The sequence below is a fragment of the Sinohyriopsis cumingii genome, chromosome 11, assembly GCF_028554795.1.
Source record: "Sinohyriopsis cumingii isolate HCF-2022 chromosome 11, ASM2855479v2, whole genome shotgun sequence".
In the NCBI taxonomy this organism is placed as follows: Eukaryota; Metazoa; Mollusca; class Bivalvia; order Unionida; family Unionidae; genus Sinohyriopsis; species Sinohyriopsis cumingii.
The window spans coordinates 51,358,735-51,426,592 of record NC_142971.1 but is presented as its reverse complement, the minus strand read 5'-3'; the positions used below and the strand labels follow the sequence as shown (position 1 = coordinate 51,426,592).

The window sequence follows — 67,858 nt, the reverse complement described above, 5'->3', positions numbered from 1 at the left end:
TAGTGACTTATATGGCCAAATTTAAACAAATTTCTGTAGATACTAGACTAATATTTTTGTATAGGTGCCTTTCCCCATAAGGTCATTAAATATCAAAGTTCACAATTACTAGATAATGTAGACATGAATTATTATTTCACAAATTAAAAAGATAGAATTACTAAACCACTCTTGCTTTTTATTTCACCATTTGTTTAGGAGATACGAGGACTCAAACAAACAAAACGACTAGAAAAATGGAACTATGAGGACAGTTAGCGATGCGAGCATAACATACTAATCTTAAATATTATTCGCATTAAAAATAATGTGCAAATTTACCTACTCTGTCAATGTAATATGTGGTGTGGTCTATGAAATTTGATAATTAGAAAGCAAAAATGATTGTCAAGAATGTGGCAATGCTGAATTTCTGTTTTACATTGTGGACAACATTACAGTCTAAGACAGTGATATAACACACAAGTAGACAGTGATATAACACACAAGTAGACAGTGATATAACACACAAGTAGACAGTGATATAACACAAGTAGACATTGGTATAACACACAAGTAGATAGTGATTTAACATACGAGTGTGATATATAACTGTGGAAAAAGAAATTTGTTCATTGGTACTAGATGTTTCGATTGTCATACATATAATTTAACTAGAAAATTGATGCAGACGAACGGAATGTTAGAAATGCTAATGTATGTCAGATATCAACTGTTTAGCATATGAAGGTATTGCATGGTTTAATATAAAAAATATAACAGTAGTACTGTCATTTGCATCTTAAGAGCACACGTTTAACACGGTCTTTTCTCTCTATTCAAGAAATTGCTAAAATCTTAATTTTAGGATAGTATTATGGCATTTATAGAAAAATCATGGCCAGTTTCCAGCCATTCATAACATATTGATGGGTGAATGTGTTACGCTTCAGAGTGACAAGGTTTTAATTATCAGTACCACACAAATTTATAGAACTTAAATATCCTGTACCATTAGGCTATAGTACCGATCCGTGTAAGGAATTGAATTTAACACGACGAGCTCAATTGAATACTTTCAGTTTGTAGAACATAAGGGAAAACTCATGGAACACATCGAAGTAAAGGGAAACGTTTTGATCATAGTTACTAAGAGATGGTTTAGATTATCCAATCAAAACACTTTACCGGCTTGATTATTACTTAACTTGACAAAGAACTCCAGTCTGAAGTGGTACTGGGTTCTGGAAAAACTAGGTGAAATATTCTTTTACTTTGACACAGACAGTTGAATATACATCGATCGACCAGAATGCCATCACCCACAAATGGAAGACTAATGTTTAAGGACGTGGATCGATGAACATCTAAAGGATGCCATTACCGAGTTGGTCAGAACCGATACAAGTTTTAACTAAAGAAAACAAAACCACCAATATCATAATGGATATGTGTAAGATGAGAATTCCTAAGGAATATTATTTTAATGCGCAGCATCTTGTCGATACGATTTTGAAATGCTAATTTACAATAAATTTCGCGACACACTCAACAGACTCAGCAGGCGTGCGCATTTTGACCACTACGCACCCACTCATCGATTACCAATAGTTGTTTCCGACAGATAAAAGAACTGTCACATCTTCCGCCAAATACATTTGCTATTCTTAGTGGAAACATGAACCTATCTCTGCAATTGAAAGAGATAACAATATATTCTTCAAGTATTTTCGATGCCTCGTCAAACTGAAGGTTGATGTTTGTGTATTCAGATGTGATAAAATACAATTTTGTGGGAAACAGAGTGTGAGTGATTCGATTTAAGTGAATTCTGCCACATCCAACAGTGATGACAAAGTTGGAGGAAATGAGTATCGCGTAAGGCGAGAAGTTATTCATTCTTACAATGTTCCTGTCAGTCAATCATATTTTGACAGTGTGAAAATTAGCGTAAAGGAGATCTTGCACAAGACACTATATTTGCCAAAGGTAAAGTCGTGCTGAAAATTCACATTTCCCAATGATTCTTGAGTTACTTGGAACTCATGTAACCCGTGTACTGACAGCTAGATCAACAATGTAGACATATTTTGGGGAGTTTGTTTAAGTCGGTCTGTTGTACTGTTGAACCGGTCATGTAACATTTCGTCCACCAAGGTCAACATGCTTTTAAACGGCACATGCCATGGCGTAAGGAGAGAATCTCGACAGATTCCCAAATATCCGTTACTAAGTACCGGGGAAAATGTGATGATTGTTGTTGTGGGGTTTAACGCCATTTTTCAGCACACGATAGGCTATACATGGCGGCCAGTATTAATGGTGGAGGAAGAACCCGGGAAAACCCTGGAAAGAACCACCGACCCACGAGAAGCTACTGGCAAGTTTTCTCACATACCCACACTGGCTGAATCCGAGACTCGAACCGGCGAAGACAGAGGTGAGATGGCAGTGATTTGTAACGGAGAGCGCTTTAGACCACTCGGCCACTCGGGGCCCAAAATGTGATGATCTATACAGGAAAAGAGGTATTTGGCTGTCTATATATTAGTATGACACGCCCAAAGAAGCAATTGCTCTGACAAAAGCACCTATACATTGACAAAACAGGAAGAGAGATAGAAAAACATAAACTCGACAGGCATGTCATTATCAACTACACGTAGTTCATTGGTGATGCTGATGCAGAACATAATTAATGATTCAAAGACCAACAAAAGAAAATTAAACAAGTTCGAAGCTTAGAAATGATGGATTGTTTGCACATGTCTGCGTAGTTACAAGACAAGAAATGGTTGAACTGAGCTGATGTGCATCTCAGACTAAATTGAAGTAGCCTGGGCTTCATTTGATGGCCAATGCCAACTATTTCAAAACCAGCATTGAAGAAGCAAGTCTGTACGCGCGACGTGTAGAAGTCTCAATTAGAGTAGAAAATAAGATAACTCAGACTCTGGCCAGGAACACTATTTAGCATCTCATTTAGCGAGTGGAAATTAAAGTGCTTCTATTGTTGCTGAACTCCGATTCAAGATTGGAGATTATATGTACCAAGCCTAGTTTTCTATACTTGTGTTCATTGGCAAAACGCTTCCAACATAGAAATCAATCGGATCAGCCAAACGTTTTGTACCAGACATTTTGAACCTAACTTTATCTACAGGAATTACTTAATTCTGTTCGTTGCCTATTAATACCTGTAAACTCTGCTGTCTAATTATAAATGCATTGGAACTTATTACCTCCTCACATCGTTCGTACACTGCGCCATGGGATCCAGTATTCTTCGTCAAAGAAACACTACCTCATCAAAAGCCCAAATACGTTCGACTAATTGTGTACTAACACTTCAAAATGCATTTTCTACAATGACTTTGCGGGAGGTTATTGTATGTGATGATTTTATTTCACATCAGCGTTGTGACAAGGGACACCGTATAAAAAAATAACAACAGTTTATGGAAGTTCAGTTTGCTCAACTCCTAACACAGTTAACATGATATGTTTGTTGAATTCGACAATATCATTGAAACAAAAAGTGTGAAAGAAATTATCATTGACTATTGGATGGAAAACATAGTCATGGAAAGAAGAAGTGTTGGAATTTTTCTGGTGGAAACTTAGATTTTCACTGAAGAAAATGAAATCTGGAATGAGTGGTATAAAGACTTTCACAACACTATACACCACCAACCGCTCAGACCAAACAGAACCCATCAAGTCCTTCTTGCATCAGACCGAGCAGAACCCATCAAGTCCTTCTTGCATCAGACCGAACATAACCCATCAAGTCCTCCTTGCATCAGACCAAACATAACCCATCAAGTCCTTCTTGTATCAGAGCAAACAGAACCCATCAAGTCCTTCTTGCATCAGACCAAACATAACCCATCAAGTCATTCTTGCATCAGACCAAAGAGAACCCATCAAGTCCTTCTTGCATCAGAGCAATAACCTTTCCTTTAGATCTAGATGCCTCACTGAACGGGCTACAGTTTGAAATCATTGCCTAGCAATACATGTGAACTCAGTCGTCAAAGAATGAATGCTTGATAACTTCATTGTCTCTTCACACATAATTCGTGCATAGCACCGTGTGATCCTGTATTCTCATCCATGCGACCGAGAAATCCACCTGTTTTACTAACCTTACTTTCCTATCTTAATCCAGTCGTCTCGATAATGGTTTCCACGCGCAAGAAACTACTTTATCAAGGGACGCAACCATTGTTGTCTTCTGCTTGTCTCGGTGGAGTTGTTTTCCAATCAAACAAACGTTTACTCTTTCGGAAATTTACCTAAATGTTTTTTGGAGGAGAAACACAAATAACTTAAAAAAGAAGATTTTCATGGGCACCAGTTGGGACAAGAAAGCTTAAGTTGGCTTCTAAACGCATTAAAAACTCAAGGGTGAGAAAATATCTATGTGTAATATAAAACAATGTTCTAGACACAGATATACACATCAATGGCCACACAATCCGAACTCTCAACAACTACCGAAACCTTAGTAACAACCAAAAATGTGTTATGTCAAACCTGTTTTCTTCTTACTGTTAAAGATCCTCACTGTGCTCCAGCTGAATCAAGATGTACATGCAAACCATGCACTTACCAATCATTTATCCGTAGACACGTTATTCCACAAGCATATTTCCCTGTAGCATATCCTTGCCGCAGTGGTGATATCACTGTTTGAACTCCTTTTTTTCTCCATTTAGGAAATATATTTGTCCTTCGGTATGTTATCCAAATCTGTGTTTATATATTTGGGGCTGTTTTTTATTCTTCATTTCTCCCCCCCCCTTTTCTCAGGATGAACAGACCTTAACATCTGTCAGGACTGTCGACCCTCAAATATACATTGTAATCAATAAGGAGACAAATAAAAAATGTTCCAAACAGCAAAAAGTATGCTTTAATTTTTGCTATAATAACTTAGTTGAATCCTGCAAAGTATTACCAACTGTTGCTATTTGGTATGGTATTTCATTCAGACTCTACAACAAAGAACACAATTTAAGGAAGAAAGCTTGATTAAATATAGCAATGCCATTGTTTAAGTAGCAATCCTAAATCTCATCGGTCATGATGGAAATAATGAAACGTGTTAAAAAAAATAAACAACAACATATTCATTTGAAAACAGTCATTAATTTGACAAAATACACTTGTGACAATAAATTGATTCCTACTTAACTCATGAAATATGTGCTTATATCTACAATAAAAAAAATAGATATCCTCACGATAGCAAAGTTTCTGGAATAAGGTGAACCTTCCTATTAATCTAAAAATAAAATCAAAATTTCCACGGCAATTCCCATGTTTACAAGACACATTGTCGACTTAGACTTATCCGTCGGACATTTTGCTGAGTGTGTACTTGTCTGTAATAATATGTAATGATAAGAGTTTGCAGTGGCCCGAAATTAATGTCAACATCTTATTTGAGTCAGTGCTGCCCCATACTTAATGTTATCATTAGAATCCGTAGCGACATGCGTACTGTTTAATTTACACACATCTCCATAATATATACATACTCCCCCCCCCCCCCTCCAAAAAAGAAGAAGAAAGTAAATATGTCCAAATAGTACATCAATCCTCCAGCGGTCATAAAGGCGCTGACTGTAGTTGCACGCTAAGTCAGTGCTCTGTAATACTTAGTTATGTCGCCATTTCTACATTTGCTTACGAGTTTCTTACCTTTTAAATATATAAACTGTTCAACTATGGGACTCGCTGAAAAAAATGCGATAGTACGTTTTACACCGTAGGTGTCATTGTCTGTTCAGCTTAATAAAAAAACTCGGCTTATATATATATATATATATATATATATATATATATATATATATATATATATATATATATATATATATAAACAATGACCAGTTAGGAATGTTTTTGGAACTAATCGTTGTATCAATGCCTGAAAGGAATCATGGCATAAATCTTTAAACGATCTCTTTCTCCATCACTAACTTAATTAACTAAGGTCATCAAATACTAGCGTAATCTCAAATTGTTTATACGAGTTATGACATGATGACATGTGTTCTGTATATAGTACATTGCTGATATATGTTTATGTACCAATATAATTACAATATTTTAATTTATTTTAAATCTGTGTGAGTGCGTGTGCGAGCATAAATATTTGAGTTTGTGCAATAACGTTATTTTTTAAATAATATAACCTGTTACTAAACTTCAGGCCACATGATAGACGGGTCTTTCATGACCAAATGTGTTACCATAGTTAAATTGTTGTTATTATTATTATTATTATTATTATTATTAACAGGAACAAATTTTATAAATATATTGAACAGAGCTTAAATGGACAGTAATATTCAACACCCTACATGTGAAAAAAAAAAAAGAGAAAGGAAATGAAAGTTCAAGACTGATGTTTGACAGATAGGTGGTTGTCGCAAGTTATCACTGCAAAAATTTACTAGATCTACCAATTATTTTGTTGTGGATTTTCAGTTGAAAAATAAAAGCTGCACTGACTATTAATTGTATCAACTTTCATAAATATATTTTGATAAAAAAGGAGACATTCTTCTCCTAGCCGCCTCCTCCTCGCTATTATCATCGTCGTCCTCATTATTATAACACAACAATAGAAAATACCACGACAACGATAACAAAAACACGAATAAAGTCACCACAACAAGAACAACATCAGTATTGAATATAAAGGCAAATAATTATGCATTCATTGTGTCGTTTTAGTTCTTCATTGTTTTCCTTACTTTTTGCTTGTCATTCTGCCAAATGGACATGCTTTTTTAGACACACTGACTAGTTCCGAAATTTATATTGAATTTATCGTTGTATGATTGCCTGAAATGAAGATAAAATGGCCGGTCGGATGTCACCAGAATCTTCGATAAGATCGCTTTTTAAGGCAATGTGTACAATGCATTGATTATACAACATAAATTTGCGATAAAAAGATGAATGTGTATCATTATTAAGTTTAACAACACTCCTTACTACAGGCTTGAAATGCTATATTATGGTATTGATGTAACAGCTGAGCTATTTCAAGGCTCTTTACGCTAAAGGGCAAAAACAACAACAAAAAAGACCACAAACTGGGCGAAATCTTGGATTCGTATCATTTTCAGAAAAGCTGTTAAAGAGACGAATAATTACTTCTGTATTGATGTGTCATTCACACACTCGCGTATTTATCGATTTTGAAAAAAGGTTTTTCTTAGCGACAATTATTTTATTGTTCTGCGGTGCTTATAAATCCCTTTAGATTTCAAACAAACAAATGATTTAACCTTAAGGCAATCTGATAACTGCATTTTAAATGCGGCGCACGATGATCTCTACCTTAGTACTAATCTATGCAACTTTTGTGTCGAGGTTTATCTCAAGAAAAATACAAGAAATCATCCACTCATTTTTATCCGCACAACAGTTATTTTAAAAAACATACAATAAAAATATACTTTTAAGGAAGCGGAATGCCATATGTTTTACACAGACAATATCATTTCCTTCTTAACAAAGAAATTAGACCACTTTTGTATCTAAATCTATATCGGATTGTGTCCCCGTCCCACAAAGACGACAGAACAACACCTTCTTTAATTTCAGTCTGCAGTTGTATTTACTACTGTGTTTAGATTTAACTTGAAAGAAATTACCATCAGAATCTCCTTATCATCGATATCATCCAAATTGAAATTGAGTCATAAATATGGAAGCCTAAGAATTCAAAGGGTTGTTCATTGGCAATGCCCATGCCACGATGAATCAAGGGACTCATCTATAACAAATACGCACAACCTACTAATAATAAAACTCTCTGAGCTGTTTATCAAATAAAGTTTGAAAACAAATTTGGCTCAGATCTAAAATTAAGCGTGGACTCAACAGCGCTCACAAGATGAATGCACGAAAATACAAACGAATGGAAACCATTTCTGTGTCCCCTTGTCTTAGCGGCGAGTGAAACATTTTACATCGGTATGGTAAATTGCATGAAAATGATAATTCTGATAATCAGTACGTAAAATACAGAACATGCATGCTGTTTATGTCCACTTGACAGTAGTAATGGACACTGGATGTCTAATTTGGAATGGCCGCACTCACTATGAAGTCTGGATTTCAATTTCCGATAACCGCCAACGTTCACCGGAATGCCATTGTACGTGATGAACCAATACGTTTTACTTTCTCCGGGAAATGAGCACGAGCCTGACAGTGAGTCTGTCACGATGCCACCGTGTAACAGCTTTTCCAACTGACAGTCGCACGGGATGGATGTGCCACCGACTTTGACCTTTCCAAATAAACAGGGTCTGGAGTTCACGATAAACGCAAGCGACTTAATTCCCGTGTCCACTAGGCTTAAACTGAATGGCGACTCCATGTTCATAAAAGCATCATCTTGTACATTCGTTAAATTTGGCACATTATTAATTGAAATATGTTTCAGTTTTAATCCTAAAAAGAAGTTTGTATTGATACTTTCAAACTGGTTCTCATCAGCAACAAGAATTTGTAATGTTTTTAGTTTTCGAAGAGATTTCAACGGTAGTTCTGTAAGCCCCATGCGGGATATATCCAAGTGATCGAGTGTCATTTCTATTCTGTGAAACATGTTGTCAGTAAAATCAGTCGGGTTTCCACCTATAATCAGTGATTTGAGTTTGTATGTTCCAGAAAACGACTCGTCACCGAAGTCTCTGATTTCATTATCGCTTAAGTCTAAGTGGACGAGACTATCTAGTCCTTGCAAGGCATAGCCAGGGGATCTTTTTAAGCCTCGCCTGCTTATTTGCAAGTGTTGTAGATATTTGAAATGTTTCATTGCTTCTCTAGTGATGTTCAGCGGTGGACCATCAGTCAGATCAAGGTGTCTAAGCTCTGTTAGTCGGCTTAATGCATTTGGAATAGTTTGAAGTGGAAGAGAGCACATTTCCAGCGACTTGATAGTTTCCATGCCGACAAAAGTGTCCATTTCTATGTCTGAAAATTCCATTCCGGAGAGAACAAGGCGTTCTAATGATACTAGAGATAGTGCATTCAATGGCCGAAAGAAGTTACTCGGCAGCATTTCCATCTCATGTTTCGTCCAAGAAAGATCCAACTCTTTGAGATTTTTCAAACCTTCCAGAAAATGTATCCCTTCCTTAAAGCGTAATCGCGTCCTTCCTAGTGTTAAACTTTCCAAGGAATCTGCCATGTGTGAAAACGCATTTCGGTGGATTCGCTCCAAAGGATTTCCATCAAAACTAATCGCGTTTAATTTCATCCCTCGAAAAGAATGCTCCTCAACGAACTTGATCTTGTTGTAGGATAACCAGATGGCGTTAATGCTTTTATTCAGCACAGAATTGAAGTCCGGGATCTCTGTTAGTCCTGTGTCACTGCACGAGAGAATAAAGGCTTTCTTGAAGCTCGTGAATGGTTCGGCCCAGCCATAGGAGGCATACTCTGTGGGTAAGTACCGTTCTGAACACTGACAGGGCGCCATCTCGGGGCAACTGTAAGCGTTACCATTATAGCTGAGCAATACAAGCAACCAACATATACATTGCAGTGACTGGAACGACATGTCTGAAATTTTCAAAGTAAATGATATAAAAGAAGATTATGTTTATATATTACAAACTGCGATTTAGCGCTAACTGCACCAACCAGTGCGTATTCTATCTGTCCATATAGTAATCTTAATTATTGAAGAAAACAGTGTCTTGCTCCTAGGAAGAATTTTGTTCAATTTACGCTTCCTTCGATGTAAAAGATTTGAAGACGTATTTCTTACCAGTGGTAGTGCAGTAAGCATCGATGTCACATCCCCATTACGTACTCGAAACATCTTTACATAGTCTGCTACGGTAGACATGCAGACACAAAATTGCAAAACAAATTACACGATGATATTTTCCCGCGGGGAAAGTGGAATCTATTTCAGTCGTCAAAATAATGTTCTTTTCTCTTGTCAGCCACAGAGCTCGCGTAAAAGATGTTTATTCCACAGTGTGGCTTTCTCGACTGAATATCTCTTGCGAGTGATAATAAAATGTAACAATAATTTGTTTACAGAACATTGAAGAATAAATTATAACAATGATTTGTCATTTAAATTGGAGTGTTGAGGTGTAAACCGTGAAATTTGCAGTGATTTCATGAAGGTGATATTTCATCAGAGAGAGAGAGAGAGAGAGAGAGAGAGAAGGGGGGGGGGGGCAAGCACTTACCTGTAGACACTGACGTTGAGATCACCTGCTAAATTGGTGAATTCATTTTCCCCAGCTCAGTATAAGATGTCGGAATCACATCTTTTGCACTGGACCGATCGCTTCTCTGACAAGCAGCTACGATTGTGATGGTCTATCATAATTTCATCACAGAATTAGCAACGAGAATAACGTGTGAATTGCCTCGCTGGCAGCGGTCAGTAATGGCAATGCCTTGGATGCTGACGTGTAAACTCACTGGATGCCATTCGTGTGCTGTAGTCCATATAATCAAATATTAACCCCAAACGTGCCACAGACAAGCAGACATACATGAGCTAAGTTCATATTTGAGGAAGGTCAACTTTTAAGTGACAAATATGACAGTGCAACTTTAAAAATCGACACTTTTTGAGGCACAGCTGTAGAGCGACATAATTAAATATCTACCATATCCCACACCCCATTGTTTTATTTTCTGAACATTCCCCCTTGCTTCTGACACGATACAAGGGGTGAAAGAAGAACAAAAATCTCTTTTACATACGCTCCATTGTTGTCTCAGAGTTATCACGGACAAATACGATATTTGATGTTTTAAGTTTCATATGACATCAGTGTCTTTGATAAAATCTGAAGTCTTATTTGTTCTGTTGTAAAAATATATGCATTTACAAGAGACAGCAGGCAGTTGTGTACTATAACGTAGAACATCTGACGAAATCAAAACAAATATTTATTTTGGAGGTTGGTAGATAATAATCAAAATAGACAAAAAGCAAACATTTTATAGAAGTGTTTCTGATTTTAAAAAATAACACTGAATGCGGAAATTTTAAAATTAAATATAGCACTGCTTGATAATGTTTCTTTGAAGCCCTTGAAACAGCGTGATCCATCTTAATAACAATGATAAGGTCTCGGTACCTCAAAATACCGATAATCTATAGATCAGTGTTGATACGGGAATTTTTCGTCTTTTGATTTCGGTTGATTCAAGAAACAGCACATAAAGCTGTTTATGTAATTTCTAGCACGACATTCTGGAGCTTGAATATGAAGAATTTGTTTTTATGTTAATGAAAATAAAATTGTATATTAGAGTAGAACTGAAATATAGAGTTCTGTTCCATGTTATAGACATCTCATTCGGAACAGCCGTGGTAAATCTCAGGTGTGTAAAATAGACTAATTTCCCAAGTTTGGGAGAAAGTTAAAACAAGATGAAGGAACCAAACAAAAAAAAAAAACCGAAACAAAACCCAAAAACAAACAGCACAAAATTCTTAAGCGAAAAAAAATGTGTCGGCAGCCTACGATCTGTTTTTTGAACGTGTATGGACTAACATCGGGTTTATTTAAGCTCAGAAATATGCAGAGAGCTGTAAGTAACCTTTGAATCTGTTTATTATGAACCAATGTCCCAGTTTTCATACATAGTGACGTAATATTTCATTACCTTGATACTGTCACAAGGTAGGTACTTCTCAAAACGGTAGTTTCTGTGATAAATCCGAAGTATTTTCACTGAAAAGGTAGACAATGCTCAGATTGCGGCATGCTTCTAGATCGTTAACCCGTAAATTAGACGTTGTGCATGTCTGAGTTATTTACATATAATAAATCGCCTCTACAGATATCACAAAAGTATGGGTGAAACGCTTTCGATATCGCCGCCGTAGATTTGTTTTCTCGATGTATTAAAAAGCATACCATGACTTTAATGATTCAGATAATATATACTAGCTACCTGCACAAATGTTTGGTATTTTAGCTATTATTCCAAAATATTCCTCCAAAGCAAAAGGAAAAAATATGAAAAGTAGTTTTCTATGATTCTTATTACTTTCATGCTATTTGTGCACTGTCAGGGTCAATCTTCATTTGTTTTAGTCCCAATCGCCAACATGTGCGGCAGTTCTGACAAATGTTCTCAGTCGACAGATCATTTACAACCGGCTCAGTCGACAGATCATTTACAACAGGCTCAGTCAACATATCATTTGGAACCGGCTCAGTCGACAGATCATTTACAACCGGTTCAGTCGACAGATCATTTACAACTGGCTCAGTCGACAGATCATTGACAACCGGCTCAGAAAATATATCATCCTGTCAAAAGATAAGAAAAGTAGTGTCGGATTTGAGCATTTCGATGGTGACTTTGGAAAGAGATTTCATAAAAATATCTTATCCAGCACTCGAAAATATTCTCGTATATTTTGCAAACTTTTATGCAATTACGGTTGAAGCATTTACTTTGCATGTTCTCAAGGACGCTGAATTACCTTAACATAAACTCTTTTAAGTTTTTGGTATTTATCTGATATCATGTTACCATATTTTGACCTATGTGCAATACTTTATTTCTTCCTAGTATGTTATTTTTGCGACTGCAGCATTTTGTTGGGGTCAGTTGCCTAATCAGCTAGGTACCAGTAACCAATGTGGAGTTTTATATTCATGTCACCACTCTTCATTTTACTTTCTTCGAACTGCGATTATTTAATATTTTGTTTGACGATATATTGCAAATTTATACATGTTGTTTTCTAAACGAAATGAGTCCCTTATTTCAACGATACGACCTCAAAAATATAAGAGGTAGTCTATGAATTTCTACAGCGATTAGTACAGGGAGGCAAGTATGAAACGATAGCGAATTTACCATCATGTCTGGGACAGAATGGTCTTCAATGGGAATTTTGAAAGGATGGACAGATAGACAAATATACCTGATAACAGACAAACACACTTAGAACTGGAAATATCAGTGGAAATTCTGAGTTATTTTTCTACGTATAAAGTGCATTTTTAGAACTGAAAAGTACCGTGGTGATTCGGATTCTTATTTTGGTATACTGATAAGAAGGAAGACCATATTACAGGAAGACACCCTCCGCCCTCCCATATATATATATATATATATATATATATATATATATATATATATATATATATATATATATATACGATGCCAACGTTCTACGGAAACTGTGTCCAAAAAATGTGCTTCATGGATTCCAGGACTTTTGATGATGACGAAAATAGAAACAATACTGTCCACACAGGATACTCTTTTGTCAGATCATTAACGATGTACTCAGTGACCCATCTTCCATGTTGTCGTCTTGATTGATAAATATTTTGTCCGTGCTACATAGCAACTAGCCGTGTGTGTGTGTGTGTGTATATATATATATATATATATATATATATATATATATATATATATATATATATTCTCACCCATGCGACGTGGCCTAGTGGTTAGAGCGTCCGCCTCAGAAGCGGAAGGTCGTGGGTACAACCCCCGGCCGAGTCATGCCAAGGACTTACAAAAATTGTACTAACAGCTTCCTCGCTTGGCGCTCAGCATTAAGAGGTTAGTGTTAGTACTGGCCGGCCTGGTGTCAGGATAATGTGACTGGGTGGAACATCATGCTACATGTCTGCGGCATGATGCCCTGGTGCTAGACATCACTATAAACTGCCACACTCTGATATCTGCTGCTGTACATGACGGAGTTTTTTTTATATAAAATCCAACAAGAAGATATATAAGAAATTAACTCATAAAGCAATTTAAGAACACCCATACAAAACATTTGCAGACACACACACACACACACGCACGCACGCTTACCATAAAAAGTTTTCCAAAATTAGAACTGATGAAAGTTACGACTTAACCGTATCAAATTATAATTTATTTAATGTCATTTTCATATGACATCCATCGATTAAATGTGATAATACAGTAATAGTATCAAATGATTTTATGTTTCTATTTTCTCGTGCTTAGAACTTGTGTACTTAGGATTGATAGGTCACCCCATTAGCCTCTTTAACGTATTTGTCTTAATGCGTAGAATAAACAAAAGCACGTGGCTCGAAAAGTTCATTGCACAATACTTCCAAAACACAGCAATTATAACTTTTTCCTTTTCTAAGAGCGGCATATATAGCTAGATTCCACTTAGATGATTATTCAGATTTTCATAAAAGTGTACAAAACATGATGACCTTTATATATAGAGAGAAGCAATAATAGTACCTGATGCATACTGTCTTTTGACTCTGCTAAGTAAATTGCAATGGTGCAGGATTATTTTATTTTAGTTAGAAAATATTGGGTGAGAAAGATAATCTTAAGTCGGTTTTTATTCCAAGAAAAGGAAATCACAATCACGGGGTTACACTATTTGTAACCTGGAGAGACAAATAATATCACCCTCTAACAGGGATTTCCAGGTCTCAGTCCAAACCCCAACATAGGTTATATTAACACACACACACACACACACACACACACACACACACACACGCTATTACCCGTCATAGGACGGGAGTGATAAATGATAGTTTCAAGATAAAAAATTAAAAAAAAATCAAATTTAAAAATAAATAAAATATTGGCATGAGTGAGATCAAAAGAAAAGATGATCATAAAAATAGCGACTTATCGAGGTGGTCCAGCGAGGCATATGAATGTGCTGATTTCCGAAAAGAAAGAAAAAACATTGTATTGCGTGATTATTGTTATTATTACTCTCTCTCTCTCTCTCTCTCTCTCTCTCTCTCTCTCTCTCTGTAACAACCACTGTCGTTTTGTCCTCACTTAACTGATCGCAGTTGAAATTCTAATTTTCGAATAATTTAAATTCCCATAACCTCCATACCGGTCAACAGCGTAATGTTAAATTTCCAAAGTCTCCCCTTTGCCATCGCTAATGTGGACTTCTTTTATTAGTCCCATTCGGGCTGCAATTACCACTGCAGAGGAGATACTACAATCTGCCGATACAAGGAGAATACTCGTTAATTTTGTTGAAAATGACAACCACAAGTTGATCACCTTTGTAAATTTCAGCATATATTAGCACCGGCAGCCTACTGAACTATCTCGAAAATTACTAAAATTATCAACAACCCAACTCAGGCACAAGTGCATCAATCTCTTGCCCTCTTCTTACGTAGTTACATTATGAATTAGGTTTCATGTATCCACCAAACACCTTGCCTGGCAGTTGAATACTGGCCCATGCTATTAAAGCTTGTTTTGGAAAGTGTCTATGATTTCCCGCGAAGATGCTGGAAAATATGGTAGTGCTACTACAACTTTACTACAGAACAGTTTGAATGTTTGATATTTTGAAAACATTAAAAAAGGCAGACGACACAACAAAAAATAAGGTAGACAATGCGTTTAAACAAGGCAGGCATCGCATTAAAATAAGGTGGACAACACATTGAACAAAGGCAGACGATACATTAAAATAGAGCAGACGATACATTAAAAATATGGTAGATGATACATTGAAATAAGGCAGACAAAAACATAATAGCAGAAATTTTGACTTCAGATGAATGTGACTCTTTCACATCTTAATATTCCTTTCATTTCTCGTCATCGTATGGTGCTCCTCTTGAGTACAGACTGACGTAGGATTTGCCTAACCAAAAATTAAGTGTTTGCAACAATGAACAAAATTAACCTACAAGGATATTAAATAAACCAAAGGAACGAATTGCAACGAAAAATAAACGTAACGGATCCGAAGTATAACTAAATGCAACACAAGAAATATTATTACTGAAACACAGGCTTTAAGTGTAATTTAATCTTTTTTGTTGCTGTTGTTTTAAAAAAATTTTTTTTAATGAGATATTGTGAAATATCAAACTTGTCTAATCTGCTAAGATAATTCAATTAATTAGAAAATAAGTTTCTTACGTAACGAAGGGGACAATTTGGAAGGTGGTGTGCAGCATGGTGTTAACAGTGAAAATAATTTTATGTGTAAAATCAACCGCATTTCGAAAGCCTCTGGTTGATCACGGTTGCATGCTCCCATGTGTCCAAAAATATTAAATGTTCAAAATCCATTTTGCTAAAACGCTTGAAACATACTTTCAAGCTTGTAAATATAACTCAAGCAGTCAAAGATAGAAAGAAAAATAAAATTAGGACAGAAGATAGGCTATGTTTTAAACTCCTTTTCAACTCCAATTTAATTCGGCAAGTACCCCGTTAGTAATTTTTCAACCATTGAAAGCCTAATTTAATCTGTAATGATAAAGGTCTATACCATATTAGCTTATTTCATTTTTCCCCGCTATTTTTGGAAGGGGGGGGGGTTCAATTTCGTTATATTCGGAGTGGGAATGTGGTGGGGTTGTCTTTATCGGAATTTAGGAACCGCGTGTGAAGGATGGCAACTATAGTTATTAGTTACTGTTATAAGATTAGATTTTTGACAACGATAATTATGAATAATGCAAACGAAGTATGTAGAGTGCTTTGCATTAAATTTAAAAAAAAACAAAAAAACTATATAGGTTATATATGCCATTTACTGAAACATTGAATGGAGGAACTGACAGGAAATGTTAAAATGATTATGAACCAAACACTAATATTTGCTTTTTCCCCTGGGTTGAATTTTTCGAACTATATTTAACTATTGGATCATTTTGAAAATGACCACTGCAATGGGACTATTCAAGCATCATTTGGTTATTTGTTATTTTGGTATTTAGCTATATATTGCTTTGGCAATTAAATGTTAATAAATTTTGTGTTCTGTGCTACTTAACAAATAAGTGCCGAAGTTTACATGCACAAAAAAAGAAAAAAAAAGTCTTCCAAGAGACGTCGAAGGTCAACATGTTTAATCTGCACAATCGGTCTAACGAGTACAGCAGATAATGGCACTTAAGTACGATATTGTTTATTTACAGATGTGGTACTTAGAAGATAGACTCGAGAACACCGGTGACAACGAACACTTGCGAGGTGTGTATGTTTGTGTGTGATTTGGATTTTTAAAGCAGCTTTAAAAAAATTTCAGTCATATCGCTACGATGTCTGCAGTGTGACAGTTATAGTGATGTCTAGCGCTGGGCTATCATGCCGCAGATATATAGCATGATGTCCCACCCAGTCACATTATCCTGACACCAGCCCGACCAGTCCTAACACTAACATCATAATGCTGAGCGCCAAACGAGGTAGCTGTTAGTATAATTTTTGTAAGTCTTTGGTATGACTCGGTCGAGGATCGAACCCGCGACCTCCCTCATCTAAGGGGGACGCTCTGATCACCGGAGCGGTTCACTTGCAAGGTATAATAAAGGAGCGTTGTGTCATTTTGAAGCAGAAAGTTGTATTTAGAGGAAACTGTAAAGTGCTGTGTAGGGCCTCAGATGTTTCATAATCGAAAGCTCTGAATTAAAACTTTGTATCAGGGTCTAAACATTTCGTGAACGAAAGCCCTAGACTATCACTTTGCATCAAACACATCAATTTTACAACTTCTATTCATCAACTCTTTCATCGCGTAAAGACGCCACAGTGTTTGTTCGGCTAATATTTTCAAAATATATAAGTATATTTGCATAAAATAATTTGCACAATATTTGCACTTAAATTATGGTAATGACATTCCTATATACCAGGGAAATGTATAGGACAGTATTTAATCTCGCCAGCAATTTATATAAGGTAGCTGAAGCATTTACAGCACCCCGATATTTTGCTTCAGAAAGTTCACAGTTGCTAATAAGTCTGGCCCCTAGGTCGCCTCTTTTGCTAAGATCTTCCGCCATGTTTGCGTATATCACAAATGCATATCTATTCTCTGTATCATTTGGAAAAGTGCAAGTTCCAAACAAAGGTCCACTGATCGGTCTTTCGCGAAATAGTTTCCCCAAAACACAATCACACTCCAAAGGATTAAAATTTGCATCCACTTTTCCGTAGAATAACGGCCTTGCACCGAACAGGAAGGACAATGACCTCACCCCAGTCCCTCGAATGTCAAGATCAAATGGTGCCAGCATATGACGGAACGCTCTGGGTGACACGTACCCTATAGTTCTCATGTTATTGATGTCAAGATGTTTTAGCCTTAAACCGTCTAAGAAATCATCATCTATTACATTAAACATATTGAATCCGGCAGACAACAGTTTCAAGCGTTTTAATCGTTTCAGAGGTCCCAAAGGAAGTGTAGTTAATGCCATGTTACTTATATCGATTTCTTCCAGGGATTCCTCTAACCTCCCGAACATTGTTTCATGAAATCGTAAAGGGTTTCCACTCAGCATCATGGTCTCTAAGCGGTAAACTCCTGGAAAAGAATCGTTGTATAACTCTTGGATGTAGTTGTAACTTACATCTAACTTCTTCAGATTATCCAAATCCTGAATAGCATAACCCGGAAAGTAGTGCAGTCCTAAGTTAAATAATTCCAGAAATTCAAGTAGCTTGAAATCTTCAAGGGCGTTCCTGGTGATTGTGATGTGTCTACATCCAGTAACGCTAAGGTACTTCAGGTTGGTCAGACGCTTAACCTCCTCCGGTATGGACACAAAATCGTTGCTCCCCATTCCCAAGGACGTTATAGACTCCAGACCAAGAAATGTCCCCGGGGCGATGTCCTTCAGCTTAAGTCCCGATATTACGAGCCGCTTTAGGGAATAAAGTCCATACAGATTGAGAAAATATAGCGGAAGGATATTGTCCTCCAGAATAATTCCGCTAATATCCAGCTCTTTGAGATTAGATAATCCGTTGAGAAAATGCAATGATTCACCCATTTGTATTTTAGTTCGACTTAAAATCAGACTCTCGAGCTTATCTTTCATGTGTAAGAATGCGTACCTATCTATCGTCCGTAAAGGGTTGTCGGCCATGTCTATCTTAGTGACTGTGATGTTGCCAAAAGAGTACTTATCCACGGATTTTATGCTGTTTCCGTTGAGTAAAATGGTGTCAATATTAAGTTTATCTATCAGACCGAAGTCTGGAACTTTGTTCAGGCCAATCCTAACGCAGTCAAGCACCTTGGCCAATCGGAACTTCTTTTTTTCCTCCAAGTCTGGGAAAGAGTCGTGAAAAAGTGGCACATGTTGTTCATAACACGTGCAGTGCTGCATGCTCTTGCATGTTAGCAAACTCTGTACGAAGAGTGGGGTGTACTGGAAGTTCAGAGAAAAATGCAGAACCAAGAGACGTGTGTGAAGAAAAGTTAACACCTTCATTTCAATCTGAAAAATAAAGAAGACATGGAAATTAGAAAGTGAAGATCAAATTAAATAAATAAACGAAATCAAAAACATAAACAGCAACAAAAGTTTTATTAAACATTCAATTCATTTGGATGATGCAAACGATGCGAAAAACAACAATTCATTATTAAGTGGGTTGAAAACGATTATAAACCCACGGAAATATGGCTAAAACGAATATCCGGACATTCGAATTGCAATACTTTTGTTAGAAAATTGTTATTCAAATAAAATATTCGTTTGTTTATCTAGCTAGTTTGGCGGCATTTTATAAAAGAAACAATGATAAATGTTAAATGCAACGTTAAATTAATTTGTTTATAAGGGCACGGCTAAAAACCTGCTAAATCACCTGTAATTAATTAAACTCGACTCACAAGGTAATCGTCACAATTCTGAATAGTCACATTGATCCCATTATCACCATTTTATGATACTCCTGAAAAGATGACGTGTTACACATGACATAACAAGTCCCTGCGGTGGTAAATGGGCTAAATTCAGACAGACAAGATCATTTGTTTTTCCCAATTCCTTTCGTGAATCGGAAAAAATGGCTGCCAAATGCTTATTGACAACAAAACATTCCAGTAGGTGGGGTTAAAAATGTTTTCCCACAATCGCAGCCAATCAGTAAAGAGAATACTGCACAGTAATTTCATGAGCTTATTGGGACCAATCAGAATCACATCAAGTGATAAGCTCACATGTTATAAAATCTAAAATATGAAACTGCACACACTATATGCAAAGTGTACCGACTATGTGATAAAATGCTATACTGAATTTGATGTTAACATTATTCCGAAGATTTTCTAATATTACTGTCATTACTTATATCATTAATATTTCTATGGCTAGGAAAACCCAATGTCTTCGTGCATATGTTGTTTCAACAGAAAGGCCATAATATTAAAAACAGAGATTGAAAGGGATTTTTCAGATATGTTTCATTCTGAATTGGTTGAATGTGGGAATGTTCCGCCAAACTTGCTGAATCGTTAAATCCTAGCAGTACAGCAATAATTGACTTTCCAACAAATGCCAGTTATACTACTGGGATCGTATCTCTGATTTTCAGCCTATAAGTAAACTCAGTATTAGGAATCTCGTGCATATTCGTTCAGACCTGAGTAGCTGATTCCAATTAAACCCAGGAGAAGGTAGAGGCTTTACAAACCGGCTTTGACATGGACAATTGTAAATAATGATTAACAATTTACGTACATAGTAAATTAAGTACATCAGTATCTATTTGACTAATTACAAGAATATACTGTATATATAACTGGGTACAGATTGCTTTTTGGGGACGCTTTATATACATACCTCAGAAAGTAAAACTCTAATATAGTTGTGAATTAGGTCTTTATATTCAAGAGTTTTAGTAATTACACAGCAAAATTATGTATATAGGCCATTTTTAGTAATTACGCAGCAAAAAGATGTATATAGGCCATTTTTAGTAATTACACAGCACAAAGATGTGTATAGGGCCAGTTTTAGTAATTACACAGCACAAAGATGTATATAGGCCATTTTTAGTAATTAAAAAGCACAAGGATGTATAAAAGCCAGATGTAGTAATTACACCGCAAAAAGATGTATATTGGCCAGTTTTAGTAGCTAAACAGCAAAAAGATGTATATAGGCCATTTTTAGTAATTACACAGCACAAAGATGTATATAGGCCATTTTTAGTAATTATACAGCAGAAAGATGTATATAGGCCATTTTTAGTAATTACAAGCAAAATGATGTATATAAGCCATTTTTAGTAATCACACAGCAAAAAGATGTATATAGGCCAGTTTTAGTAATTAAACAGCACAAAGATGTATATAGGCCAGTTTTAGTAATTACACAGCAAAAAGATGTATATAGGCCAGTTTTAGTAACTACACAGCAAAAAGATGAATATAGGCCAGTTTTAGTAATCACACAGCACAAATATGTAAATAGGCCAGTTAACATGAAAAGTTGTAGGGGTCAGCAAAAAGATGTATATAGGCCAGTTAACATGAAAAGTGGTAGGTGTCGACATTTTGATATAGCAAAAAGATGTATATAGGCGAGTTAACCCGAAAAGTTGTAGGGGTTGACAGTTTGATTTAACAAAAAGCTTGATAATGTTTGTTTCAGCTGCGCATTTGCACAAAGTGATTTTATCAGGATATTTTTAAATTATGCAGGGGTTATTTCACTTTTTCTTATTTTTACAATGTTGAAATGACTCGCTGTTTGACGGGAATTTCGCTTTGCCCAAAATTCGAATGGTTCATGCCCTAAATGTAGTTGAACTACACAGATAACACACCAATGCTGGGCCAACGTTGGCGGGTAACTGCATGGTCGTCGTTGGGTATATGACAGTGAGCCAGCGTCGTATCTGCCTTCGATCGTCTTCGTTAGAAAAATCACTAGTTGAAGCAACGTTGTTTAGTAGTCGTAATTCCAACGTTGGAAAAACACTGGATGCTTTAATGTTGTTTGGTGGTTGCAATGCTGACGTCGAGATATTTGCGTTGGACTAACTTTGGACCAACTTTTTCCAAGTCAATATTTTTTACCCATATAAATAAATCACGCGACGCCCATGGAACTAGATCTGTAGAACTCAAACGTGAAGCAGAGTAGTTTTTTGAACGGTTTAGTATATGTTCGTATCTCCATTAAAAAAAATTGTACTCTAAAGTAATTGGAATATTTTTGATATTGTATCACGTAAGTAGATTTGTTTTCATGAACTTAAGATTTTCTTATTTACATATATTTGAGAATAATATTCAGCATAGACATTACCCCAAACATATTTGTGGAAACCAGACTGCAACGGTTTATTTAAGTGTGGTTGATTTTGATCGTTTATATAATATTTCTGTAATTAGTCTAAGATTATATTTTACTTCAGTGTTGTTCTTTTGAGAATTAAATCAGTTGGGATAGAATTTTTATTGCAAACTTTACACACCTAGATTCATGTGAAACGCCACGTTACATAACACATGCCTATCAAACAGCCTTTTGTTTACTGGCTCTCCCTTTGGACTATGTTTGTCTATCTTGACTAAATGACGTTGGCGTAACGTCATTTGGCACGTTTACCCTCTGTTGGGCCAACGTGTTGGGCTAACGTTGGCTCGACGGAGAATCGCTAAATTGTGATGTTGGGTCGAGGTTGGTTCAACAATACCCACCGTTTGGCCAACGTTGGCTGGACACGTTGGTCCAGCAGAGGGCCAGTAAGCAATATTACATACAGCAATATTAGGCTGACGTTGAAATCGACGATGTTACAACGTCGTTGTGATATCTGGGTAGTTTCCATATACCCAGGCCAGAGTTTACATCATACTGTTTAGAGAAGCAACAAGGCCATTTCACACCTTTTGCAATGCACATCCCACTGTAAGATGAGAACAGTACTTGTTAAAGATTTCAATGAAAACATTTTTTTTTTTTAATGAAGTCTTAATATATGTTTCCTCTGGATAAGCAGATTTAGGCATTTGCAGTTTGACAAAAAGTCAGCATACAATGAACTATCAGACATGTCCTAGTATGGTAAATTTTGGAGATCCACCATCAACCTATCGAAATTGAAGTAAATTAGTTTGGCTCTATTTCCGTTTGTCATTTTGATCGTGAACAAATAAATTCCAGATAAATATTTGAGATATTCCCCGCATTTAACTGAACATGCAATTGAGTTTCTGCCCTTTACCGTCTGTCTTCAGCACAAAAGGAATGTGTTTGTTTTAGCTGCGTTTGCAGACAAACAAGGAGAATAACACGATCATTTTAAAGTTTGTTTAAATCTTTTTTTCCAGGACCCCTATAATGCCATCTAACTTGATTTAGATGACTTTATTCATTTTCTTCAGTGCAGTTTGGCTTTGAGTGGTTGTCATTAACTGACAATTAGACACAAAAAAAAGATGGATTTGACGGCTTTATTATCATCAATGAATATTCGAATTATATTCAAATACATCTAAAAGAAAAATTATAGAGGAAAATGTTGTATTCGTTGCAACTCTACTAACATATACTTACATCCACCATACTTTAAAAATGAGATGATATTCCATAATGTGCATAGGCAATTTCGAAATTATATACACAACGCATAAATATTCCACATGATAATGTTAATTTTCTGCAGGAGTACTCGGTATCCAAGACAGGAAGGAATAATTACGTCCTTCGTACCATATATACCATCTTCATAAGCCACTGCGCTCATCCTAATAAAAATATGGAACATACCCGAATGAAAGGGCTTGCGATGTACGGGGACCAATATAGCAGGCAAGCGTAAATTAAGCAAGTTCTTTCTTTTCTCCTTGTTCCATTCTTTTTCTTAGACGTATGGTGTGGGGGAGGAGTGCATGACCGAGTTAGTTAGGGTAGAAGCTTTGCGACAGGAGCCATAACTTGCAGCATGAGATCGATATATTTCAAGAGAGGTCAATGTTTGAATTTCAAGTAGATTAAACAGTTTATTTGCTTTAATTTTTCTCTGGAATCTGAATTATATAATCGGAAAACCTGTGTCAGCTAACCCTAGAGTAATGTTGAAAATAATTATGTAAAATCCCTGTCAACTATGCACAAAAGACCGTTGCACCTTCCTGGAATTGTGTGCGCCATGCAGGGCAATAAATGTTACTTTTTGTCCAAACATTAATCAAAGATTTGAAAGACCCGGTGTTAAGATCTTACACTTGACACAAACTTCATCATGTTCTTAACGCGAAAATTGGATTCCTGCAAGTGTCATGCAGTCTCTCTCTCTCTCTCTCTACACACACACACACACACACACGGGTCCATTTTGTTGTCAAAGAACAATGTAACCTCCTAAGAAATAATCAAGCTGGACCGCAATTAGGCATTATCTTAGAATATCAAGGAAGAAGACCGATCCGGTGGCCTAAGTGGTTAGAGCATACCCCTCGGATGCGGGAGGTCGCGGGTTCTGAATTCCGGTCGATTCATACCAAAGACTTACAAAAATGGTACTAGTAGCTTCCTTGCTTAGCGCTCAGCATTATGATGTTAGTGTTAGGACTGGTCGACCTGGTGTCAGGATAATGTGACAGCGTGTGACATGATGCTACATGTCTGCGGCATGATGCTCCAGTGCTAGACATCTCCGTAAACTGCTACACTGCAGATATGGTAGCAGTATGACTCAGATTGTTAATGCTACGTTAAAAATCAAAATCTCTCTCTCTCTCTCTCTCTCTCTCTCTCTCTCTCACACACACACACAGACACACACATATATATATTTCAAGGAAGAAATTACGCAAAGGAAATACAGAAATAGATTCATTGCGTACATATCCAAGGGAGAACATAGTAGACCCAGATCTGTCATTGCAAGATGTGCCTTTTGATAAGGGTCCGCCCTAATTGCTTTAAGTCATAGGTACAAGAAACAGTATACATGCAGATCCGTCGAATAATTAGACGCCATTAGTTCAGTTCGACGCTCTTCTTAGTTGGTGAGTTTTATTCACAGATACATACGGTATACCAGGTCTAGCTTATCAGGGCCAACAGGACATACGTACCATTTCTTTCGTATACAAGGGCTTCGCTGTCACGTCCAATATAACATACATGCCATTTCTTCCATGCCATTTTTGTATTATGTGAACATGATTCTAGCTGTTTCAGCAATGAATTAGAATATTCGTTTATGTACAGCTAGTATCTTGTATACATGTCGAACTGGATAGACTAAACTTTCTGTGGTTTTGGAGAGAGAAGGGTTGGGGTGGGTGCCACTATTTTGATGTTTGCCAGTAAAAACAGTACAGCATGGAACATACTTGCTGATTTTGTATCTTCTGTTAAAATTCCCGATTATTACTGCCGATAAAATAGACTATCTAATAAGCTCATAAACTCGAAGTGCTATAGGAGACACGTTTATAATTTATATACACAAGGCTGCGTTACATCGGGATCAAACCACAACCTGACGCATGTTGCGTTTCATCTGGATCAAACCATAACCATGACGCGTGTCTTGTTTCGGTCAAATAGGATTATATTATTATTAATTTTACCTGTAATTCCAAGCTATCGGAGCTGAATACATCCAGTCACTCGCGTATCGGCAAGTTACATACCGTTTTACTGCACAGGGCCTAACAACTATTTACGTTATAAGTGAACAATATTTGGGGAGGGTAGTGTGGATAATTGTCTAATTTGAAACGTTTTATACCATAATATATAGGAACAACCGACATTTTTAGAGGTGGGTGGGGGTGGGACATATTGCATAGAAATTCAACCACTGCGACACCAGTCATATAAGGATGGATTTTCATTTTGGTTAATTGCGATGTTTCATAAAGATCTTTTAAGTATAGCTAAAAAAAATCAATCGGGATAACCGATTATCTATGATTAATTGTATTGCTGAAATGTACACCTTTTCTAAGTCTACGAGTAATTTGTTTTCACGTTAAAATATACTGTAATTAGACCCATATGCAGTTCACTCCACCGCAGTCCCCTCTTCCGTTTCTACACTGTTCCACGTCTTTCTTTGACGTAGGGGAGAGGGCGCTATGTGCTTGCCTTCTAAGGCAGCAACCATTCAAAGTCGTAGATTAGGATTTGTTTGAAATGAGCAGGAAAGTCGAGGTGAGTGGTGTGATGTGATGTGATTTTGATTTTTAACGTAGCTTTAACAATTTTTCAGTCATATCGCTACGATGTCTGCAATGTGTCAGTTTATAGTGATGTCTAGCACTGGGGCATCATGCCGCAGACATGTAGCATGATGTCCCACCCAGTCACATTATCCTGACACCAGGCCGACCAGTCCTAATACTAACCTCTTAATTCTGAACGCCAAGCGAGGTAGCTGTTAGTACCCACGACCTCCCGCATCCGAGGCGGACGCTCTAACCACTACATAACCCCCTATTCCCTACAGCTCAGTTTATGGTAAACATGTGCATACTTACATCGCATTCTGCTTGAAAGGTGACTGCTCTAAGTCGACACACTCGAGAAAAGGTTATAATTCCAATGTAAACTGATGAACAATTAGATCTATAGTACCGTAATACTATTTGAGGCGGTACTTGATATTTTCACGCTCAGGTAGCGAAATTATGGCGTCACCGGGCGTATCTTTGCCATGGACTTATGGTAAATGATCCGTATGGTAAAGTGAATTGCAAATGTAGATCATGTTTGTAAGTGACGAAATTTGGGCATTTCTAGTAATATGCCGAGGATCTGACATGTATTGTTGTATTATTAGTAAATGTGTTTAATACTATATTTAGATGTGGTAACATTTTTCTGATAGCATAGGTTGTAATGTTGTAAATATTACGGTTTGTCTTATCACATATGCCAACACTGGCCCTCCATTTTCATGAAATGAGGAAAATGAATTTTCTGATTCGTCACGTGATCAGAAAAATAAAATTTGTTCTCTACACTTTATGACTGAAGAAATATAAGAAATATAAAAGGGCATGTGTCACGTTTGCTAAGCCCCAGCTACAAAATCATGTATAATCAACTGTCTTGGAAATATTACTGTGGCCATGTGTTTGGTGTCTAAAGATTACCACAGACTAGTGTTAATCTCGTACATAATGTTACCGTGACCAACCAGAAGACCGGAATCTTGAATTGGCACAGGCGTTAGATCGCACAACTTCTCACATATGTGTTACAGCTTAGTCCTAAGATGAGATGCGGGGAGGGGGGCGATGCGTGTTCTCTTCCGTTCCCACGTTGACAGACGGCGATATCCAATCAGATAAGGAGATAGAGGGCGTGATTACAACTCGACGCGAATTGTGCCTTCTATCTAGCAAGCGAAACTTTAGTCTCGCCTAGGAAAATTGCTGAGCAATATAGGATTACTCAGAGGAAGCCATTTTTTACTTTGGCGGTAAAACTTAGAGGCATATTCGAAGGAAAGACAAAGCTTCGAAAAGGTCACTAAGTTATTTCCTCTATTATTGCAGAATATTACGGCGTCATAATTGTAATTATTTGTAGTATGTACACTTAACAGCTAGGATCGTTTAGTATCTAGAATTACCTTTATACTGTTCATTTACATGCGTATTTGAGTCTTACGTAGAGAATATTTAAATGCGAGGCGGAATTATGTAGATCCTATGCTTGTGGTCAGAAATAATTTTGTAATTCGCTGTTAGGTTAGTTACTTTGTAGTAAACTAGTACATTTATTAATGTGTTATGTTAGAATTTACACATGCTTGAATTGTGAGTTTGGAAAATGGTTGAATTATGTAAGATTAGTTACTATGGACGTATGCATATACGAGAGCATGGCTATTTGAATATTTGTGTACTTTGTATGAGTGTACGGTAAAGAAATGCATCTGATTATTGTGATATTGTTTAGTATAACAGGAATAGGAATATGTACTGATGTGACGGAATTTATTGATGTGTGTATAAGAAGTAATTGATACCGTGCTGTAATATAACGTTTGTTTTACCATACAAGAACTATGGATATCTCAATGTGAACGAATGCGTGACCGAAGCAATTTAATATCCGTTATCTGATGATAGGGCGTGTGTAGTGTGAGATGAGAGAGCTAAGGAAAAATATTGTACCGTCCTTTTGTTTTCACAGGAAGCTTTTTAGCTGAAACAGTCGAAGTCGACGGAAGTCTAGTCCGTGGAGAGAAGGTGGAGGAGGATGAAAAAGAGTCTGGAGGAGAAAGAGGAGGAGGAGGAGAAGAAGGATTATAAAGAAGTAGAGGAGGAGAAGAAGAATTTGGAGAAAATCGGGGGGAGGGGAAGATGAGAAGGATTTGGGAGAAATAGGAGAGAGAATACCACAGATCAATATAATACAAGGACATGTGGAATCGATCTCTCACTGCTAATCAAGTGATGCAATAGGCTATTAAAGGGTGAAGCGGAAGGAGTGTAATCGGGAATTCGAATCAGTTGATTATTGAATCGCCATTAAATTATTATTATTTATTGAACTTCAACCTTTTTGGATATTGAACCATCTAACTGTCGGCATTGTTGACTGGGGGCTCAGAGCTTTACATCTATCTTTCACTAAATTTAACTTCCAACCAAAATGGAGCCTCGGTGGGACTTCTATATTAGTTTAAATAAAATACTGGGAGCACACCACCCAACCATAACAACCCTCACACCCTGTGATAACAGCTAGACGATGAAGCTAAGACAGCGTCATGCACACATTTTATGTGCAAAAAATGAAGAACGTCCATGAGCACAAGCAATGACAAAATTGCCGGCCTCCACTGATGGTGCAATACATGATATGGATGATCAGCCTAAACATCCAGTTTTACTTAAGGACAGATATCTTTTTGACACAGAGTTAATTTTTGTCTAGGTTATCCTTTTTTTTCCCAGCTTTTCTGTCCCTGGGAGAGCTAGCTACGTTGGCCTCTTCAGCGGGGCGCAAAAGCCAGGTTTAACACTGCTGTGTGCACACGGAAGTCGATGGAGCAGCTGACGAAAACTGTTACTTTACAGGGAAATTCATCGTGGTGTACAACGATAGCTGACTGTAAGTGATGGTAAGTGTTTTTTTTCTTTCATCATTTCAAGCCATACAGGAAACAAACTCATTCTAAGGCATTGCTTACAATGAAATGTTTGCGCAACATTTCAAACAATATTTACAGATTTTTGTCCATATGGTTTGTTTTTAGTTACCTGATCCACTGGTTTAAAGCGTCATATACTGTGATTAATACCACGCTTCCTATTTAATGAAGTTTATTACATAAATGTTACCATAGTTCTTTAGAATAAAGTTCCTGTTGAAAAAAAAATCAGGTATTGTGCCTCAATGTTATATAAATCTATTTAACATATTATGAAATCACGCTAATGAAGACAGGTAAGGACTTTTTACAGATTTATACCTTATAACGAATATTTCAATATTTAATTTGTTTCTGTCTTGTATTATTTTTAACGCTATAGCTACGTGTGACTTTGAGTAATATAGCAATGATACATAATAGGCCGAATGAAAAAAGAATCTTCAAAGTTTACGAATAAGATAGATTACAGCCATTTTCAAAAGGATGGACCTAAATGCTAATTAAACGCAACGATACAAACAATACACTTTATGCGCGCTGTTTAAAGATACACAACAACTTAAACAGAGTTTAGAGCCTCGTGGTTTATTTCTTACACAAAGTGTATGCGATGTTGCAACTGAGTTCATGAAATAAGGCGAACCTTCCTGTTGATCCATAAAAAGAGAATCTCTAGTCCATCTATACAGTATGTAAACTTCGACATTACTTCTCTGAGCATTGTTAGAATATGATTGGACAGTTAAACAGGTGTAGATCAATCAAAATAGGCGTTGGTCATTCAATATAGGACTTGGCTATTCACAATAGCGTTGGTCAGTCAATATATGTATTGGTTAGCCCGACTAAATATTTGTAAGTCACATTAGGTACTGGTCAGTGTGTTGATCCTTCAAAGTATATATTGGTCAGTCACGTTAAGCGGTGAAGTTCGTGTGCAAGAAGGGAGTCTTGTATCGCCACGCCAGGAAAGGACACGAACACTTCAACCAAGTCGTCGTGCCAAAGGAGAAACGAGGTGAAGTGTTGAAACTAGTACAGGAAAATCTCATGGGAGGACACATTGGAATTGCCAAAACGCGGGATCATCTTTTCAGGAAATTCTACTGGCCAGGGATCCAAGGAGATGTTAAGCGGTTCTGTCTCTCCTGTAACAAGTGTCAGAGAATGGCACCGAAAAAGGATCATCGACCCGTCCCCTTAGGGAGTACGACCCTTATCGATGAACCATTTCGACACGTCGCCAAGGATTTGATCAGACTGATAAAACCCGCATCAGCACAAAGAAATCAGTATATATCAACGGTCGTAGATTAAGCTGGGTGTAATTAAAATTTAGATCCGAATTATAACTTCATAACTCGCAAGCAAAAGATCACTAGTTCTCCTGGGAAGGTTGCTGAGCAAATAGGATAAGGAACAAATTAGTCATACTGTTTATTGTTTGTTGATTAGGGTAGATTTTCCTCAGTCTTAAAACAATACAAAACAAATGCGTTTCAAATACATAAACCTTAGTTTTGGTCCATTACAATTTGCGGTAACGGTTATTTCCAACCTTCTTTCCCCTCCACGTCTTACTCAAAGGTCTTGAGGGTTCTACACACACACACACACACACACACACACACACACACACACACACACACTTCATTATGGCAAATATCTTTTTACTTGGAGCACATTCTGCTTCAAAGGATTTTTAAGTCGACACGCCCAAGGAAAGGTTATAGTATACATTGAGGATTAATCAAGTAATTTATCTTCATTAATAGTAATTTAAGTGATCAGTGCTACGTGATATTTTCACGCTCCGACAAATGAACATATGTCATCAACAGAAGGGTGTTGGTGGTGTCTCATTGTGATAGACGTGTGGTTAATGATCCAGGTGTAAAATGTAGTTGCAAAATTGATCATATTCGTGAGTGAAGATTTTTAACAATGATATGTCGATGTTTATCTGTTATTACATTAGTAACATTCGTGTTTAATATTATACTTGGATGGTAACATTTTCTGTAACCAAATTATGTGTGTTGGTACATTTAAAGATTTTTCCCCACAGGCCTTCCAGAGTTCATTCATCCTAGCCCAAAAAGTGGAGACAATATATTTCCTGATTTGTCTCCGAGTTAGAAAATGTATCCCGTATCTCCCCACCAACACCACACCCTTTTCCTTTCCTAGACTGAAGTAGACCGAATTTGTTCATCCTCGTCATAGCTGTTTTGTTACTATCTGGCTATTACTATTCTATTCTGAGACAGATTATCGGGTACCCAACTGATGCGCTGAATGACTCTCGGTACTAATTATATTGAAGAATGGGAACCAGTCTAAAAAGAGATGAAGATTAATTTGTGTCAATATATGTTTGGATGGCGATGATTTGTTGACAATAAGAAGTACAATTTTGGGGAAAAGAACCTTTTTGATTGTTTATCCTGTCTGTAACTGAGGGAATATTTTATTGATGGAATTTCAGTCCTTTTACAGAAATGACTTTGGTAAACTTAAATTAAAACCTGATTCTTTTGTTGAATTGAAAACACGTGTTTCAAGCACATGTAGTTTACAAAAATGCCGCAGTTCATCTGGTTTTCTCTACAAAAACTCGCTTCATGGATATGTTTATACACATAATTAAGGTTTGATCACAAATATTTAGAAATGTGAAGTCATTGGCTTATTAACGTATGATGTTTCCATAGATTTACTCAAGGTACTTAATTAGTATCGTGAGTCATTTAGAGAACAACGGCCATACAGAGGTTCCACATATTCATGCACACTTAAATTTACTAAAGATGCAACATTCTAGTTTTGTTTGTGGATAACAGGCAAAATGAATTCCTTTCACGTTCAGATATAGCAACTGTTGCCACAAAAGGGTGTGTGCTTGTAGACTGTTCAGATTTGACTATGCAAGGTGGGGTATTTTTGCACATGAGTTAATATGTGTGTGTATATATATATATATATATATATATATATATATATAAAGTTTACACATTTTGTCATTTATAGAGTAGGTATGGTCATCAATTTCCTATTTGTGTTTTGAAACAATATTCTTCAGATATTATCACTTATGTCTCTACCAAAATGCTTAATGCTGTTAATCCCTCACGATTTTGTGTCACAACAGTTTCATTCATTTAATATTTTGATGCTTTATATTTTGTAATAAATTTAGAATCTGTCTATCTTTCTCTAGTTTTGAATTATACGTGTTCTGTGAAGAATTTTAGGTCATTGATGTCATTTAAATCTCCCGTTCTTAACTAATACGTGCACTTACACACTGACCTTTTTTAAAACTCATTTATTGATATTACGACAAGGTTGATAATATATTCCAATACTAAATTGAAGATTGATAATTGGTGATAGCAGACAGTGAAATTCTTGATTAAATATATTTATTTAAATATTTCTTGCAATATAATTTAATATTCACTAAAGTAATCTTTGAAAAAAAGGACAATGTGCATTGTGTACTTATGCATTCAACTACTATTCATAGGTATGTTGAATAAGTCGAGCGTGGATATAGAACTCGATGTATAAATTATATGGAACAATGGGAAACAGTGTAGAAATTGGTGAAGATAAAATAGAGTGTGATTTGGTTTGGCTGGCATGATTAATTGAACATGAAAAGTAACATTTTAGTAAAAAGAATCTTTCTAGAGTTTATCCCATTTATAACTGAACAAATAGAGACATTGTTTTATTGATGGAAGTTCAGTCCTTTTACAGATTTCATTTGAGACAACTCGTTGCTGAAATCAGCAGCCGATTCGTTTGGCAGGAGAATTGAAAACACGTTTAAACACATGCAGATAAATATGTCGCATCTTGTATGATTTTGTCGACATAAAAGCCTGATTCAAGGATATATCGATACCGATCAAGATAGGTTTGATGAAAAACATTCAGAAATTTCAAAAGTTATTGATTTTTTTTTAATATCACGGTGTTTCGATCAGCCTCAAAACCTTGACTTCTGGACGGCTGACTTTCAAACCTTTGATTTCTGGATGACTCTCTTTTTAACCCTTCATTTCTGGACAGCTACATTTATAATTTAGATTGATTTTGTCTATATTATACCCTTTTTCAGCTACCCTAGCCTCTGAAGCATAGCGCCAAAACCTGTTATGATGGCTCCATACACGCGGAGGTTCTGGATCTCAATCACAATGGTTGTGTGACAAGGATATATATATATATATATATATATATATATATATATATATATATATATATATATATATATATATATATATATATATATATATATATCATGTGTTCTGATTAATGCTGCATTTGCTATTTAGTGAAGCTTATTTCTTCAAGGTTTACCTTGGATTAGCGAGACAGATTTTTATTCAGCGAGCTCTTGTACTGTACAATATCACGCAAGTTTGACGTTTAAAGGGATGCCATACCTTATTTCAGAATCTATAAAACTTATTATCGAAAGATATTATTGAAGACATAAATCTATGTAACTAATATTGGAAAGATGTTATTGAAGACAGTTCCAAATTTGTCATGTCAAACACCGTTTCAATCATGTCGAATAATGAAGATTTTCAGTTTTTCTGCCAATATTTTGTCTTGAAACGGAATTTATTCGCGTGTGACTAAAATTTATATCGCAACGATACATTGCAGGCCGATTACATGAAAAAGAACTAAAAAGGTTTAAGAATGGGATATATGTGGATGGAGTACATTTAAACAAAAACACAGACATAATTTATCAAAGAGACTGAGAAAGTAATTTGCAGTTTTCACTGCACTTCAGTGTGTAGCCTTAAAGGAAACAAGCTGAGACATAAACAAATTTGTTTCTAGTAGCCGTGGGTGGTGAGTAATGAATATGTGCAGTCTCTCTAAATGATATTCTTAGAATACATTGTTTCCTCATTACATTTTGCGTAAGTTCATTTCATCTTCATCCGGTATCATTCGTGAAAGATATTCGTTCTGCCGCTTAGTTCAATTATGTATTCATGCATGTTCTGAATTCTCAACAGCACCTACTTTCAATATCTGGAATGGCTTATTTATCATATCCCCATGCCAGTCAAGCCTGTAAGAAATGCAGTTTCTGTTTAGTCTGTCATCATTAAGAATTCTGACAGGCTTGTTTCACATAATAGTATCAACATAGAAAGCTTGGTCCAAGATATATGCTTTTTGAATTAAATAGAACGAAAGAACAAAAGAAAAAATGTTGTTTTCAAAAGTATAATGATAATTGTTTATGACTGCTTATTTCATATAGATTATTATGGTATATATTTTGTAATTCCAGTCGACTAGTCAGACAGTAGTAGGCCTGATTCAAAGAATACAGTCTACATGTGCGACTCTTCTTATGCATGGTTTAGTGGATTAGCGTGCGTTGATGTTTGGTGAGCGAGTCAAAAGGCAGTGCAGAAATTATAGAAAATAATGAAAGCGGCCTCCTGTTACGGATATATGTGTCGTCTATTTAATTTATAATATAATTTTATTTAATTCATTTGGACAAATTTTTTAAAGTGAGCCGCTGGATAACACTGTAGTAAAAAGTACATGTACATCGTGTTGTAGGAATCTCGTTCATAAACCAATGCCAATCGCTGATGTAAAGTCAACAACTATTGAGGTCAAATAAGACACGCGATAATTTTGAATGGCGGTCATGACAACATAGCACGATCCTAGGGAGTACATGTGCCCTGTAGAGCTATCATGCACAACCTAATTGTTGATTGGTCCAATAGTTTCAGAAGGTCATAACACTGTTTCAGTTATTTTGAAATAATGCGATTTAATAGTCTAGAGAATCTTTTAAGGAATCAGATATTCCCGATTTGGTGCGTATATAGAGACTATGTTATGATTATATACGCACTATGTATGCTATGCTAGTTTTGTAAGAGTCGTTGAGAAGAAATATTGATTCATGTATAATATTTGTTCGTTGGATTTAGCAGAGTGGGAATTTTTTAATTTAATCAGTCAATTACTATCGGATGATGTTAATTTATTCAAGGACTTGAATACTTAAATAATTATATTGGATTATGCGAAGGTTTCATAGACTTTAGTGATATTCTACGTTTATGAAATTACATTGAAGTAAAAACATTTATATTTAGAACTGTGATGTTTCAGTGGCACATAAACACACGCAAACCTTCATTCGGAATGCTTTTGGACAGTTTCTAAAATGATGTGAAATGTATAGTACAATTTAGGATAATATTCTAGGAATTCATACATATAAGGTATTTTTTAATTCTTTAACTTTGTCTCTTGTTATATTTTATTTAAATAAATTTATATTTTAGAAACGTGAATCCTTATTTGGTTTTACTTGGTCTTGTTATTTAAGTCTAAGCCCGCAGACGTAACACTCCAACGGAAACTGAGTTTTGTTACTATTCTTTTCAGAACATTGATCTGTTGTTGATCGTGCATCAATGCTGCGTTCGGTTCAGTTAAAGCAAAAAAATATCTTTGCTACAAGGTGATACCGCACAAATTTGTAAAATGATTTTACGAGTATAAATAGTTCCAGAAAAGGACAGAAAGGAAATCATTACTCAAATGCTTGCTACCATGAAACGCGTTTTAAGGAACACACACACACACACACACACACACACACACACACACACATCATTTGTGACTAGTTCTCATCTTCGGTTCAGGCGTTCGATTAGAAGCAAGTGTTGTACGAGTAACACGGTTGGTTATGCGACTGCAAGCAAATTGAATTTGTCATTTGGGGAAACGACTTTAGAATACAGCAAAACCAATAAGTAACAATAGACAAAATTTAAACAAAGTCATGACTAAAATGCTTAAATCTTTGACCATAGTTTTCGCGACAACTACTTAGTACCTGACATGTAGAAGACTTTGTTAGATTTAAATGTCCGAGTAGTATAATTTACCACGCATCATTTGACACAGTTCTAACAGTTTCAATGTCCGAGTAGTATAATTTACCACGCATCATTTGACACAGTTCTAACAGTTTCCATGTCCGAGTAGTATAATTTACCACGCATCATTTGACACAGTTCTAACAGTTTCCATGTCCGAGTAGTATAATTTACCACGCATCATTTGACACAGTTCTAACAGTTTCCATGTCCGAGTAGTATAATTTACCACGCATCATTTGACAGTTCTAACAGTTTCAATGTCCGAGTAGTATAATTTACCACGCATCATTTGACACAGTTCTAACAGTTTCAATGTCCGAGTACTATAATTTACGACGCATCATTTGATACAGTTCTAACAGTTTCAATGTCCGAGTACTATAATTTACCACGCATCATTTGACACAGTTCTAACAGTTTCAATGTCCGAGTACTATAATTTACGACGCATCATTTGGCACAGTTCTAACAGTTTCAATGTCCGACTACTATAATTTACCACGCATCATTTGATACAGTTCTAACAGTTTCAATGTCCGAGTACTATAATTTACCACGCATCATTTGACACAGTTCTAACAGTTTCCATGTCCGAGTAGTATAATTTACCACGCATCATTTGACAGTTCTAACAGTTTCAATGTCCGAGTACTATAATTTACGACGCATCATTTGATACAGTTCTAACAGTTTCAATGTCCGAGTACTATAATTAACCACGCATCATTTGATACAGTTCTAACAGTTTCAGTGTCCGAGTACTATAATTAACCACGCATCATTTGACACAGTTCTAACATCTTCAGTGTCCGAGTAGTATAATTAACCACGCATCATTTGGCACAGTTCTAACAGTTTCAATGTCCGAGTAGTATAATTTACCACGCATCATTTGATACAGTTCTAACAGTTTCAGTGTCCGAGTAGTATAATTTACCACGCATCATTTGACACAGTTCTAACAGTTTCAGTGTCCGAGTAGTATAATTTACCACGCATCATTTGACACAATTCTAACAGTTTCAAAAAGATGCTGTTGCAAAAATTAGACTAAAAGATAGGACCACCGTTTACTTCAGTTTCGAGGAGCTGCTGAAACTTTTAATCCATTTCATTCTGTCAGTGTTTAACAAGGACTATTTAACTGTAACTAACTTAATTTCATTTCAATATTTTTTTTCGTTTTCCTAACGTCTTTTAAAATATCTGCAGCATGTTATTTGAAAATAGATTTTAGTTTATGTTTCATTGTACATCCTTTTGTAGAGTTAATTGTGTACAATGTTGGCATGACGAGAATTAAAACAATTGCAACTTTCTCCAAATTTGCATAGATGATGAATGTTGCTGTTTGGAACGTCTACATTAAGACCATTTCAGTGCCTGCAAATCAGCTATTTGAGCCCTTAACAGAACCAGACTGTCAAAATGTTCGAATGATGATCTTGAAATATGGTTCAAAGCAATCTAAAAGTGTACAAATAATGATTACCGCCGCTGTAAAATACGTGTTCATTTAAAGATTTATGAAAAGAAAAGTGTACTGCTAATTATTTTCTTTATGGTTCTGTTTAAATTTTGTCAGTTAATAAGTCTAAGTTTTATTAATTGAATGCCGTAAAACAAGCATGCGATTTTGTTTTCTCTTGTTCTTATTTGCCAAGAGCAAAGCTGATCACATCTGTCTCCCCCATTCTCAACAGCGTTACCACGGCTAAATTAAAAATTACATACCAGTGGTATATGATTCTATTTCTTTCGATTTTCCAAAAAGACCGTGTTGCTATGAAGGTCATTTACCATCCTAGAAGTTCTACCACGTCCTCAAATATTCAATATATTGTCATTATTTGATTCCATTTGTTTTATAGAAGTTATCATGTCAAGTACTTTTCATCTTTTGCAACTGTGATAATAAAGCAAAAATGGTGTAACAGCTTTAAGAAAAGAGTTGTTTGTTGGGCGATTATAAAAGGTACAAAATTTAGTTGTTGTTGATGGGTTTAGCGCCATTTTTCAGCACACGATAGGCAATGCATGGCGGCCAGTATTAATGGTGGAGGAAGAACCCAGAAAATCCCCGGGAAGAACCACCGACCCACGAGAAGCTACTGGCAAACTTTCTCACATACCCACAAAGGCCGAATCCTAGACTCGAACCCACGCAGACAGAGGTGAGATGGCAGTGATCCGTAACGGACAGCGCTTTAGACCACTCATCCACTCGGGGCCCCACAAAATTTAGTCATCAATTAATAAATCTGACACTTTATTTACATACATTACTCAACAAATACCATCCTGTTTTGTTTGCAAATAAATGATAAATAACTTAAATTTTGTGGCCTTATACATTATAATGTACAATTCTGCTAACATGTTTTCTACGACGATGCTGTCAGGCTGAATGCAAAAATGGCAATAGTATCTGTCGTAAGAACTGTCTAGAGTCCTGTTTGAACCAATCTTGCAATTACTGCATTTATTGTGACGGACTTGACGTTGGTATCTGTTGCCTTCATCGCGCGAACGGTTTAGTAATTTATTTCTTTGTGAAATGATGCCAACAAGTCAGACTTGTCACGTAATGTTTAGAGTACGTAAATATGGCTGGCTCTGTTAGTAAAGTTTTGTAGTGACTCAATAAATGTTTATTTATTGAAGACAAAATGGAGCCAAGTCTATATCATGGTTGTAATTAACACGGTTAACCCAAACATTTACCCATTGATATAGAACCAGTATTATTTTCTTGTTTATTTTTCTTTTTACCTATGTGTGCTTAATATATTGCTTTATATGTTTGATTTCTTTGTTTCTCTAAGTCTGCGTCACAATTTAAAAGTATTTTTTCATATGAAGCATATGTGGATTTCTTCCTTTTTCACCATGGTATTCTTCTGGCACTTTAATGTCCATCTTAACAAACTCTTTATGAACTCTTTAAATGATATTTTAATTTGCTAGTGCTACAAATGTCAGATTTATACAATTTAATACGAATATAGTGTTATTAAATAGTTTTAGCGACAATAAATTGGTACGTTAAAATTCCCAAGTAGATTATTCGGCAAGTATATTGCTTTTTCGGCTTTTATACCGTTTGCTTCAGCGATTTAAGAAATCATCCAGGTTTGCTCAAATGAACTCTAAGATTTTTGCATTGATATATAGCTACTAATTTTATAATGCTAAGTTCGAGATTCTGCAAATGGCAGCAAATACATTAAGTACCGATCATAGGCTGAAAATCTTGCTGATGAAATGCATGAAGAACGGTATCTTTTACATATAAAAGAAAAACAAGTCTCGAATAACTGATTCTTCTGACACGTGCAATTGTAATTTAGTCTATGCATTCAAAAATATATCTAAGATAATTGTAATTTAGTCCGTGTCCACGTTTGCTAAGCCCCAGCTATAGAGTCATGGATAAGCTATCATCTACCTGTCTTGGGAATATTATCGTGACCTTGTGTTTGATCTTTAAACATTGCCGCGGGGTTAGTGTTGAACTCTTACGCAATGTTACCATGATCAACCAGAGACCGGAAACTTGAGTTGGCGAAGGCGACCGGTCCCATCACTTAACAAAGGCTTGCCGTTATCACACGTATATATTAAAGGTTAGTTCAAGGATAAAAAAGAAGTCCACGGGGTGAACGAGGCCTTTTCGTCTTCGTCCCTACATTGACAGACACCGAGAGGGACACTGGCCGATCGACTGGATCGGTCCACAGCAATATCCTATCAAAAATTGAGATAGAGGGCGTGATTAGAATTCAGACCCAAATGATACCTTGCGAAGTCGTAAGATTAATTCAGTAGATTCTAAGGAAAGACAGAGCTTCGAAAAGATCAGTACGTTATTTGCTCAATTTGTGCAGAATATTACGGCATCATGCTTGTAATTATTTGTAGTATGTTCAATTAATTAATGTGATCGTTTAGTATGTATAATTTCCTTTGTAGTGTTTTATTTACATGCGCATTTGAGAAATGGGCTTGAGTCTTACGTAGAAAATTATTAGATGCGAAGTTTTTCAGGGGACAGAGAACTTCCGGTCCCATTGGGTCCCAAGTCTTCAAGAGTTGGAGACGGAATTGAGACTGCTACAGTCGAAGTCGACAAGAGTGTAGTCGTGTGGGAGAAAGTGGAGGAGGAGGAGAAGGAATTTGGAGATAGGTCGGGGAGGAAGAGGAAAAGGAATTGGGAAAAATGGGAGAGAGATAAAAGATACAACAGATGATTGGAAATACAAGGACAGGTGGAAATCAATCTCTAATCAAGTGATGCAAAAGGCTTATTAAAGGGTCGAGCGGAAGGAGTGTAATTGGAAATTTGAGTCATTTGATTATGAATTGTTATTAATTTGTTATCCACTGAATTTCAACCATTTTTTGTATATTTATCCAACTAACCGTCGACATTACTGACTTGGAGTTCGGAGCTTTACATCTATCTTTCGCTAAATTTAACTTTCAACAAACTAGAGTCTGGGTGGGACTTCTATAATAGTTTAAATAAAATATTGGGAGCACTGCACCCCAAACCATATACTTTGTCACAGTCTATACATTCAAATTTATCTCTAAGACAATTTTAATTTATTATATACATTCAAAATTGTCACTAAGATAAAGGCAAAACCGTTGTATCAAGGTTGTATCTATAAATTTTCAACCTGGTGTAGTCCTTTCATACATGGAAATAAACTCGAAACATTACCATACGCGCTTGTTCCCGTACCTATTAAATATAACATTCGGAAACGTCCCTTTTACTTCACTATTTTGTCTTTTTTCATATAATTCTTAACGATGTGTGAGACAAAAATTAGACCTGTTTTTTAGCAATCCTGTTTAACTGAGATTCTTTCTTCGAGACTTGTCGACATGCTGTGATCTAAACCATAATTGGGATTCTTTCAGTCGAGATTTGTCGATATTCTGTGATCTAAACCATACTTGGGATTCTTTCAGTCGAGATTTGTCGACTTGCTGTGATCTAAACCATAACTGGGATTCTTTCGTCGAGATTTGTCGTCATGCTGTGATCTAAACCATAACTGGGATTTTTTCGTCGAGATTTGTCGACATGCTGTGATCTAAACCATAACTGGAATTCTTTCATCGAGATTTGTTGATCTAAAAACGTAACTGGGATTCTTTCAATTAAGATTTGTTGCCATGACGTCAGCATTCTATACATAAGTCACCTATTCATAAATCAGTCAGCCAAAACAATCATTTTGATGACGCTGTGTAATCTAAGTAGATACCAGAGTATTTATTTATTAAAATACTGGACGTAAGTGTATCGAATCTTCTGACCGTCAACAAATTAGTATCGATGACTAAAGGCAGAAATGACCTTACATCATGATACACATCAGTTGTTATATCAAGAGCAAAAACGTATGAAACTTTCATGATGGAGTTGCAGTAAGACGTAACAAATCAACAACGTGCTCACCAGGATATAACCAGGCAGTAGTGTTATGCGTTGAATGTTTTGAATCAAAGGCACATTTACTTTAATTGGAGATATAATCCGTGACAAAACTAGTACGTGAGATTTATAAGTTATACGAGTTCACTCGACACAGGCACGGACACTGGATTTTGACAAAGAGCGACCTACTAAGTTATTAACAACATTCAACAGCTGCTACGAGAACAGAGCAAGGATCATAAAAAATTGTATGTGATTTTTAAGTTGAAAAATAGCATTGATCAAATGATTGAAAGGCTAAACAATGTCACGAAAAAAAAAACAACAATATCCCTGTATATGAGAAAACGCTTCAAGAATGCATGGGAGTACTGCAGAAAATATAGGCAACGTGGACTTCACTAAAATGATCCCGAAACCAACAAATAGGCAGAATAAGCTGTTTCAAGCACTCAGCCAACCGAAGGTCTGCAGAACGAATGCTGAAGTTACATGCTTACCGACCACCACACGAATGAATTAAAATAAATTGGTTAAAGATTCGAAAACAAAATCAAATCAAGACTCAAAACCTGACAATTGTGCAAAAAAAGAGAAGAAGAAAAAAATAAAATAAAAGAAATCAAAATTAGATACAGGCGTTAAAAACCCAAATTTGAAGACATTTACTGTTTTGTTGGAAATAAAAGAGATGACTATATACTCAGGGCCCACAAAGGGGGGGGGGCAACTGGGGATATATCCCGTGGGCCGTAAAGAAGCGTGGGCCGAACAACACTTTTTAATTTTATAAAAGAAAATTTTTGTTTGAACAAGGACTAGGAGAGTCCCGGGTGTTTCTTACCCCAGGGCCCGTGATCGCTCTTTACGTCCCTGTATATACTAGAAAGAACATTTGGGGATATATGTGACCTCACGTCAAAAATTATGATCACAGCAAAGTACTTTGCAAAAAAAAATATAAAAAAATACAAACTTCCCGGAACAGGTAAATAAACAAATTTAAAGAAGCTGAACGAAACAAAAGTACTTAACCGAAGGCAAATGTGTAATGAAATTAATAGTTAACAGTTGCCCGATAGAGATATGCATATAAGTTACGAAAGACAAAATTCTTGCTTTGCACCAAACGGATACATTACTCGACCAGATCCCATCACGTGACCGTGAATGGAACACTGTATGACAGGTTCACGCGAATATAACTGTCTGGCATTTCTCGATGTGAATTGACAACACTCTGTAATACGGATCTAGTCTACCTAATGGTCAGATTCCAACAGTTACCTATTCAAATACGCATTCACAACAATCATCGCCAGGTACATATTTCTTTTTGGAGAGTGTGTATATTTTAACTTAAAGCTCAAAAGTTGTTTTAATGGAGGTATAGGGAACAAAACCAATAAAGCTGACAATTTTTTATCATGCTAGTAAACAACGGTTACCGATCATTTATTAAAAGCAAGGCTGGGACAATCTACACCTAAGTTAATGTTCGTTCGTCCCTTTTAGCTATTGTAGAATCTGATAACTTTGAGTGGCCTGCTGGAACATATGAAAAGTATTCAAAGACTCCGGGGACAAAACCGACATAACAAAAATCGCTATTAAAATGAAAATTGATGTTTGCAATCCATATAAAAATTTGAAAGTAATGCTTCATGTGTACAATTCCAAATCGCCTTGTTTATGTTTTTTTATTCGTGAATCTAACCCTTCTAACATGTAAGAAAGCTTGCCAGTAGCTTCTCGTGGGTCGGTGGTTCTTTCTGGGGTTTTCCTGGGTTCTTCCTCCACCATTAATACTGGCCGCCATGTATAGCCTATCGTGTGCTGAAAAATGGCATTAAACCCGACAACAACAACAACCAACATGGAATGTCACAGGAATTATGTCATCAGTTGTGGCTTTAAACGAATTACATTAAAAGTACGAACACAACATCCTGCCCTATCACAATGCGTTCATGGACAGCATTAGTACAGCACGCGATGCGATTAGACCATTGACATAAATTCGCGAAAAACGTGGATGGTCATACTCAAGGTATATAAGTAGAAGGGGCTATTTGCCTATTTTGTACAAGAGATCATTATTAAAGAGTGTAATAACGGCAGGCAATATGAAAGCAATCTATATTTATTGTGTCCCTGTTCATTTCTGCAAACAATCAATTATTTATATATTTGTCGAGTCAAATAAGTTTCTGTCGCTGAATATAAGCTTTCCTGGGTCCTTTTCATAATTTATTTCCAGCAAAAAACCTCGATATTATATGTTTGAAGAAGACGTACTTCGGTCGCTGCATAATAAATACACCACCTCGGACAAATCTGAAGTGTGAACAATTTCAGATCACTTCGCAACAATAAGGTAAGGTCTGTTAGGTGTCAGCCAGAAAAGGCCACAAAAGGATCGCCCGGAAGCCAACATTGCCTGGTTGGAGAAAAGATGATTGATGTTATTATCTCTTATTACTATCATGACCTTCACAAAGTATTAATATCCCTAGTTAGATGCAGCATCGTGACTCAGATAATGTTTCCTTTGCGAACGATATTTCGGTGTAGATGCTACAGGCAAAATTAAATTGTCATCAAAAACACTTTATGAATATTCTTGTTCAAGGAAAACATCAAAAATTGCAAGAAGCCTGAGGGCTATATATTGATTCCGAACAAAAAATCAAATAGTATCTAACATAAAATATATATCTATTATAAATGTACTGAAAGAGACCACAGGGCAGGACAATGATTAGCGCCCGAAGAGAATAAAAGGGATGTTTTTGCTAAAACTGATAATGATGTTTGTGCGAAAGTTGAATATATGGAAGTGATATTCTGATTAAATCACTGTAAATACTTTGTAACGTAACTATTAATATGAAATTACGCTCTCCTATTTAAAGAAATGCCCTATCATCCGGATTCAGAAAAGTTTAAGTAAATCCAGTCTTTCACAAGTACAGACTCAACTCACTTCTCCAATTCGTGTACTGTTTGTAAATAAATGAGTCACTCATATTTACAGATATCAAATATACCCAACCTACCTTTAACGTAGAGCCACAGGGGAGCTAAGCTTTCTACTGTATGCTAAATATGCTGCCCTCATTAAAATCATCATCATCATTTTCTTCTTCTTCTTTTTCTTCTTCGTCTTCTTCTTCTTCTTTTTATTATTATTATTATTATTATTATTATTATTATTAGTAGTAGTAGTAGTAGTAGTAGTAGTAGTAGCAGTATTTAAAACCATATGTCTTACAGAAAAATCATATCTGCCTTCCCACTGTATTCAATTTACAAGGAACTATCTATCACAATAACGAATTAATTACGATTTCATCTGCAGTCCTTTTGCATTTTAAAAAGGAAGTCATTGGTTGTGGTATGATAGAATGAGCCTTTTTAAAAACTGTTTCATTTTTAAGTTCTGGCAAATATAACTCGTTCTATAATCATCACACGAAGAATTATAAAGCGTTGTCGTGGTAAATATGGTCAGACCTAAGTGGTTTTCTGCAAAACACGGAATGAGACAAGGTGCGCTAATATCATCATTGTTGTTCCTTGTAATACAATGATGCTTTATTGTACAAGCTTACTGGGTCAGATTTTGGTTGTAGAACTTTGTTCATTCTTTCATTGCCGACTATCTTACAAGTTTAATTCTAACTTCATAAAAGCTGCAAACGTTGCTTGATAAAGTACAAAGATACTTAATCTTGACTCCGCAATGTATTAAAGTCTTCAGCAATTATATTGGGAATCAAAGCAAACCAAGAAAAAGAAAACCCTTATCTCTATTACGTGATAATGAATCAATGCGTGGACAATTACAGGTTGTACATTTACTTATTCACGATCTGTCTTGAATGAGAGTAGATAAAAACTATATCAAGGCAAGTAAACACAGATTCATCCTCTCTAACATGTGTGTTACACCAGTAAGACAATCTCAGGTCTTCACAAGAAGATAGTAATTTCTGTCTTCTGTTGGACAGTGCGTTCTGCAATAACTTATCAAATAATGACATCAATGAGATCAATCAGTTTCAACATTTCAGAAGGGAAAAAATACAAGTCTGACATGTGTGAAAGTAAAGTAGTTATATACAAATTATCGACAAATTTCGAAATAAGAGGATTAACATTTCTTTCAAAATTAATCAATTTACCAACATAATCAGTATTTCGGTAAATCACTCAACACAGATTCTTTGTGCATCGAAGTCAGCCGTCAACTATGCGCAAAATGTCGATTTTTGCCAGACTTTCTGAATATTGTAACTAAATACAACTTGAATGCCCCTGTAATCAATTATTTCACTGCTAATCACGTTTTGAATAAACAGCTGTGGAAACTACTCAGCATGGTAAACCAGCATTTATATATCAGCCACAATTATTTGCACATAAAAAACAAATTGATTTGACTGGACCTAATGACGATTGCTTACAGATGTTACTCAATATACAGTGAATGTGATTATTTGATTGCTGATGTTTCGTGACATATTGCTTGATCATGCCATTCCATATATATATTTTTTAATTTCTAAGGTATATACGAACAGACTTTATTTCATTTTCCACATACTACCAAAATTGTAATATTTCTAAAAAATATATTATCTCGGTGAAGCTGCCATAAATAAGATGTACCCAGTAATACTTTTAACTTAGACTTAACTTTTTAGATAATAAGAACAATGTGTTATGTAGTTCGTATTTCGGCGTTTCAGCCTTGTACTGCTATACATGCAGTATGCAGCTAGGAATTCCTCTTTGTTTACAGTTTGGAGTACACGTTTATGCTTGGGTTTTAATAAGAAATGAAAATAAACCAAGGAATTACATTGGTAGTTGTACTCTAGATTCATATTATTATTTTTTGGAGGAAAATATGAGCTGCATAACATTAGGCGATCCACCACTCATTTCCTAACGTGAAATCATCTACATCACTGTGATCATATTGATACGGTAATTCGTTTATGTGCAACATCCTTAACCATGCCGTTTGATCTATCGTCCATGCGTCGGGGAGTATCCCTCTGTCTAGTATCAAATAAAAAATGTAGACGTATAACTAATCAGGTACCTTTTAAATATTCATTGCAAGTATTTTCAATCCACGGCTATCTTAGATATTAAATTTAGCAATGCTTTGTGAATTTCATTTTCAGTAACTATGCCATCTGGATATTGATAAATGACGAAACATCGACAGTCTCGATGTCTTCAGTATTCAGATCGCAAGCTTAACCTTTGAGACCCAAACATTACGAGCTGTCCAGAGCGTCTTGAGCATTTGCTATTCATTTGTCTTCTTTTATATTGTATCGAATATTTGAATATACAATAAAAGCGTGTTGTGTTGTTTTCTTATACTGATTAAATTCATGTTTCAGACTGATAAAGTTTTCTTCATTATTACGCTGAGAAAATATATATTTTTTCTGCCAAGTTGTAAATTCCACAGGCCATTTTACATTTAAATCAAAATAATCAAAATCAAAATTTGCTAATGCTCCTTTCGAAATAATTGCAAGAAGAATTGTTTTCTTTTCCAGTGGCAGTAGTTTGCACCTTGACCCAATATGATATTCAAATCAAATTTGGAATTCATTAGATCTTGGCATTTTGGAAAGGGTCCATTTTTGACGAGTTGAGTGGTTTGTTAACGTGTTTCGAGTTTATGTCTTGTTAAGCCAAACTAAACAGACTATGTATAATGTTTATTATGTTTATCATGGGCCTAAACGTTCGAGAATGGGATAATTGTTTTAACATTTCACATGCTTTCTCTTCCATCTTGAAATGTTGTTCTAAATCAAAAACAGACAAATTTGTTTTCAATTGACCTTTACCTGAAACACGATCATAGCCCCTCCACCTAAACAACTATTTTGATTGCATTCTGTGTAAATAACAGAGCGAATACAAAGGGAAGAGTGAAATAAAAATTGAAGTCTACCATACTCCCCAATTTTCAAACGAAAACTCGAAACATTTCATTCCATTGTCTAGTATTAATATCCTATCTAAAATAGTAAAACAAGGAGAACTTTGGGTTATTGACGATGCAAATAATTGTTTTAAGGATGAGAATGTTTGTGAGTTTTTTCAAAAGCATAAATTTGACAATAATTGATTACCTCAGTCCAAATATTCTATTTACCAGTAATTTTGTACTGGTTAAAGAGAGCGTTTACCGTAATATCTAAAACCAGACTCCATTAGAAGCACAAGCAAGTTCCTATCAAACATTTTTGCTTGTTACGTTTTCCTTTCACTTTGTTTTAAAATTTTAAGTAGTGCACTAGATTAATTTATTGTAACTCTCATTAAAAATGTAAATGTATACATGTAAATGAAAGAATGATCCATAAACCAATGAATGGATGAAGGAATAAATGATTAAACAAACGAATAATTTAATAAACCCGCTAAATGATGAAAATAATAAATGTATACATTAGAAAAATAGGAAAAGAGGAAGAAAAAAGAAGAAAAAACCCACACAAAAAACATGTCGTACTTAATACTATAATCGTTAGACCCAACATAGGTCAGTTTTTAAACCCCTCAAAAAAAAACATAAGAAAAGACAAATGTATAAAAAAATATACATTTTAAACAAATTATTTAAGAAGTTATGAAGTTTTCGTAATAAGTTAAAAGGTGAGAGTTCATCTTTGAGTCAAACTGAAATAAGGCTCCAAATGGTCAGTTTTGTTTACTTTTTGTTATTCAAAAGAGACCTATAAATGTCAAAGCAGTATAAAAGCACATACATTTTAATTCACGAAACTTAGTTCAGTCTATTACGATATAGGGTGAGAGATATTTTCAAACCATTTTGATATTTGTGTATGATTGTTTAAAGTGGATGGATAAAAAAGACCACTTACCCTATTAATGAACCATGTCTTGTATTACAGCAACTTCAATGTGATTTGCGCTCGCCAGCGTTTGCGGTTGTTTTCCTCATCAAGCATAGCATTGCACGGCAGGACTGTTCAAGTAACATTTAGACAGCTAATAGTTATCAACGAAAGGTAAATATGTAATGCATGTAAACCATTCTGAAGATTGAAGTAAGCTTTGTCCATGTCAGTGCCAAAACGTGTTGTGCTTCGCTTCAGAATTTACAATTTCGGCGTTTCTATGAGTAGTGGGCGTTGATAGAGTCAAACTGCTGGAACCAGTTATTCATTTTGTTTATTTGTCACGTCTAATATGCTCGAACAGTGGCGTAGCAAAGCAAGTCTGTTTCCCTGCCCCCCCCCCCCTTTACGGCGAAGCATCCTCACAATGAAAAAAGTGATTCATGGGGATTTTTTGTTGTTGAATAGGGGGCACATTTACTAGGGTTTGATAGGCGGTTGCGAAGCCGCTGGAACAATGATTTTTATGGATCGGTTTTACCAAGTGAACAACCATTTGATACAATCCTATTGTTCCAGTTATTAGTATGATGATGTTGGCAGAATAATGCCAACACTTTATAGGTACCAACTGTATGTATGTATGTATGTATGTATGTATGTATGTATGTATGCATGCATGTGTGTGTGTGTGTGTGTGTGTGTGTTGTTTACTTCATCTCACTGACTCGATCAATCTCCCTACGCTCTACTTCACACGTACTTGACGATCAATGTTCCGAACAGTCAAGATTACTACACAAATGTGAAATTGCAGAAAGAAAACTCACAGTATAACAGCTACGTTATAATAATATGGAGATAGGGATTTTAGGATGGATAAAGCGACCAAACAAACTGATATGACAGATACGTCACTTCTGCGGACTTATGTCAGTGAATTAAACAAATTGATAAGACAGATACGTAACTTTTGCGGACTTATGTCAGTGAATTAAACAAATTGATATGACAGATACGTAACTTCTGCGGACTTATGTCAGTGAATTAAACAAATTGATATGACAGATACGTAACTTTTGCGGACTTATGTCAGTGAATTAAACAACGTAACTTTTGCGGACTTATGTCAGTGAATTAAACAAATTGATATGACAGATACGTAACTTTTGCGGACTTATGTCAGTGAATTAAACAACGTAACTTTTGCGGACTTATGTAAGTGAATTAAACAAATTGATATGACAGACACGTAATTTCTGCGGACTTATGTCAGTGAATTAAATAAATTGAAATGACAGACACGTAACTTTTGCGGACTTATGTCAGTGAATTAAATAAAGAAATGAAAATCACAATAACTAGATTACCAAAGAATCCACTCGAAGCATGGAAGGAAAATGAATCAGATAAAATTTCATCACCTATCGTTTCTACCAAACGGTCAATCATCAATTTATTATCGATTAATTTATCACTCAATGTCTTCTAAAACTGGTGATATATCTCAATGAATCTCATGTCCAAATTAGCGCGTAATCGATATGATCTTTTCTCGACCAAATCGATTAATCTGAACAGCATATTCACTTACTCAGGTTCGTGATCTCGCTATGAGTGAGTTTAACAATTGTTAAAATACAATTATTTACCTCAGGACGAGGATACCCATTATATTTCTGTTACTATGACCGCTGAACGTTCACACTCGTTTTCATGCGTTGTTCATACGATGAGGACGAAGTTTGTAAGTTAGTTCCTATCAAGCGTGTAAGTACCAAAGATCTTTCAGTTTTTATGCTCTCGTGGCGGTCTATCAGGGTTACACTGATATTGTAGAATGGAGCAAACACTGATTCATGCCAAAGAAAACAAAGTATTACAACAGGCGTTGCTTTATTTTCACAAATGAGTTATGGCCATTGTCTGAACCTAATAGGATAACGTAGATCGTTCGCATATAAACAATATTTCTGTCTTTGCAACTTGGAACTCGTTAGGGTTTTGTTTCAACGCATGTCATTTAAGCCGCTAACTAATTGGAATGTAGCAATTTATTAAAGAAAGAGCAATGATCATATTAAATAAACAACCTAAATGGTGCATGTAAAGCTACACACCTAACATAATAAATCAGCATGCAAAATATGGATGCTAGCAGATGTTTATACTGTTTTCATTTGACTCCAGTGTATAATATATTTCTTCTCAATAAGCAGACGAAACCACGGTCCAAAATATGGCATTTCCAACGTAACTGAATAGTAAAGAAAGGACAAGAGGGAGAACTTTTGGTTGGAGTTTACTTATTTGATGTTGTTGTGTTGGGTGCATTAAAATCTGTCGAATATAAACTGGTAATATCGTCGGTAATGCTTTTTATATCTGCTCAATAGTTTTTGACTGTTGACCCAGCGCTTTGGAATAGTGATGGACAACAAGATGGTTAGACATGGTGATAACGATGTTACACAGTGTTAAGTGTGTAGAGTACAGTCACAAAGTCACCTGTATAAGAAGGAATCATTTTAAAGACCACATCAAATAAACTGCCATCTCACAGTCACCTCTGTATTACAGCCAGTCCCATAGACAGATTTCTTGTAATAAGTTTTCCTGTACAGATTAGTTACAGATTTCATGGCTTTTAAAAATAAATAAAAAGAACAACAAAACAATTACAATCTATAACCAGCTCAAATCAGTAATCATTTGTCAGGTTGACATTGCTTATCACTGGGTATGCTATCTTTGGAGACGTTCTGGTTGCTCGCGACTTTAAGTGCTGGTAATTTGGTGTCATTTTGGAACATTTCTCGTAAAGTTCAGTTAAAATGAATTTAATTTTTAAAGAAACTGGTCATGTCCAATTTAATAAATATTATGAGGTGGATGTGGGTGTTGACGGTAAGGTACAGTTGTATTTTTGCCTTGATACCCACCGTAATGGGTACGGACTGATAAATAATACAGCTAGGGTTTGTCATTATTTATTTATGATTATCATCATTCTATTCAGCACCTTTGTCTGACTACTAGATATGCAGACCAGTAGGTTGCGCTTTTTAACAAATCGAACTGCGAAAATGGCTATAGTGTCACCATAATAATAGCACTTAGTTCAAGATCAGTGATTTTGTCGGCTAGACCAAAGTGAAGTTCTTCCTCTTTTTGTTGGCAAAAGGTAGTTTCTGAGCATTTCAAATTTGAAAACTTAAGTAAGTAAATGTTTTGTGTCTTTGCTAATCTTGACTGAAGTTGTTTGTTCAAGTTACACTCGAAAATGAATTTGCATTCTAAAATTGACGTTACTTCCTAAAATGGCTTGCTGAATATAGGCCACACGTTCAGTAAACCATTATGATTCACGGTGCGAAGCATTAGGGTGTCAGATTTAATAGGTGTATGTACCGAACATCGCGATGTTTTTGAGAGCGTGGTCACATAGGACAGTCACTTTATAGACAACTCTAATGAATATCAGCAAAATATCCAGACTTATATTTTTTTCTCATCAAATACATTTATTAAGCTTACTAGCATCTATTTTTCCTTGGGCTAGATTCTTCTTAGCTATATTTGTTTGTTTATAATGCCTTAGCGTATGTGAGCGACACCAACTATACAATTAAAAGAAAGAAAGAAAGAAAGAAAGAAAGAGAGAAAGAAAGAAAGAGAGAAAGAAAAAGAAATAAAGAAAGAAAGAAAGAAAGAAGGAAAGAAGAAAAGAAAGAAAGAAAGAAAGAAAGAAAAAAGGGTGGTGAAAATTGGAGAACGTCCTTTGTAAGGGGCATTGATATTCATCCCGAAAAGATTGGGTGGCCATTAGGGGAAAACCCCGAGTATATAGTAACACACCGCACGAACCATAACGTTATTTTTGAGAACATCATCTTTCTAGCCAATACCGCGTAGCAATCGCTAAACCGAAGTTTAATTTGCTGCACAACCAAATATTTTAAAAAATATTTTCATAGTTATTCACATAACTTCAGTGGTTGGGAGAAGTATGGCATGATATATTATTTATTCTGACTTCCTTTTAGCAAATTGTCTTATTCTTTTCGAGTAGGCAACAGGGTACGATTATATTAATCAAACGTTCGTCAGGCGGTTTTCATTTTCCACTTAGCCATTGAAATCGGCTTGCGAAGGACTAATATATCCCCACTATTTCCAGAAGAAGAAAAAAAAACCCCTCTGTTACCCCCAAAAGTATTTCCCCCAAACTGTTGTAATAACTTAATCAATCTTAAATATTTTTTGCATTGAGTAATATAATGCCTGTGGTTGTATCATACAATTTTTTTATAGCACATCAGATATGAAAAGTTAAGCAAGTTTAAGGCAATTTACATTATCATTTTAGGACAACACAGAGTATCGTTTTAAAGTCATTCAGTGTATTTTTTTATATAAAGATTTTCTCTTTATCGTGAAAACTGAAGAGGAAGTTAGTTTATATATAATTGTTATGGAATATATATATATATATATATATATATATATATATATATATATATATATATATATATATATATATATATATATATATATAGAGAGAGAGAGAGAGAGAGAGAGAGAGAGAGAATTACTTACCGTGAAATTAACCATTACAGAAAATTTAAATGCGAAGTCTGGTGATAGTTGACACCATGCATCACTATTTTTACATTCGCCAATAACACTGGACAACAAATTTTTACAAAAGTCATGTTACTGAAATAAAATTAGTCAATTCTTATCAATTTTTATGTGCTGAACACGAATATGACAGTCAAATTGCAAAATTGGCTCTAGTTTTTTTGTAATCTGCAAGAAATTAATGTTTACATAACGAAATGCATTCCAATAGTAAAAGGTCAACTGTAATAGCCTACCTATAAAAAATCAAGTCATTGACTACATCTTAGATTTCTTCGCCTGTCTCTTGTACAGCTGTTCGGGAGCATCTCTGAGGAGTGTCCAGCAGTAGTCAGCCAGCATTGTAGTGGACCATTTTCCCTGGTATCTTTGTTCCATTGTTGCGATATCTTGATGAAAACGTTCGCCGTGTTCATCACTAACAATACCACAGTTGCTAGGAAAGAAATCCAAATGGGAATGAAGGAAGTGAATCTTTAGAGACATATTGCAGCCAAGTTTCTTATACTTCATCAACATGTCTTCTACTAGTTCCTTATAGTTTTCTGCCCTAACATTTCCGAGGAAGTTTGTAGAAACTAGGCGAAAAGCATTCCATGCTTGTTTCGCGTCACCTTCCAGCAAGTTGTTGAACCGGTCATCTTTGAAAAGCTCTCGAATCTGAGGACCCACAAAAACTCCCTCTTTAATCTTTGCTTCGCTGAGTCGAGGGAATTTTTCATGCAGGTATCGGAATGCTGGCAAAGTCCGGTCAATGGCTTTCACGAAGTTCTTCATCAAACCTAGTTTGATGTGAAGGGGTGGTAGCAAGATTTTCTGAGCCTCAACCAGAGCTGGGTGTTGGATATTCTTCTCTCCAATGGCTACATTCTGCCTGTGAGTCCATTCCTTCCTCATGTAGTGCATTTCCCTTGCTCGGCTATCCCACTCGCATAAGAAACACATGTATTTTGTATATCCTTGCTGCAGTCCCATTAAAAGGGCAACTACCTTCAAATCACCACAGAGGTGCCAGCTGTACTTGTTATACTCAATGGAATTCAGTAGCTGCCTTAAGTTATCGTATGTCTCTTTCATGTGGACAGCATACGCTACTGGAATAGATGGAAGAATGTTTCCCCATTGTGCAAAAGCACAGCCTTGAGACTCAGTTTCGAAGAGTCCACAAATAGTCTCCATTCTTGTGGGTCATGAGTGATTTTTAAAGCATTCATGAGGCCATCAATATCGGAACAGAATATCAGATTACTTTCCTTTCTGAAGAAAGGCTCCAATTGCTGGTGGCGCTTTCGATATGCAGTAATTGTGACATCTTCTTCTAGAAGATTCCATTGTTGGAGTCTTGATCCTAGCAATTCTGCCTTGTTCTTTGATAAGTCCAAATCACGAATCAGGTCATTTAGTTCTTCCTGTGTTATTCTGTGTGGGGTTGATGATGCACCACAGTGAAAATCTGGATCACTGCATGCTGATGGACCAGGAGAAGAACAGGTCGACTCACCTTTGTCTTCGTCAGATGAATCAAGAGAATATTCTGCTGGAGGTTCTGGAATAGGAAGTCCCTCACCATGTGGAACTGGTCTCAATGCAGACGGAATGTTTGGGTAGACTATTCTCGACTTCTTTCACTTCGTTATTCCGCCGGAAAGAGGAGGAACCAAGCAGAAGTAACAGTCATTTAGGTGGTTGCTTGGCTCTCTCCACACCATTGGGACTGCAAACGGCATTGATGACCTTTTGCAATTCAACCACTGTGAAAGCTGTGTTGTACATGTAGCACAGCATATATGCGGAGCCCAAGGCTTGTCTTGGTCACCAACCTTGCATCCGAAGTAAAGATGATATGCCTTCTTCACTTGAGAATTGATACTTTTCTTCTGGTTGGCAAATGTCACTTCCCCACAAATATAGCAAAAATTGTCCGCGGTATTAACACACTTTCGAGGCATTACTGTTCTTTATTGTACGTAAATGGATAAAATAATAAGTTTTATGTAACAGTAGCTTGAACTGTCTCGCACAACGTCTAAAATATTTTAAATGCTGAACCTATCTGATTGGGCTTTATATAGTACACTGCTTACGTCAGCTTCAGCAGCCGCCTGGCATTAGTATAATAGGCCTACACATGTATAGTACACTGCTGACGTCAACTTACTTCAGCAGCCGCATGGCATTAGTATTGCATTGCATCAGAAAATGATGCAATCAACTGTGGATGATGTGAGCATGATGGTATTATGCAATGTTACATCATTATTCCGGATGTTGCTGCAGTCCTACTGGAGAAATTTACACAGTGAAACATAGAAAATGAGGTATATGAATATCTTCAAAACGAGAGCCAATACAAATTTTTCACGGTTATATTCGTGTTCGGCACACCAAAATACTACAGATTAGGGCCTTTTCAAGTCAGTAATGATTTCACTGTTGACCAGTGTAATCGAAGGTAATGCGTGTTATCGCCTGATGTCGCTTTTGGAAAGAAAGGCGTATAGTGTATTCATGTACGTGCACTGACGACAGTTACGCACTGTTATAGAAGAGTATCCTACTCTGCTCTTTTATTGAAAATTAATGACCCGAGTGTGGTAGGAAGTCTTTTAAATAAAATAAATAATAAAATTACGAAAAGGGATCAGGGGCTCATCAAATATTGTGTTGTAATTCTGTTTTGGTTATGTCATCATCGCTAGCCAATGGTTGTTGATCCATTAAGTTGGCTCATCAGACGGGACTAGGTATTCTAGCGCCAAGTGAAGAGGCTCATGAAAGGAAACTATATGCTTCTTAAAATAAAATGTTTTGTTATGGAATCCCTTGATTTGACGATAGAACAGAGGAAAATTGAAAATCATTTGCATTAAAATAACTTTGGAAGGGATTAATCAAAGTATAAGTTCTACCGAATCACTCACAAAGTTAACACAGTCATTTGGACATCATTGACATTATATTTGATTTCCCAAAATGTGTACTTCAGTAATACTCTAACATGGACATTTATTCTTGTAATATACATAGACAGTGTGAAATAGTGTGAAATAAAGATGGGGCAAGGAAATTCAAATTGTTTGAAGTGAAAATTGATTACCTCAGGAGTGTGGTGTAAATAAAATGATCATTCTCTTTATGACTGGTAATAAATTGTTTTGGATCCGGATGTGGTGAATATGCTCTCCCTCTTGGTTGATATACACACACACACGCGAACCCATACACACATGCATGCATGCATGCATACATACATACATACACACGTACGTACGTACGTAAGTACGTGCGTGCGTGCATACATACATACATGCGAAGAGAGGGAGATACATACATACATACATACATACATACATACATACATACATTCATACATACATATATACATACATACATACATGCGAAGAGAGAGAGAGAGAGAGAGAGAGAGAGAGAGAGAAGGAGAGGGTATTCCTGCAAACATATTTATTGAAAATAAAATAGGAAACTAGGAAACGTAACCATGTTATCCAAACTGATGACAATTTACTCAAATAACTGAGAACAACATAAATGTTCCACATTGTTCTTCTGTCAGGCAATGGCTTCACGCCTATAGCCTCGTTCTTCATAAGTTCATAGTAGAGGAGAAATCTGAGGAAAGTCCGATCTGAGTGTGTGGAAAAGGATATATTATGTTCAAACAGAAATAGCACACCTTAGTCACTTCTCAAAGTTCCTGCTATATAAGAGAAAGATATATACCCTGTCGAGATATACCTTTACAATGTTTGTACATTAATACTGTAATATTATACTATCTGTAGTATTTATTATAGATAACACAACCACTCGACATTCATTACAAAGGTTATAAGACTATCTATAATTGACAAATGTTCACCTAACATTTATTATACTAACGTTATTCATTATGCTTTGATCTCGTAACGGTGATAATTCTATTTATAGTTTTACATATTCCCTATGACTACGAATAAAGACATCTTGGTGGATTCACTGCAAAATACACGTGTTCTTTGAGGTGATGCCAATAATAATTGACAGATACGGTCATAAGACAGTTTGTAATTGACAGATGTTTACCTAAGACTTATTATGCTAACGTTTTTATTATTATGCATTGATCTTGTAGCGTTTGATAATTCTTTTGATAGTTTTACACATTACCTATGACAAAGAAATAAAGATAAGCTGCTTAATCCACACGTCCTTCTGTATGAAGCCAGTAATGTGCTGGTGGTACTGCGAACATATCTATTTACAGAGCTAGTGTGCTGTTTAGTTGCTTTTTCAGATCCAATAACCCACACACATCTGGAAAGGCGCTTTAGTTGTCTCCCTGTTAATCAAATATGTTTGTACTTAAAAGCCATATTTGACCTCACACAAAATGAGAATATAAGCTAATAAACATGTATCGAATATTATTTTGAATGTTTCGCTGATGTTTGAAAATTTGTACTCATTATCTTCAATTTTCAAAATGTATCTGTTTGAAACTTTGAAGAAACAAGACGTGATTTCTTGTGATTTGGTAACTTATGACCAGTTTTAGAACACACACACACACACACACACACACACATATATATATATATATATATATATATATATATATATATATATATATATATATATATATATATATATATATATATATATATATATATATATATATATATATATATATTAGATACAACCGTAACTATACAATATGTCCTGTACATTAAATAGACTCTGGTTTACGATTCAGTACTCTCAAAACTAAGAACAAATTACTACTGCTCTGATGGAATAAATTACACAGCTACTTGATTCTTTCTAAAAGAAGACTTAAGTTAATGCAGACTGTAAAATGTCTAAGGTTAAGAAAAGAAGATTTAATTTTTTTTTAAAATCAGGACTTTAGCGTATACAAAGAAGTTTAAGGTTCGTCATACTCCTCAAGAAAATGACAAGTGCTCTTATTCACTTTCCTTTTCGATCTACGATATATTGTTTGAAGAAATTACTACACTTTATTTATTCATTTAATTTGATGTATCACACATTTATGACTTGATTCATTCTTTATTCGACTGAATCTGTTGAGCAAAAAAGCATACTAATGGTTAGATATTTATAAGTATGCAAAGAGTCTTTTTCGCTTAAGATGGTAGTTTCGAGGATGTGGGAAAGATAAAGAGTGTTCGAGTCTTCTTGTCACGAGAAAATGATAATAACCATCACATATGGCACTAGGAAACTACAATGCTTTTTCATCCTTATTCCGCTTTACAAATGGCAGTTCATACCGAGAGTTAGGTTCCAACTTGAATGGGGTTATTAAGTTTCGCATTGTCGAAGTGGTTTCTCGGGCGATCTAGGCGTCAACAGTTCTTCCTGCGTGTTTGTCCTTCTGTAATCGAGATTAACAAAAGATGTTTGCTTGACCATGAAAGCCTTGTTGATGCCTTGGCGTTTGAAGCCTATCCTACCACGCACTGTATCCTTGAGCTGCAGCCTTTTGCATGACTCTGTTTTCTTTTCAATGTCTGGCAGGGGAGACACAGAGGATTCTAAATCTAAATTAGCTGCATCATCGTTCTGTCCTGATTTGATATTTTTAAACACATCCGGCAACTGTTTTTTCTGGGGAAACATAACATTAGCCCTGTGTATACTTTTGCAAATGATATCGTGATACCTCTGCCGATTTTCATCTATCAGAGCCTGCACATTGCGATTTCTAACTTTGTCTGGTTGCATCCAGTCTACCATTTGGGTTATTTCCTGCCTCATTGCATGAAATGAATAGTTCCCATTTAAGGCTTTCATGTAATCGCTGGCCTCGGCAATCGAATGCCTTTTCAGAACGTACTTATATGCTATATTCTTCCATAGTCTTTCCTTGATTCTGTGCTCGGCTTTTTCCAATTTACGTCTCTGTACCTCGGCACACTTTTCGAAGTAGTTGATGTGGATCTTGTTCAGTTTTTGCTCCAGTCTATTCATAACGTTAATCCTTCGGACGCTGGCCTCGGTGAAACGAAGGGTCGCCATGTAGCGAGAGTTCTTCCCGAAGACATCGCTGTCCTGATTCAGCAGTTGCTGTTTATTGTGAACTTGCGGCATTGTATTTTTGCTGATCTGAAACGTATGTACGATAATTTGTAAGTTTATGAACCAATCAGATTGAAAGCAAAAACAAAAGCCAAAAAGAAAACAAACACGAAAACAAATTTATATATAGAATCAACACGTTGGGCTTTCTAATTTACAACAGAAGTTGTATGGTAGTTGTTGGAAATTTGGAGTAAACTTGTGACTTCTAGCGGAATCGCGTCAGGGTTTGACACCGTTCGGTCAAGCAAATACCCCTGGCTTGTAACACACACACACACACACACACACAATATATATATATATATATATATATATATATATATATATATATATATATATATATATATATATATATATATATATATATATATATATATATATATATATATCCGCAAAGGTGTTACGTTGATCGTTTTATTAGGTATTGTGTTTTTTAATTTTAATTTTACTCAATTTCTTCATTAAACACTATTTTCTGGGTTGTGTTTTGTTACTAAACATTGTGCTGGATCAGTGACATAATATATACTGAGTTAATATTTTTCCTGGACTGTAATCACTTTTCATAGTAAACAATGAACTGTGATTCATAGTCTTTTTTTTTATTTAATTTCCTGTTCAGATTATGGGTATTATAAGAGAAATTCCTCTCAAATTTGCAATTTCACATAATACACCGATAAACTGACATTCTCGAATATTTTGTAGACCCAGTCCAAAATCAATAAATAAAATCGTCAAAAATCAATAAATGAAATCGACACAAATGTCACAGAGCTTTGCATAAGAATAAGAGTTGAATAATTTCCCACGAATTCCTGTTAGTGCATCGAGAAATATTCTGAGCAAGTTCAGGGAACTCCTGCCTTGCCGCCAGTGCGCCAGCCCCCCCCCTCCCCTTCCTCTTCCACATCCTCTACTGCTTCACCATTATTCTCACAAGTCGAATATGTCATGCAATATTTTAATCTGAAGACAATTAAGAAATTGGTCGTAAAATATATTCCCATGTTCACTCTCTCTCTGACCACTGGCGGGAAAAGGGCCTCTTATGATGTATTTTTTATTTAAAACATAAATCTCTAATTGACAGTTCGAGCGGGTATAATAATTTCATATCAACCCACTGCAGCGATCTACTAACACTAAAATTAAAGATAAAGAAACATGTATAGGGTAATTTGGTTAGGTTAGTCGTTCTGTTTTGTGACAAGATTGTGACAGTCATCAATTAATGAATATGATATTTGTACATTCGTACGCATCAGCTTGTGACTCCAATCTTTTCATTATTTTAACATTTTACCTTAGCATAAGACACAGAAAAAATATACATTTTGTGAGCATCTACACTGTCGTTTATGTTGATTTTGGAGGTGAATACCCTATTGGACGTTTGTTTATTTTTGACTACCACAGTGCAGTCTATTACCGCGTGTGCTCGTAAAACCAAGCCAGGTAAAAAGGTTATCAGTGTAAAAAAGGTTAACACATAGGATTCTGAATTATGTGTGCTTTTGTTGCGCTTCAAAAGGTAATACTTTGCGGCTTTTGCAAACTGCTTTATTAATTAGAAAATACGTAATAAACCATGTTGGCATACATTCTATAACAATTGAGATTATGCATATTGCTGAACTGATACATTTTTTGGGATCATTTTCTCTAACTTTTTGGCACAATATCAAAACATCTTCAAACTTATTCTGGTGGAATCAAGTGTGAAAATTGTCTGAGTTTTGTTGAGACTGTTATGTAGATAATTTTCTCTCTTGTAATGTGGCCACAAACGAAAGCAATTCTGTTTTTATACATGGCATTATCTGATTGTACAATTAATTCCGAATTAGTCGCATTGTTCTGGAGACAGATATATTCGAGTTCGTAGTCGTCGTTACCATACTGTCTTTCCATTAGCTTGTGCAATTATGTTTTTATATCGAACAACACCATGATAAAGTGGACAATGATAGGTTAATATGTGAAAGTGTAACGGAAAAAAAATTCTTTCCAGTCATCGCGAACTACCTTTGAATGAATGACATGAGACGTTTAAATGCTTTCAAAGTAATTATACAACACTGATGGGATTTTCAATGCCTTTTGATTTGATTCAAACTATGATTGACGATCTTTTACAGTGTATTTATGCTGTATGTTGTCTACATTGCTATTACTCTCTCACATTTATATGAGTGACATATTATTCACTGGTTATGTTATGGGATATAATTTACCTGCTTACTCTGGTTTGTAGGCTTGTGATAAAAAGAAATTGCCGATATTAAACAACTGCATCGGCTACGTTGGGAAAGTATTCTTTTTCAAACATCTTTTTCTATCTGATAGTATGACTGTTTTTCCCTTTTAAATTTAAATGTTTTTGTTGTCAGATAACAGAATAGATTGATCCTTGCAATTGATATGTTTACTTCTTTGCTGTATAATAATAATAATAATAATAATAATAATAATAATGAGGACTTAGTATAGCGCCTAATCTTTAGAAGCTCTAAGCGCTTTACAACTTTAGACAACACCTGTAAGATAAGAAACATAATAATATTATTACAAAAACAAACAACATGAAATTAGAAAAACATCAAAAAAAAAACAAAAACAAAAAAAACATGCTGAGAATATTTCAGGTAGGTAACAATATTAGGTCTTTAAGTTTGTTCTTGCTGTCGAAATAAGTGAGTTTTGAGAGCCCTCTTGAATGTCATCACTGTGTCTTTGTGTCTAAGTTCAGTGGGCAATTCATTCCACGTTGATGGGCCCTGGTATGCAAAAGAACGCTGTCCATATGACTTTGTTTTCATAGTGGGAATAATGAGTATACGATTGTCAGAAGAGGAGCGTAAGTATCTTGCTGGTGTATACACATGGGTGAGGTCAGATAGGTATGTTGGACTAGAGTCCGACAGTGAAATGTAGCACAGAGAACAAATTTTGTGTTTGATTCTGGATCGAATGGATAGCCAGTGTAGGGTACAGAGCAGCGGGGAGGTGTGCTCTGATCTTGGTACTCTAAGTATGATCCGAGCAGCTGTGTTTTGAACTTTTTGAAGTTTCTGGAGCAGATATTGAGATGAACCAGACATAACTGAGTTACAATAGTCCAGTCTTGAAAGTACTAATGAACACACAAGTGTTTTAGTGGCATCAACTGAAAGATATTTGCGAATTGAGCTGATGCGTCTCAGCTCAAGATATGCAGCCTTGCGTATGTTCATGACATGTTGGTGCAATGTGAGAGTACTGTCCAGAGTAACACCTAGGTTTCGTACTGATTGTGTGAATTTAATGTTGGCGTTGCTGATATTTATTGTTTTAGGTAAAGGATGTGAATGAGAAAGTCTTTTGTTGTGATCAGAATGGCCTCAGTTTTATCATCATTCATATGCAGCTTGTTACATGTCATCCATGATTTCACATCAGAAATGCACCTCTCTACACCTTGGATGGTAGAATCAACTTCAGTTGGGTGGCTAGATTTGTATATTTGGGTGTCATCAGCGTACAGTTGGTGAGACAATGGATGATGATCTATGATACGTGAGAGTGACTGAGTGTACAGAATGAAGACAACAGTTCCAAGAACAGACCCCTGTGGAACATCACAACATAGATCAACTGGGCTGGAGTGTATTCCATTTGCAGATACAATTTGTGTCCTGTTGACCAAGTAGGACTTGAACCACAGTAAGGCTGTATCATGAATGCCAAATACATGCTGGAAACGGTGAAGTAATATATCATGGTCTATTGTGTCAAATGCTGCAGACAAATCAAGGAGGGTGAGGACTGTAATGTTTCCGCTAACCAACACAGAGAGAATGTCATTAACTACTTTTAGAAGAGTTGTTTCAGTACTGTGGCAAGGGCGATATGCAGATTGTACATTGCTAAAAAGACTATTTGAATTTAGATGAGATACAAGCTGGGATAGAACAACCTTTTCTAAGATTTCTGACATGAATGGGAGATTAGAAACTGGGCGGCAGTTCTTTAAATCGTTATGGTCTAGTATTGGTTTCTTCAGCAGAGGCTTTACAATGGCAGTTTTGAAAAATGATGGGAATTCCCCAGATGAGAGAGAGGTATTAATAACATCAGTTAGTGAAGGCAATACTGGATCTAAGCACTCAAGCAGCAATGATGTTGGAATTGGATCAAGTTCACATGACTTTGGTGCACTCTTCATCACGATTGTACGTACGAAATCCATAGAGACAGGTTCAAATGCTGCTAATGGTTGCCGCTCAAATTATGTATCCCATCTGTACGGTGACGACGAGTCAACTGAAATTGTGGTGTCAAGCTTATCTCCAATGGTTTGTACTTTGTCACGGAAGAAATTTGCAAACATGTCCGGAAGGTCGACTGGAGAGAAGGTAGTTGGAAGTGGTGTTGATTTGTTCCTTGACATTAGCTTGTTAGTAATCTCGAAGAGCTCTTTGCAGCTGGAACTTTCCATGATCTTAGTAGTGTAGTGGGCTGATTTCGCTGCATGGACTAAATTTGTGACATTCTTCTTAGCGACTTCATAGATTTGCTTATGAATAGTGAGTCTGGTGGAAAGCCAGAGCCTCTCAGCTTTACGGCGGTCTCTTTTAGCAGTGCGAAGCTGGTCCCTAACACTGCTATAAAATGGAGAACACTTTTTAATTGATACTCTGCACTTGGTAGCTGGGGCATGTTTGTCAAGTAATGAACGCAGACAGTTATCGAGTTGTTCTGCGGTAGGAGGTAAGGAAGTTGTTAGGTTAGCTTGGATGTCGTGCATTAGTTTGGTTCTATTTATCATACGGAGGTTACTCTTAGTAGCAGATATCCGGCAGGAGTCCTTTCCATTGACCTATGATAAGTTATAGCAGTAGTAATATGTGGTACTTGAGTCTCTAACGGGATTTAACATTACACCATAGCTTTACAGTGGGAGTCTCTCTGGCCTCAAAACGGTAATGCTAATATAACAAATTGTCCATGAGTTTTGAAAAGACCCTGCCTTTAAACCAACAAGCGTAAGCATGGCTTAAAATGCTAGGCACACCAGGTTTCAAATGTTAAAATACTATCCAACGCACATTCTTAGATACTATTCAAGACACCACATGTGAGTCCTATCGAAAACTCAACATTTCGACTTCAAGTTAAATCCATTTTTCTGCGCTTTATCCACCCCCCCCCCCTTTGTGATAACTATTGTTATGAATATTTAATTTAATTGTTTGTTTGTACGTTTAATTTTTTATATTTCATTACATGATATTGTAATGTAACATCGTATGCTGGACTTGACCTTGTCCTAAATTGAGTTCATTTCCGTTTCACCTGATTGATTTTTTTAAAAATTGTTTTATGTAACTAGATAATACATCGTTTCATTTTTCTTTATGTTTATGAGCTTCATATCCGAATTATTCTTAACAGAAGAAGTAAATATGTTTATTTGTGTCAGGGTTTTGGACTTTCCTAAGTGCATTTTAGAGGTTATGGTTTTGATTTTGTAAACATCTGGATCATTCTAGAAGGTTATTTTCCATTAGGTAATTTTTTTTATTATTATAGAAAATGCTAATTGTGATATGAGGTCAGGTAGAGAACTATATAATCTTGTAATTGTGAGAACTTGATCATTCGTGCTTTAACATCCAGCAATTTCAAGTTGTATTATATGTTGTGACCCGTATTTTTATTTATTTCGGGCTAGAATTTTTTGTGTTAAATTATTGAATTAAATTGATCATTTTCTCTGGAAATACAAAATTGCTCTGCTGAAATTCCTGGATAAAGACATTCACTGTAATTTATACTAAATTCAAACCTGGAATTATATTACTGTGGCTCAACAAAAGACAGCTGACACATCAGCACTCCATAAGCTACCACTGACACGTCATCAACTTCAGTTTTGGGACTTTTACTGAATTTTCTTCAGGACTTTAAGTTACTAGGGCTTGTGTCTGTAAGTTTTGGATTAATTTGGGATTTTATTTGCAATACCGTAAGTTGTTTTTTCCTCATTTTCACTTTGTATTCTAGGGAAATAAATATATTTGTAAACATTTACAAAGCTTGTTGTCTTTAACTCATTTCTGTTACTTATTGTAAGAGCATAGACTCGTAACACTATCCATCACATATTTTTAAGTACTATCCAACACCCACTTTTTGATAACTAACCAACAGCACCAGTTTGGTTACCTTGTTGGATGACTAAAACCAGTTTATGGAAAGAGAGACATACATACATACATACATACATACATACATACATACATACATGTGTACGATGTACTATTTCTGAAGAGTTAAATTACAATACATAAAAAGCGCTGCATTTGGGTGCAGCTGCAGTGGCTATTTCTTACACCCGGGGTGTTAGAACGAAAACTACTGCTTCTGTTGTCGCAAATATTCTTCATTTTTGGCGGTATTACCACCCTCCCACCATCACTTCCTTTTCGATTATTGCCAGTATATGATGATTTGAGGAAACAAAAACAGTAGGAGGAATTGGTGAATAATTCAACGTCTGATAGAAGAATAAAAAGTAGTTGTTCAGCAACAACAATAAAAAGAGGAAAAAAGAAAACAAGAAGAGAAGATGAAAACTTTAAATAGTGAGAAGAAGGAACAGACGTTTTGGCGGAGTTAAAATACCTGGGACAAATGTATCAAACAAGTTTTAGCCAAACCTAATAGAAATAAACCTTTATGATTCAAGACATCTAAGCCTACAATGATTACATCGACGATCACGGAGACGCAACCAGATGCACAAGTCACTACAATCATGACCACACCATCTGAAGAAGAAGTAGGGATTGGAAGTTTAAAATGTTTAAGGTAGTTGCAGTCAATGACAAAAAGTTCATGATTTTGTCACAAAAGGTCCTTTTTCAAGCCACCCTAATCTCTTCGAAAATAAATATCATATAGTGATTGCCATACAAATCAACGTGTGTGTGTGTGTGTTATCTTATCCATACTAAGTAACAAATTAAGAAACTGATACATTTAAGTATTTCCATTTTGGTATATTCTCTGGAATAAGTCACAGTGAAAGTTCAAAAGACATTATAACAGTCCATGTTTTTTCTTCTTCTTGTTATTCTACTGCTGAACGGTCCTTCTTTGGCCATACCACGTTGAAAAATATTTCTTCTTGTTATTCTACTGCTGAACGGTCCTTCTTTGGCCATACCACGTTGAAAAACACTTGTTTTGTTCTTGCTCTCGCTTTGCTCCGGACACTCCCAAGTTCAAGTCATTTTTCTTGACATTGATAACGTATATATTTGCCTTTGTCTCTCTTTTCTATTCCCTCTTTGGTACCTTTTCGTTGACATTGTGCAGATTCCTAAACCCAATGTTATTCTCCTGACAGTCGTAAAAGGTATCTTGGCGTCTGCCACAAGAGAAATAGTCCGAAGCCTTGTTCGAAGTGTACTTTCGATTAACTCTATAAATCTCTGATGAGAAGTGTAAGCTGTTTTGACTCTTCCATCTTCACAGATTAAAACTGAACTAGTTTGTTCTCTTAGGCAGAAGGATTCGCTCGATGTATAGAAAGAGAGAGTATACCACAGTCAAATTTTGAATCATCGAAGATGAAATCTTTCTGAGGAATTTTTGTGTTGTCTCGTACGTTGATTTAAGTATTATGATGAGTTTACGCTAGCGTTTTGAAGAAGGCACGAGAGATCCCGAGCCAGCGACATCTGACCAACTACAAGATCTAAAGAGTAAAGATCAGCTAAGAAAGGAAGCCTTTCAGTAGCCCTTGAAAATTATTGCTATAAGCTTTAGAACGACTGCGTACACATAGATCACTCAGCGGCGTTTACACGAGACGATCGATCAGTCAACGGCATTTACACATGAGACTATCCATCACTCATGGCAAATATACATCTTCCGTCTTTATCGAAACTGAGACTGCGGTAGGAATTAGCTTTTTTATTCAAACACGCTTAACAATCCAGCGACGAGTTTCATATAAGCGATGAAAATGTACTCTTAACATGACGATTCATAGGACAATGCCCAGATGTGTAAATCCCGTTGTCATCTTAGTGGCTTGAACATATGCCGACAAGAACGATACTGCAGAATGGTAGAGATGATGAAACATAACAGGCAATCTGACAGAGCTAAACAACAGAGAGAAGCAGAAGTTCGATTGCAGCTAGGAGATATTTCTAAATATAACATATGTGGAGTTACTGATATATAACGTTACATGCTGAAAGTATACGCGCCCCCCCCCCCCAGGCGTTCGTGGAGTTCACGTGCTTTTAGGTCCAGATTTTCCAGACGTAAAATACAATCACATTTATCACAACCAAGATCATTTCGATGTTGTTACAATTATCACAGGATTTCACTGATACAGCTAGTATTGTGACAAAAGTATCACTAGATTAACAGTTGGAAGAGACATCTTTATTGTGGAGAGTGATGACATAGGTGTGCGGCTATCAGGTCTTACATTCATTGCTTATATTCCTAAGCAATAATCATCAATCCCACGGGGATTGCAGAAGCAATTCCAGCAAAAGAAAAGATCTTGCGGATTATTACGAGTTTGATACACTGGAGAAGACTTTTTTGAACAAATAACCAAAATTTTACAAGTTTGTCCACAAAAGAAATGGCTGATCTTTTAACCGAGTTGTATAACTTCACAGTTAAGCGTTGCATTAAAAAACATTACATACAACTCGTGGAATTAATAAAAGACGATTAGAACACGAATAGTTAGAAACATGTGGATTTTTATTTTATTTTCCTGTTAATGTTCACAAGGACTGGAATTCACATTCCTAATTATTGTGTCATCGCGCTTACAGTAACTATATTCAGGAACCTTTATCACTTTT

The 67,858-nt window shown here is 35.9% G+C and overlaps 3 protein-coding genes across 6 annotated transcripts in view; all 3 read right to left on the bottom strand.

Moving 5' to 3' along the window:
* Positions 1-7,969: 7,969 nt before the first annotated feature.
* LOC149788444 (toll-like receptor 3) lies at positions 7,970-9,493 on the bottom strand. The gene has a single exon (XM_089973515.1). It carries the CDS (start codon positions 9,491-9,493, stop codon positions 7,970-7,972), a length of 1,524 nt encoding a protein of 507 aa, XP_089829641.1.
* Positions 9,494-16,538: 7,045 nt separating this feature from the next.
* LOC149788443 (chaoptin-like) lies at positions 16,539-52,903 on the bottom strand. Of its 3 annotated transcripts, none has more exons than XM_089974428.1 (3): positions 52,818-52,903; positions 48,243-48,346; positions 16,539-19,253 (listed from the first exon to the last, which is right to left on the bottom strand). In XM_089974428.1, exon 3 carries the CDS (start codon positions 19,245-19,247, stop codon positions 17,628-17,630), a length of 1,620 nt encoding a protein of 539 aa, XP_089830554.1. In that variant the 5' UTR covers positions 19,248-19,253; positions 48,243-48,346; positions 52,818-52,903; the 3' UTR covers positions 16,539-17,627. The 3 variants fall into 3 exon arrangements, 2 of the variants coding, with proteins under 2 accessions (XP_089830554.1, XP_089830556.1); XR_016424144.1 differs by lacking the exon at positions 16,539-19,253 and adding an exon at positions 43,442-43,756; XM_089974430.1 differs by lacking the exons at positions 48,243-48,346; positions 52,818-52,903 and adding an exon at positions 26,270-26,437.
* Positions 52,904-57,874: 4,971 nt separating this feature from the next.
* Positions 57,875-67,858, bottom strand: part of LOC149788442 (uncharacterized) — a 14,531-nt gene continuing 4,547 nt past the window's right edge. For both annotated transcript variants that reach the window (XM_089975717.1, XM_089975716.1), the window contains exon 2: positions 57,875-58,991. In XM_089975717.1, coding sequence (XP_089831843.1) covers positions 58,188-58,976 — 789 coding nt within the window. In that variant the 5' untranslated portion in view covers positions 58,977-58,991 and the 3' untranslated portion in view covers positions 57,875-58,187. The remainder of the gene's footprint in view (positions 58,992-67,858) is intronic.

Coding starts and splice junctions, on each gene's coding strand:
- LOC149788444 (XM_089973515.1), bottom strand. CDS start 9,493: ATGGCGCCCTGTCAGTGTTCAGAACGGTACTTACCCACAGAGTATGCC.
- LOC149788443 (XM_089974428.1), bottom strand. CDS start 19,247: ATGAAGGTGTTAACTTTTCTTCACACACGTCTCTTGGTTCTGCATTTT.